Source organism: Zalophus californianus, chromosome 8 (genome assembly GCF_009762305.2).
Source record: "Zalophus californianus isolate mZalCal1 chromosome 8, mZalCal1.pri.v2, whole genome shotgun sequence".
NCBI lineage: Eukaryota > Metazoa > Chordata > Mammalia > Carnivora > Otariidae > Zalophus > Zalophus californianus.
The window spans coordinates 37,946,520-38,017,809 of record NC_045602.1 but is presented as its reverse complement, the minus strand read 5'-3'; the positions used below and the strand labels follow the sequence as shown (position 1 = coordinate 38,017,809).

Genomic DNA, 71,290 nt, shown 5'->3' with positions numbered 1-71,290 from the left:
ATGACTATACAGGTTCCCAAGTGACAGAAGCCATTATTAGCATTGTTATTATTTTTGTTTAGTTGCATCTCCATAGTAGCCCACATTCACAATGTGCTTTGCAACTGTTTCTTGGTAGTAGTCCTCACAAGATCTCCGGGAGGCAGAAGGAATAACCAGGATTAATATCTGTGTTGCCTGAAGGAGAACCACAGGCATAGAGGATTGGCTACCATCACCATTCAAACAAGGATCCGTCCTGAGACACCCAAGATCTGCCCCAATCTGGTCCTAAATTTACACTGTCTACATCTAGGTTACATTATTTCTGTGGCTCTTGTTTATAACTATTGTGACCAGGTCTACGACCAGGAGCATCTGGACCAGCAATAGAATCAGAATCAGAGATCTTGCGCTTAGGGTAGACCTTAATGATCATCTAACCAAACCCATTACTTCCCGTTAAACAAGACTAGAGAAAATACTTTACCCAACTCACACAAGCCACTTCACTCCCAGTTCTGAATGGTCTTGCCTTTTTATACCATGTTACATTGCCATGCCTCACCTTTCTCTCTTTACCTTTTTGTTCCCCTCCTCTACCCTCTTTTTCCATCCGTTTTCTTCATTTAAAATTTACATGGCTTAAACTCCAAACAGGAAACCTTCAACATTTATCTGCCAAGAGTCTGATGTTCTACCACCTGAACTGGGCCGGCCTCAGGATACCAAAAAAAAGTATTTGATAATAACAGCCAGGCAACCCTGACGCAGTGTCGTATGTAAGAGTCCCTCCTCTTCCCTTAACCTCTATTCTCAAATCCAGCTTCCAGCTTTTGGCCAGGGCCTTGCCCATATTTCCTTGAGTCTACAGCTCACACACCTTAGGTTTATTCTAAAAAAGACCAGACTTCCCTCTGGGCCCTGAGAGAGGGCCACTTTGCTGTAACATGGCCAGAGCAGGAGGCTCTCTCCTAAAGCCCTGTCACTTCTGTAGGAAATGGGTTAACAGTATTCAGAGGAGTAAGAGGATTATCACATCTCTCTCCCCTACCGGGCCCTAACCAGGAGGTTGTCTCACCATACTCTGAGTAATTTATGCCTATTCAACAAATGTCCCTCTTCAGAAAAGATGGATCATCTTCCCTCATAGCCAACCCTTATTTGCCAGGGGCTGCCAAGCGTTCCATCAATTCATACTCAGCCCCCGGGGTACAAAAAACAAATTATGCTAAAACACAAACTACAGTTCCTAAGCTCCTCTCCAACTCCAGCCATCTAGAATTCTGATTTTAGGAGTTCTCCCTTCCTCCCTACCATATGTTTTTAGAAAGTTACATTTCCTGCCCTCCTTCCCTTTTTCTAAGACTACATGTTTATAATTGTTTAGAGCAAAGCCATAAACAAATGAGCCAAGTTAGAAACTCCTGGATTCTTTGCAAACAACACTATTATCAAGTATGTAATCTGTCATTATTTGGCCAGTTTCCGGTTAAAGGAACATAAAAAAACATTAATTCTTCCCTGTAAATTCCCCGTGACGCACACAGACCACGCCTACCCCAAGAAGACAAAAGGCTAAGTAGCCTGACTAGGGCTAAGTCTGCAGACAGACAGGGAGTCATCTCATTGGCGCCTGAGCCAGCAAAGGTATTGTCCTTATCACATCTTTGACTTTTAAAATATATTTTGCTTTTCTTCTTGGCCATTGTCTCTCAAACCGCCTTCTCGGAAGTACAAACCTCTTCCTTCCTTTCTTGTCTGTCCGTGGTTTGGTGTGTGAGTTAGAATCACAGTCAGATTTCAGAAAATAATTCTTTCTGCTGATGGGGAACTGAGGGACAGAACCGGTTTCACATGAGGGCATTGGCGGGTGCAGCCGAGCCTCCCCTCTACTACTAAAGCTATTAGAAGAAAACTAGAAATTTCCAAATTTGTCTCTCTCTTGCGTCTATATAAGGCAAATACCTCATTCTTGTGGGGGTTTTTCTTTAATTTATCCAAGCTTTCATTGAATGCCTACTGTGTACAATGCATTGGGTTGGGCACATAAGGAATACCAAAGTTCTAGAAGAAGTTTACAATCTAGGAGAGGAGGCAGATACATATGCAAATAACTCAAGGGAGTGAAAAGAAGAATGGGGAAAATGCTGAGTATGGGCTAAGTCATTCATTAAGCTTCTCAAGAAGCACAAAGCTGAGGTGATTCCCTTTGCCGGCATTTGGTTCAGTGGCTGGCTAGGCTGACAGCCACCGGTGTTCTCTGTTGCAGAAGTCAAGATGGCCAAAGTTCCTGACCTTTTTGAAGACCTGAAGAATTGTTACAGGTAGGAAATCAATTCTACCTCTTGCGATTTAATGAGGGGATCAAGGTATGTTAGAATCGATCTAGGAGTTAGGGTAACTAGCACGGAGCCAGACTGGCAGAGGTATAGAGATGTGTCCTACCTCTGAAGTCAGGGCAGGTTCAGCAAAGATCCAGAAAAAGTAAGAATCTAGCATGTTACACTGAGAGGACACTGGCAGGGAGACAGCCATTTTAGAAAAATTATTTCTGTAGTCTCCTGAGTCCTAGTGAATTTCAACATCTACTTAGACACAGCCTCAGTCAGGTTCACATGCTCTGATACCGTAATGGGTTTTTAATGGACTGTCAGAGAGAGAAACCATTCTCAGGAAAACTTCTGGATCTCAATCTGGAAGAGGTAATGGCTCCACAGCAATTTGAGCACGTGAATGCACATACACAGTCAAACCTCATTCAGACATAAGAGAAGGGTAAATGAATAAAATTAAAAATTATAGGATAGTTTAAACAAACATGGTATTCCCATTACCTATCAATATATGCTAACAGAAACTAGGCTATCAAAATGTTGCTGGAAAGTTCCCAAGTATAAATTATTAAATCTGTTTTAGTGAATACATGGAAGCAATGTACAACATATGACGTATTTGCTTAAAATTAAAATGAGATGCTTCAGGGACGCCTGGGCGGCCCAGTTGTTAAGCATCTGCCTTAGGCTCTGGTCATGATCCCAGGGTCCTGGGATTGAGCCCCGCATCGGGCTCCCTGCTCGGCGGGAAGCCTGATTCTCCCTCTCCCACTCCCCCTGCTTGTGTTCCTTCTCTCTCCGTGTCTCTCTGTCAAATAAATAAATAAAATCTTTAAATAAATAAATAAATAAATAAAATGAGGTGCTTCAAAAGCATTTCTCTCTTGAGGAGGTTAACATTTTTCCCTGAAATTCAACTACAACTCTTCAATTTGTTAGCCAAGCCCCATTTTTAGAGATAAAGCACAGGTAAAGTTCAAGACCTGTCCTGATGCTTACTAATTCCAAATTAGTGAGGCACAAATTACTGCATATATGTATGTATATGTATAGAAGTCCTTAATTTTCAAAGATGACAGTAATGACTGTGTGTGTGTTACCCAAAGCTAATGTGGTCATTAAAATACGTTGCCCAGTGACTGCAGTTATGTAACAAACAGAATTACATTCTCATTATCTTGTTTGACAGTGAAAATGAAGAATACAGTTCTGAAATTGACCATCTCTCTCTGAATCAGGTAAGCAAATGACTGTAATTCTTACGGGATTGCTATTCTTTTTTTTATTAATATCCAATGTATTATTAGTTTCAGGGGTACGGGTCTGTGATTCATCAGTCTTATATAATACCCAGTGTTCATTACAACACATACCCTCCTCAGTGTCCATCACCCAGTGACCCCATCCTTTCATCCCCCTCTCCTCCAGCAACCCTCAGTTTGTTTCCTAAGATTAAGAGTCTCTTATGGATTGTCTTCCTTTCTGGTTTTGTCTTGTTTCATTTTTTCCTCTCTTCCCCTATGATCCTCTGCCTTGTTTCTTAAATTCCACATATAGGATTGCTATTCTTACACAGTATTTTCTCTACCAGGAGAAAACAGCAATAGCTTGAATCCTAGAAGCTTTTGTTTCACCCTCACTAGAGGTTCAGACACATACATTTCTTCATCATAAGTGAGACCAACTGCCTCTCTACACTAATAGTGGATGACATTCTCCATGCTCAACAGATTTTTCAAGGGAAAGGTGGGAGGGAGGGAGGGAAAGATGGGGGGATGGGGGAGAAGAGAGGGAATGGGGAAGAGAAGATTGATGAAATAGAGATCCTTCTCACTAAATCTATTGGATAAAACTTCTACTGAAAGGGATCTCATTCTATGACCATATGCAGTCCCTCAGCTTCCATTTTCCTTCCTCCTAGAAATCCTTCTATGATGTGAGCTATGACCCACTTTATGAGGACTGCATGTCTCTGAGTACCTCCAAAACCTCAAAGACATCTCAGCTTACCTTCAAGGAGAATGTGGTGGTGGTGGCAGCCAATGGGAAAGTTCTGAAGAAGAGACGGTTGAGTTTAAATCAATTCATCACTGATGATGACCTGGATGGCTTTACCAATGATGCAGAAGAAGGTAAGAGGTCAAGTGCAAATAATACCTTAGTTTTCCATTTTTAAGCAAATGGAGACAACAGAGCACAGGAGAAAATAAAGCCTAGAATCAGAAGAACAAGAGGGCAACCAGGCATCAGTCTAGTAACTATAAGGAAGGAAAATTAATTTTTATCCTTCTCCAGTGGGGAGAGAGGAACAGTGGCCTGAGTCTACAGAATACTTCCTCATGGGCTCATTTTGTGGCCATATTATAAAGGTCATGTGACTTTTATCCTTATGGCAGAAAGCAGTTATATACTGTTAGCGGGTGGCTACTTACAAGCTATATTCCTCCAGATAATAACTATGCCCCTTTGGGTAAGTTACTTAACCTTTCTGTGCTTCAGTTTCCTCTACTGTAAAATGGAGATAATCAGAGTCCCCACTTGTTGTGAAGATTAAATGAGTCAATACTTGTAAGCTCCTGGACTAGCATAATGCCTAGTACATAAATACCCAATAAATGTTAGGTATTGTCATTATTCTTCAGCCTCCTCCTCCTCCTACTACTACTACCTTTGTTAATACTACCAACACTGCTAGTTTATTAATGGCTACATTATCTCTACACTTCACAACAATCTTACATTCTCATTTTACATAGGAGGAAACTAAGCTCAGTTAGATAAGTCACATAGTGTATAAGTGGGAGAGCTTTAAACCAAATTCAGTTCTGATTTTAACAGTCAGGATTATTCTCCCATGCTGCTACTGTATAAGCCTCTACATGAAACATAAACCAAATATTTTTTAAATAATAGCTTTTTAAGGTAACAGGTAAACACTAATACACATTCACCTAGAAAATAGGAAGATACAAGAAAATGTAAAAAAGAAAATAAAAACACTAAGAGTTTTGCCACTGCCAAGACTAGAGAAAATACTTAAGTATTTGATTAAGGGTCAATCAGCAACTTAAAGTCTTTTTCATGTACATACACACATATAAACAAACATTATTAGGATTATATTATATACAATTTTATATTCTGCTTTTTTCACTTAGCAATATATCAAGGGCATTCTAGTGTACCAGTTTTTCAACATTGTAAGTAATATAATAATGAACATCCATATCAATAACATCCATATCATATCTTCACTTTTATCACTATTTCCTTAGAATAGATTCCTAGACATAAAAATTACTCAGAAACATGAGGATTTGTGAAGCTGTTGATATATACCACTGTCCAGAAAGCGAAGTAGACATTTAGACCTGCATCCTCGGTGACATATATGGTCTTAATATATTCATTTTTTTCTCAGTGTATTCATTTGAAAAATGTAGATAGTGAATGCTAGCAGTCTTCCTATTTTCTTAGAAACCTCCAAACAACCAAAATGAAATATTTAACAAATAATCTCTTTTTTAAAAAAATTACTGTCTGAGAAATTGAAGTTTAAAAAGAAATAAGCAACCATGGGGATAATCCTAGAAACCACTTCTGCTGACTGGGTGACTTCTCTTCTCGCTCAGTTTCTTCACCTGGATTAAAATATTCCTAATGTTCCTTCCATAGCTACTTTTGCTGCTTGTATTAGAGCACATATAGCTTCTGTGTTTATACCATAGACATTAATCTGAGCTTGTGATAATGGTTTTAGAAATCATGAAGCCCAGATCAGTAGCATACAACTTCCACAGTAATGAAAAATACAACTATATGAGGATCATCAAATCCCAGTTCATCCTGAATGACAACCTCAATCAAAGTATAATTCAACAAACAGGGGGAAATTACCTCATGGCTGCTGCATTGCAGAATCTGGAAGATGCAGGTAAGTGGACAGCTCTGTCATCCTCCCCTCCTCTTATTTTTGTATTTCTTTCAAACTTTCTGCTTTCAAAATATAAACCTCTCTAGATTCCTAGCTTTGCACAATTCTTCTAGAATAGGATGAAGCACAACATCCCCAGTAAAATTCTGGGCAAGGACAGGAGCTTCAGTCAAATCAGGAAGCTCCACAAGAGAGAAGTTTCCTATCTTTGAGAGCACCGAGTATAAAGCTTTCTGATGAAGTATCTCCTTTGGTTCACTCAGATATTCTTATCCTTGGTTTTAAAGATGAGGAAACGGACTCTCAGAAATATTAAATGACTTACCCAGATTTACCCAAGAAGCCAATAAGGAGCAATCACTCTCCATTAGAAAGCTTACTGTTCAAACTTACAAATAACACCAAACTAGAAAGAATCTTATCTTTGATAACATAGTTGTGAAGCAAAACATCCAATAAGCTGAGAATATGTTCTGGAGGATGAAATTTAGTGTCCAAGACATTTTGTCACACAAATCTAATTTCTATGGTATACATATTTTAGCTTCAGGACATGTCTTCAGTATACAAAATTAGTTTCAGAACTCCAAAGAGGCTACTTTGCAAACAGGGCTCTTTCTGATTGGACATACTTCGGATAACATGCTTTCCACTCCATGACATTTACAAATTATTTTGTGCTGTATTTTCCTACTTAATATTATGTCACATAATTTCCCCACATATTGAAATAGCATATATATTTGCCATGTTTAATGGCACTAGAATATTCAATCATGTTGCTTTGCTGGTCCCTTGGGTTTGCTCCAAGTAACTATTTTGCAATAGAGTTTGTATATATAATTTTTTCCCTATGAGGTTATTTCTTTGGATCATACCCCAAAAATGGAACTCCTGGGTTCCTAGGGATAAATAATTATACAGTTCTTATTAAGCATTATTCTCTAAGGAAAACAACTACTTTTCACTATCACTAGCAACATGAGTATATCAGCTTCCCTAAACCCCTCCATTTTAGGTTATTATGAACTCATGAGCTCACCAGTTGAAGGGTCTTATCCCATTAATGTAATTACAAGACATTCAACAAATAGCCCCCAAGCATTCATTCAACATAGAAAATTCTAAAGACAATCACAAACAATGAATCATGGAACACTACATCAAAAACTAATGATGTAATGTATGGTGATTAACATAACAATAAAAAAAAGAAAATTCTAAAGACATTAACCAAGTATTACCTGCCTAGTAAATATGGCACACATTGTGAAGGCTACAAAGATGTATGGAATTCCATTCTGGTGTTTACACCATAGTTGTAGACTTAACTACAAACACACACACACACACACACACACACACACACACACACACACACAATCTACATCATAAGACTTGATTTCATTCAAATACAACATATTTACTTTCTTTTTGGCTTTTCTCTTTGCCAGCGAAATTTGACATGGGCGCTTATACATCAGAAGATTCTAAACTTCCTGTGACTCTAAGAATCTCAAAAACTAGACTATTTGTGAGTGCCCAAAATGAAGATGAACCTGTACTGCTAAAGGTCAGTCGTTCTCAGTCTCCAATTTACCTTCATTTACAACCCGTATGTTTGTGAATGATTCCAATAGGCAGATACCCCTAGCAGGGTAGCACAATCCTCTTCTCTTCCTACCACAGTTTCCACCTGCCCACCTACCCCCACATGCTACTTCTCACCTATCCCCAGAGGCACTTCTAGGCAGAATCTATAAGAAAGTAAAATGGAGGTGGCAAGAGTGAATAAAAGGTAAATTGCTTTCTTCCTTCTTTTTCCATACCATGCCTGACCTTAGCCACCTCCCATCCCAGGGCATCTATTTATTCCATCCATCTTGAACCTTACTAACATTTACCATCTGACCTATGGGATGGTAGGCATTAGGACAATGGGACCTGATTCCAAGAAATTCAAATAAGCCAAATAGGAGCAGAGAGTGTTAATCACCTGCCAATGGGCTCAAAACAAAAAACTGGGAGCCAAGACTCAAACTCTGGCCTTTTGATTCCATTGCTTCTCTCTCTTCATTGGTGCCAGCATTATCCTTCATCCCAGCCCCATCTCCACTACCACCTCCCCCTCAAACATACAGACACACACACGCCCGCTATAGCCTTAGATGTTTACTCCACTGATAAGTAGGTGACTCTTATTTAGTAAATGTATAATGCAAAGCCCCAACTCCAACTAGGATTTTTGTAGGTACATTTTGTAGGATTATTTCTCTACCTGGATCAAATGAAGTAAAAGTGATGTCTGTAAGACTAGGGCAGTAGCTTCATTCATGAATTCATTCAACAGGCATTATTTATTGAGAGACTTCTCTTTTTCAAACATAGTGCCAACAGCTATGTAGACCATGGTGAGCCAAAGTCCTTAGCCTCATTGAACTCGGTCTTCTTGGGGACACAGACAGTAGACAAGCCAAACCACCAGCAAAAAGTACAAGATGCTGTAAAGAAATAAACAGGGTGCTGAGATAGAGAAAAATGGGAGAGTGCCCTTTACATAGAGTGGCAAGAGCAGAGCTCCCTGTGAGATGGGATCTGCTGATAGGAAGGAGCATGATACAAGGAAACAGGTGAGGGTGAGCATTCCAAAGAGAGGGATCTGAGTGCATCTAGAACCTAGAGCTTCAAGAGTTTAAAGGCCTGCTTCAGAAATCAAAAGGAACACTCTAAAACTGGGGCACTGTGAGAAGGAGGAAAGATAAGCAGAGGCTAGTGTTTGCAGAGCCTTGCATTTGGGTTTCATTTGAGGTACAATGAAAAGCCATTAAAGGGTTTCAAACAAGGAATTGTCCTAACTTCACTTATAGTTTCTAAAATGGAGAATAGATCAGCAGGAAGACAATGGAGAAAGCACAGAACCTAATTAGGAGGTAATAATAATAGTCATGAGAGTGGGGGTGGTGAGGCAGATAGAAATAAGTAGACAGAACTGGTTATATTTCAGAGATAGAACCAACAGGAGGGAGGGGAGAAAATATATTTACTGAGATGGGAAAAAACTAGGAGAGGAATGGGTTGGGGAAGTTAAATTCCTTGTTGACATTGAAAACCCCAAGGAAACCTCAAAAGGATAATTAGTTGCTTTAGATTAAAAAGAACACAGAAGAAGCATCTAAAGTTGAAATGTGAATTTCGCTTTTCCATGAAAGTATTGTGATTCTATTCATACTCGCAAGTATAGTACAGCCTAAAGAGATCACAATTGTCAAAAATTGTATTGAAAGGAATCAGCTGCTGATATACCTGGAGGTGTGTGTGTGTGGGGTGGGGGGGGATTAAACTTTTAATTGTTGGCTTAAATATGGAGACAAATATCTCTAACGATAAATTATCTTCCCAAAGATATGATCTGCACACTTAGCGGTCAAATGTTTAGAGGTCTCAATTGGAGTGTTCAGATTTTATGCAAAATGCCTTTTGCTTATGTTGAAGGCAGGACAAGAACAATGTTTTTACTCTACCTGCCACAATATAGTGAGACACTACCGTCATTGGCAATCCATGACTAATCTGGATTTCTCTCCAGTTAAGTAAGGAAATTAACTATTATGTGGAGACTGGGCCATACATCTAATAGGCATGTAATAAATGCTTGCTGAATGAACAAGTGAATGAAGAATCTATATCATCATATTACAGAGTCAGAGTCCTAAAGTGCTATGTTCCTCACAAAGGCCAAATGTCAAGGGATTGCACTTCAGTTCTTTGTCTAAAATCTTGTTCTTTAACTTATCTCTGTTCTCCTTATCATAGGAGATGCCTGAGACACCCAAAACCATCAGAGATGAGACCAACCTTCTCTTCTTCTGGGAACGTCATGGCACTAAGAACTACTTCACATCAGTTGCCCAGCCAAAGTTGTTCATTGCCACACAAGAACGAAAACTGGTGCACATGGCAAGAGGGCAACCCTCTATCACTGACTTTCAGATACTGGAAACCCAGCCTTGACTCTAGAGTCTACTTACTTGTGAAGTGTTGACAGTCCATATGTACTATGTACATGGAGGAGTCAAATCCTTTACTCTTAGTCACTTTCTGAGCATGTGCTGAGCCTTTGTAATTCCAAATGAATGTTTACTCTCTTTGTAAGAGAGTGAGCAAGGTCTAATGGAACCAACACTAACACATGATGTTGTTTGTTATTTAAAGAACACCCTATACTTTGCAAACTACCAATCAGTTTAATTATTATTCTTCATAATAATCTTGGGAGGACTGGGGCTACTGACTATGGCTACCATAAAGATCTTACCCATATTACAGATGGGTTAAGTAACTGAGGCATTAGAAAACTAAATACCCACAACAGCAGCTGAAATGAGAAGCCATAGGCCCAGGATTTTATTCCAACTGCTTGCTTTTAAGTTGCTGATGGACCCTTAATCAAATACTGTAAGTTTCTGGGACCTCAGTTTGATCATCTTCAAAATGGAGGGGATGATACTTACATCCTTCCTGCCTCAACAATATTTTATGCTAATCAATGAGATCAGTTTAATAAAATAATTCTTTTTTTTTAAGATTTATTTATTTGACAGAGAGAGACACAGCAAGAGAGGAAACACAAGCAGGGGGAGTGGGAGAGGGAGAAGCAGGCTTCCCTCAGAGCAGGGAGCCCAATGCGGGGCTCAATCCCAGGACCCTGGGATCATGACCCGAGCCAAAGGCAGACGCTTAAACGACTGAGCCACCCAGGCGCCCCTAATAAAATAATTCTTTTTTTTTTTTAAGATTTTATTTATTTATTTGACAGAGAGAGACACAGCGAGAGAGGGAACACAAGCAGGGGGAGTGGGAGAGGGAGAAGCAGGCTTCCCACGGAGCAGGGAGCCCAATGTGGGGCTCAATCCCAGGACCCTGGGATCATGACCCGAGCCGAAGGCAGAGGCTTAACGACTGAGCCACCCAGGCACCCCAATAAAATAATTCTTGAATGAAAATACTGAGCCTCAAGAAATTGAAGCATAAATATTTATTATTTATGTATACATATATATTTATAAATATATTTTAAAATAATTATATTTTTATATTTATGGCAATTCCTTGCATTCCCTGAGTGTGACCAGTCATCCTTAACAATAGGAAAGAGTGTTTTTTAGGCTAACTGAGTTTGATTTAGTTATACTAAGGCACTTTGGTCAAGTCCTGCTTTTTGTAGTACCTGGAAGCCCTATAATTGTGATAATAAATTTATATTAATACTTTGAGCTGATAATTAATCAATCCTTCACTCCTCTACTTTTAAACTTGCTTTAGCATTCTTGCGTCAATTTCACCTGCTATCAAGTCTTACTAGCTAAAATGGGATAAACTTAATTTTGGTAACCATGAGACAACTGTAAATCTAAATGTTCTTTTCTGGAATGTAAGCAACATTCCTTCTAGGTTCTAAAAGTTGTGATCAAACTACAGTGTTATATTACTATCAACAATAAGCACTGATACATTATTATTATAAGTCATAATTGAATAAAACTTAAAAAAAGTAAATCTAACACACATTTATTGTCTTAATCATTATTTTAATGCATGGTAATTAGGAACAAATGATAAAACTTCACATAAATAACTGTAATTAGTGTTACTTTACAAAACCAAACCAAGGTTTTACAGTTTTTCTCTCCCCTTTGTTAGCTTGCCAGTATGCACCACAAGTGGTATGAAGAATGAGGGACGCCTGGGTGGCTCAGTCGGTTAAGCATCTGACTCTTGATTTCAGCTCAGGTCATGATCTCAGGGTCGTGAGTTTAGGCCCCACAGCAGGCACCCTGCTCAGCAGGGAGACTTGCTTTGAGATTCTCTCTCTCCCTCCCCCTCTGCCTCTTACCCAACTTCTTTCTCTCTCCAAAATAAAAATAAATCAATCTTAAAAAAAAATAAAGGAATGATAATGTTCCCAGGTTCACGTAAAGCTTACATTACATAGGTACAACACTTGTGTTTATAGCCATACAAACTCACAAATACAGAACATTAAAAACTAATGGATCCATAAACCAAAAATGAGACAGAAGAAAGAGAAATTAAGGAGTTGATCCCATTTACAATTGCACCCAAAACCATAAGATACCTAGGAATAAATCTAACCAAAGAGGCAAAGAATCTGTACTCAGAAAACTATAGAATACTCATGAAAGAAATTGAGGAAGACACAAAGAAATGGAAAAGTGTTCCATGTTCATGGACTGGAAGAAAAAATATTGTTAAATGTCTATGCTACCTAGAGCAACCTACACATTCAATGCAATCCTTATCAAAATACTATTAACTTTTTTTCACAGAAATGGAATAAACAATCCTAAAATGTGTATGGAACCAGAAAAGACCCCGAATAGCCAGAGGAATGTTGAAAAAGAAAACCAAAGCTGGTGGCATCACAATTCCAGACTTCAAGCTCTATTACAAAGCTGTAATCATCAAGACAATATGGGGTACTGGCACAAAAACAGACACATAGATCAATGGAACAGAATATAGAACTCAGAAATGGATATGGTCAACTAATCTTCGACAAAGCAGGAAGGAATATCCAATGGGAAAAAGACAGTCTCTTCAACAAATGGTGTTGGGAAAACTGGACAGCCACATGCAGAAGAATGAAACTGGACCATTTCCTTATATCATACACAAAAATAGACTCAAAATGGATGAAAGACCTAAATGTGAGACAGAAATCCATCAAAATTCTTGAGGAGAACACAGGTAGCAACCTCTTTGACCTCAGCCGCAGCAACTTCTTCCTAGACACATCATCAAGGGTAAGGGAAGCAAGGGCAAAAATGAACTATTGGGACTTCATCAAGATAAAAAGCTTTTGCACAGCAAAGGAAACAGTCAATAAAACCAAAAGACAACCGACAGAATGGGAGAAGATATTTGCAAATGACATATCAGATAAAGGACTGGTATCCAAAATCTATAAAGAACTTATCAAACTCAACAGCCAAAGAACAAATAATCTAATCAAGAAATGGGCAGAAGACATGAACAGACATTTTTCCAAAGAAGACATTCAAATGGCCAACAGACACATGAAAAAGTGCTCAACATCGCTCGGCATCAGGGAAATACAAATCAAAACCTCGATGAGATACCACCTCACACCCATCAGAATGGCTAAAATTAACAAGTCAGGAAATGACAGATGTTGGCGGGGATGCGGAGAAAGGGGAACCCTCCTTCACTGTTGGTGGGAATGCAAGCTGGTGCAACCACTTTGGAAAACAGTATGGAGGTTCCTCAAACTGTTGAAAATAGAGCTACCATACGATCCAGCAATTGCACTACTGGGTATTTACCCCAAAGATACAAATGTAGGGATCCGAAGGGGTACATGCACCCCAATGTTTATAGCAGCAATGTCCACAATAGCCAAACTGTGGAAGGAGCCAAGATGTCCATCGACAGATGAATGGATAAAGAAGAGGTGGTATGTATACACAATGGAATATTATGCAGCCATCAAAAGGAACGAGATCTTGCCATTTGCAACGACGTGGGTGGAACTGGAGGGTGTTATGCTGAGTGAAATAAGTCAATCAGAGAAAGACATGTATCCTATGACCTCACTGATATGAGGAATTCTTAATCTCAGGAAACAAACTGAGGGTTGCTGGAGTGGTGGGGGGTGGGAGGGATGGGGTGGCTAGGTGATAGACATTGGGTAGGGTATGTGCTATGGTGAGCGCTGTGAATTGTGCAAGACTGTTGAATCACAGATCTGTACTTCTGAAACAAATAATGCAAGATATGTTAAGAAAAAAGAAAAAGAAGAAGATAGCAGGAGGGGAAGAATGAAGGGGAGTAAGTCGGTGGGGGAGACAAACCATGAGAGACAATGGACTCTGAAAAACAAACTGAGGGTTCTAGAGGGGAGGAGGGTGGGGGGGTGATGGGTATTAAAGAGGGCACATTCTGCGTGGAGCACTGGGTGTTATGCACAAACAATGAATCATGGAACACTACATCAAAAACTAATGATGTAATGTATGGTGATTAACATAACAATAAAAAATAAAAAAAAAACACAATGAGATACCATCTCACACCAGTCAGAATGGCTAAACTCGCAAGTCAGGAAACGACAGATATTGGTGAGGATGCAGAGAAAGGGGAACCCTCCTACACTGTTGGTGGGATGCTGGTGCCGCCACTCGGGAAAACAGTATGGAAGTTCCTCAAAAAGTTGAAAATAGAGCTACCCTACAACCCATCAATTGCACTACTGGGTATTTACCCCAAAGATACAAATATAGTAATCCAAAGGGCACCTGCACCCCAATGTTTATAGCAGCAATGTCCACAATAGCCAAACTGTGGAAAGAGCCCAGATGTCTGGGGCGCCTGGGTGGCTCAGATGGTTAAGTGTCTGCCTTCCACTCAGGTCATGATCCCAGGGTCCTGGGATCGAGCCCCACTCCTTCTCCCTCTCCTTCTCCTGCTCCCCCTGCTTGTGCTCTCTCGCACTCTGTCAAATAAATAAATAAAATCTTTAAAAAAAAAAAAAAGAGCCCAGATGTCCATCGACAGATGAATGGATAAAGAGGATGTGGTATATATATACAATGGAATATTATGCAGCCATCAAAAAAATGAAATCTTGCCATTTGCAATGACGTGGATGGAACCAGAGGGTATTATGCTAAACGAAATAAGTCAGTCAGAGAAAGACAACTCTCATATGATCTCACTGATATGTGGAATTTGAGAAACAAGGCAGAGGATCATAGGGGAAGAAAGGAAAAAATGAAACAAGATGAAACCAGAGAAGGAAACAAACCATAAGAGACTTAATCTCAGGAAACAAACTGAGGGTTGCTGGAGTGGAGGGGGGTGGCAGGGATGGGGTGGCTGGGTGATGGACATTGGGGAGAGTATGTTTGTGGTGGGCGCTGTGTATTATGTAAGAGTGATGAATCACAAACCTATACTCCCGAAACAAATATTATATGTTAATAATTTTTAAAAAAACAATACTAATGGATCCATTTGGGAAGCATGGATACAAGATACGTTGAATTGGAAAAAGTTAAAGTTAAGGGACCTTGAAATTAGATATGGGAAATAATGGAGAAGGAGTAGTCCAAGGTGCCTCTCAATTTCCTGGTACTGGAAAATGAGGGAGCAGTGGTGTCTTAATCAGTATTTTTGGTAGAAATATGGAGTTCTTCTCAGTTCCAGGATGAAGTATGGCGATTACCATTTTAGACATAATTCAAGCTACTGGCAAGATGCCCAACTGCAGATGTACAATGAGCAGATGATAATGTGTCTGGAACTCAGGAGAAGTTAGAACTAGATAGATTTGGAAGGCATTAGCAGGTTTATAACAGGTAAAATCCTAAAGTGACATCAGAAAAAGAAGAGAAGAGAAGCATATGGTGAACACTGTTGGTTGTCCATTCAACTGCCAAACCCCCCATCTTCCTTACTAACAGAACCCTGATTTCTTTTTTTTTTTTAAGATTTTATTTATTTATTTGAGAGAGAGAGTACAAAGCAAGAGAGAGAGAGAGAGCATGGCGGGGGGGATTAGAAGGAGAGAGAGAAGGAGACTCCCCACTGAGCAGGGAGCCCAACTCGGGGCTTGATCCCAGGACACTGGGATCATGACCTGAGCCAAAGGCAGACGCTTAACCAGCTGAGCTACCCAGGCGCCCCAGAACCCTGATTTCATTCAGAAGGAAATGTATTGACACAAAGAATGAATCCAGTTGATCTAAGCCAATCTTGACCATTCTATCCTCACATGACTGAGTCATGTTGAGTAAATCCTGTCTAATGAAATGTCAGTCTGCCAGGGACAACTTCTGGGAAAGATTTTCTACCCTGATAAAAGATAGAAGTTCTATGAGGATGTGAAGTTTGGAACTATGGTAGCCACCTTGCAACCTTTGCAAGGACATGCTAAAGAAGATAGAATGGCAGGAGAAAAAGAACCAGAATCTATGATGACACTGTTGTACTAAGTACCTACTGCCAGACTTAAAAAAAAAAAAAAAAAAAAAAAACAAGAAACATTATTATAGTGTTAAGCCATTGTCATTTTGTTTCCTATGACTTACAACAGAACTCAGCCTAACTGATACAGAGCACCATGGGAAAAAACAAAACAAAACAAAACAAAAAACACAGAAAAAAAGGAAAAAGTTTGATCTGTTTGTTTCACCTGGCTTTTTCTCGCTGCCACAACTTTACTTTGGTCTCCATACCCAAGTATGGCTGCAGTAAAACTAGTTAGTATCTTGATATTTTAAGAAAGAGAGAAGTACAGAACACTGAGCAAGCAATACCCATTCAAGAAAACTTTAAAAGTATAATAGCTGCTCAGTCTTTAATAATGAAATATTGAATCATTCTAGAAATAGCCTGAAAATGTTATTCTGTATACTTTCTAGTCCAAACTCTCCCACTGCCTAATCAGTAAGAAGGTCACCAGGATGAAATTCAACAGTCTTAGCACTGAACTTGTTGGAGTTTATTTCTTTTGTTACAATCTTATATATAAGTTTCCAAATTGAGGAGAGTAAAGCCAAAGTTCCACCATTAAGTCCAAGGTACAAAAACAAAAAGCCAAAAAAATATTTCCCTAACCCACCTCCCACTGTCACCCCTCTGACAATTAAAAATACCTACATTTGAACTTTTTGGGGTGATGGAAAAAGGTGGGATAGCAAGAATTTCATTGTGGTAGATATAAAATACACTTATGTAGCTATATTTATTCTTGATTGTGTTTTATGACTATATACATTTGTCAAAATTATCCTCCTGAGTCTTGACCAATCTTGGTTTGTCAATACCTTTCATAAAATTGTTGCCAACCTAGTATAGTACTCAAGATACGGTCAAACCAGCACAGCCTGGACGTGGGATCTTGTCCTTCCTATTTTAGATACCATGGTTTTGTTAGAAAGTGACAGTAGCTCTTTGAAAGCAAGGGACATTGTTGATTCAGTGTTTGTAGGCAATTAATACTTACAGGTTTTCAATCTAATTTCAAAACTTTAAATGTATCCCTGCTAAATTTATTCTTGTTAATTTGGCCCCAGTTCTTTCTAGGTTGTTCCGGATTCTAATTTTTAATATACTGGCTCTTCCTTTTAGCTTTGTGATATCTGTAATTTGGTGTACATATTTTTGTTTAAAGAATCAGTATTTAATCAGTATAAAGAATAGGTTATAAACATTTTTACAGTGTGATCCTGTTTTATTTAAAATACCGACAACTTTATCCATTGATGGACACTTTGGTTGTTTCCATATCCTGACTGTTGTAAATAATGCTGCAATAAACGTGGAAATACAGATTATCTCTTTGATATCTTGTTTTCATTTCCTTTGGATATATGCCTGGAAGTGGAAATCCTGGATCATATGGTAGTTTTATTTTTAGTTTTTTGAGGAACCTCCATATTGTTTTCTATAGTGGCTGCAGTAATTTACATTCCTATCAACACTGCACAAGGACTCCCTTTTCTCCATATCCTTGCCAATACTTGTTTTCTCTTGTCTTTTTGATGACAGCCACACTAACTGTAAGGTTGATATCTCCTTGTGGTTTTGATTTGCATTTCCCTGATGATTAGTGATGTTAAGCATCTTTTCATGTACCTGTTGGCCCTATGTATATCTTCTTTGGAAAAAAGCCTATTTAGGGGTGCCTGGGTGACTCAGTCGGTTAAGCACCTGACTCTTGGTTTTACCTCAGGTCATGATCTCAGGGTCGTGAGATTTGAGCCCCACCTCAGGCTCCACGCTCAGAATGGAGTCTGTTTGAGATTCGCTCTCTCCCTCCCCGTCTGCTTCTCCCCACTGGTGCTCCCTCTCTAAAATAAATAAATAAATAAATAAAATAAAAGACTGTCCTTTCCCCATTGTATATTCTTGGCTCCTTTCTTAAAAATTAATGGGCCATGTATGCATGAGTTTATTTCTGGGCTCTCAATTCTGTTGCATTGGTCTATGTGTCTGTTTTTATGCCAATACCATACTGTTTTAATCACTACAGCTTTGTAATGTAGTCTGAAATCAGAAAATGTGATGCCTCCAGCTTTATTCTTCTTTCTCAAGATGGCTATGGCTATTTGGAATCTTTTGTGATTCCATACAAATTTTAGGATTGTTTTTGTTTTTTCTATTTTTGTGAAAAATGCCATTGGAATTTTGACAGGAGTTGCATTGAATCTGTAGATTGCTCTGGTTGGTGTGGACATTTTAACAATATTAATTTTTCCAATTCCTGAATATGGGATATCTTTCCATTTATTTGTGTCTTCTTCTACCTCTTTCATCAATGTCTTTCAGTTTTCAGTGTAGAGATCTTTCATCTCTTTGGTTAAATTTATTCCTAAATATTTTACTCTTTTTGATGCTATTATAAATGGAACTGTTTTCTTACTTTATCTTTCTGATAGTTCATTGTTAGTATATAGAAATGCAACTGATTTATATATATTGATGTTTTATGCTGCAAATTCACTGAATTCATCTATTGTTTCTAACAGTTTTTTTTTTAAGAGTCTTTAGAGTTTTCTATATATAATACCATGTCATCTGCAAATAGAGACAATTTTATTTCTTCCTTTCTGATATGGATGCCTTTTATTTATGCCCAGTTGCTCTGTCTAGGACTTCTGATACAATGTTGAATAAAAATGATGAGGGTAGGCATCCTTGTCTTGTTCCTGATCTTAGAGGAAAAGCTTTCAGCTTTTCACTACTGAGTATGATGTTAGTTGTGGGCTTGTCATTTATAGCCTTTATAATGTTGAGATACATTACCTCTATACCCAGTTTGTTAAGTTTTTAGCATTAATGGATACTGAATTTTGTCAAATGTTATTTCTGCATCTATTGAGATGATATGAGTTTTATACTTCTTTTTGTTACTGAGGTGTATCACATTGATTAATTTGAAGATGTTGAACCATCCTTGCATCCCTGGAATAAATCTCACTTGATCATGGTGTATGATCCTTCTAATGTAGTGCTGAAATCAGGTTGCTAGTATTTGCGGGGGGGTGTATCTGTGTTCATCAGGGATATTGGCCTGTAATTTTGTTTTCTTGTAGTGCCCTTGTCTGGTTTTGGTATCAGGGTAATGCTGGCCTCATAAAATGAGTTTGGAAGTGTTCCATCCTCATCTATTTTCTGGAAGAGTTTGAGAAGGATTGGTATTAATTCGTCTTTAAATGTTTGGTAGAATTCACCAGTGAAGGCATCTCGTCTTAGACTTTTCTTTTTTGGGGGGTGGAGGGGTGAAGAGTGTTGAAAATATATGTCCACAATAAAAACTTGTACATGGATGTTCACAGCAGCATTATACTTAAGAGCCAAAAAGTGGAAACAACCCAAATGTCCAACAACTGATGAATGGGTAAATAAAATATAGCATATTCATACAATGGAATGTTATCCAGTCATAAAAAGGAATGAAGTACTGACACATGCTACAACAAAGATGAGCCTTGAAGATATTATACTAAATGAAAGAAGCCCATCATAAACCACATACTGTATAATTCCATGTATATGAAATGTCTAGAACAGGCAAATCTATAGAGATAGGAAGTAGAATAGTGTTTTCCAGGGACTAGGAAGAGGGAAGAATGATGGGGAGTAACTGCTAATAGGTATGCAGTTTCTTTAGGGGGTGATGAAAATGTTCTTTTTTTTTTTAAGATTTTATTTATTTATTTGATAGAGATACAGCGAGAGAGGGAACACAAGCAGGGGAATGGGAGAGGGAGAAGCAGGCTTCCCGCAGAGCAGGGAGTCCAATGCAGGACTTGATCCCAGGACCCTGTGGTCATGACCTGTGCCAAAGGCAGACGCTTAATGACTGAGCCACCCAGGCGCCCCAATGAAAATGTTCTACAATTGAATTGTACACTCAAAGTGGATGAATTATATGGTATATGAATATCTCAACAAAGCTGTTATAGTAATAATAATAAGAAGGGGAAACTAGGAAAAAAAGGGAAGAAGAGTTCAGTTCCCAGAAAGAAAAGTATGGAAAGGAAATGAAGAAAAAAAGCAGTGTGACTGAACTACAGTGAGCAAGGGAAGACTAGTATGAACTGAAGCTGAAGAAGTAGACAAAGGCCAGGCCCTGCAGGGGCTTGTAGGACTTTAGCCTGAGAGCAATAGAAAGCCATTAAAGCAATAAGGAGTGCTACTGTGGACACATTGTTTGATGAGTTGAAAATTGTTATACCCACCTAGCTTTCTTTCCACACTTTGTGTCCCACAAAATAGTCCCTCAACTATCCAAAGAATGTAGGAAAGGGTGCAGAACTGGCCTATGTTGCTCAAAGTGGGACCAATGAGCAAGAGGCTTATTTGAGCTCATTTAAAAGAAAGTTTCATAATAATCAGGACTTTCTAATAAGGTAAAGCAATTCCCTGACACCAGCAGTATACCTGCAAAGATGCAATACCTAATGGGATCTGTAGATACTCTAATACTAGGTGGCAGATCAGGCAAGATGTCTAAAACTGAAACCCATTCAATCACTAAGATTCTATAAAGACCAACAGAACTCCATTTGCTTTTCTGAAACTCTCTGTAAACGAGCCCCTTTCTTACTCATTAACCAAAAAGGCTCTTGCCCAGCTGCTAGTGTTAACCATTAGGAAGGCTCGTGGTCCTAGACAAAGAGTCCAAAATTTTCATTAACATAATTATCAATTGTCATGTTTTAAGCATATTTGTATATAATTAATGTAAATGTCAAAATGCCTAAATCCAGAAACCCCAGTATGGCTCTCTGCTAAACTCCCCACTTGAGGCCAAGGTGAAGAGCTGCTGTAATAGCTTCATGCCCAGCTGAGTACCCAACTGGTGAAGCAAATGCGGCAAACAGGGACCCAGACATACTGTCCCTCTCTATCCACCTCCCCAGCATCCAGGAGAGAGGAACCCTGACATGCAGAATACCAGAAACATTCCCCAGATCTCTTCATGAAACCAGGGAATAGTTAAAACAGGGGGCAAGCTTTGAAGGAAAACGTTTTCAGGCTGAAATAAGAGGAATGGGGTGTGTCTAATGACTCAGGAAGACTGGGCATGCCCCCCATCATCCCTTTCTCAGATAGGCATATACCCAGCTGATAAGATCAAAGAAAAAATATACATTAAAAAGGAGCCACCCTGAAAGCAGCATGGCACTTCCTCCAAAAATTAAAAATAGAAATACCATATAATCCAACGATACTACTTCTCTATAAACACCCCAAAGAATTGAAAGCAGAGATGCCGACAGGTAGCTAGCTGTACACCCATGTTCATAGCAGCGTTATTCACAACAGCTAAAAGGTGGAAGCAACCCAAGTTTCCATCCACAGATGAATGGATAAAGGTGGTACAAGCATACAATGGAATATTATTCAGGCTTAGAAAGGGAGGAAATCCAGCCACATGCTGCAACATGGATGAAGCTTGAGGACTTAATGCTAAGTGAAATAAGCCAGTTACAAAAAGACAAGTCCTGGACAATTCCACTTAAATGGGGGTCCTAAAATTTCAAAATCACACATAGAAAGTGAAGTGGTGCTTCCTCCGGCGTGAGAGGCGGCGGCAAGCGGGAGTTCCCCTTTAATGGGGATAGAGTTTCTATTTGGGACCATGAACAAGTTCTGGATCTGGATGGTGGTGAGGGTTGTACAACATAGTGAATGTACTTAATGCCATTGGACTGCACACTTAAAACTGGTTAAAATGGTAACTTATGTTATGTATATTTTTACCTCAGTTAAAAACAAAAAGAGCAGCCATCCTGCAATACGAAGAACTTAGAGCTTTTAGACTGAAGGTGAGAACCTTCACAAGTAGAGCTAATATGCTGGTGAGGAGCCCCAAATTCATCAGATTTGGGGTTTACCTTATTTTTTCAGAGCTCCTGTGACCCTTAGGGTGTGAGAGGAGTAAGGCGGCCCTGCCTATGCGGCCGAGCGGGTTTCCGTAACCGACTCCACAACCGGCCACGCACAGGTCCTCAAAAGATACCAGCCTGACCCTCGGGTGGACGCTGTCGCAGGTCCCAGCAGCCGCCTTTAATGCCGGGGAGCTGCACGTTCTTCCAATCAAAGGGTCTCCGGGGAGGGCTCGAAGGGCAGAGCCAACCGGAAGGCGCCTATTTCCTTTTGTCCCGCCCTCCCCTGCTTCCTACTGGCGGGTTTCAAACCCACAGGAGCCAATGAGAGCGAGCGGACGCGTTGTGCCCCAGCCGTAGCTTCAGGCGCGGGCTTTGAAGAAAAACTGTCGCGGAGACGTCATGGTGCCACCGCGGCAGTCCGCAGCCGCCGGTGAGTATGACCGTGAGTCCCTGCGTCTTGCAGGAGCTCCAGCAAGGGCGGGGAAGAAGGGAGGCCACCGAGTCAGTTCTTTTCGCGGGAGGTGCCCGTCCGCCCCAGTGCCTGCCTCAGCCTCCCCCTGGGCGTTTCCAGTCCAAGGAACGCTGCCCAGGCCCTGGCCCTGAGTGAGACGTCTGGCCCTGGGTAGGGGAAAGTAGATGCCGGGCAGATGCCTCACGGGTATCTTCCCCGTAATTCCTGCAGCAGCTCTGCAAAGAGATGTCATTGTCATCTCGTTTAGGTAGAGAACCTGAGACCCCTTGCCCGGGTCGCACACCCAGAAGGAAGCCAGGCGCTCCCTAACCCAGATTTGGCTCCGGGCAGAGACTGAGCGTGGTCCTCCGTGCTGCCGTCTGATCTTTGACAGGGTCCAAGAGGCGGGGTCTGACCCTAAGGGGGCAGGGCGGGGGCGCCGGAAGTTGATGGTTAGATCTGCACCGAGAACTGAGGGTCCTGGGTTCCCTGATCTCTTAAATGTACGTGGAGCCCTTAGCTGCTTTTCAAAATACAGCTCAGATGTCACCAGCTCCCAAATGCTCACGGTGTTTTGATAGTTTCAGTAATAATACCTGTTGACTGTCCGCTAGGTCCTGGGCACTGTCCTGGGTGCTTTACATAACAGCCCTTAAAGATGGGCATTTCTGTCTCCATTTTATAGGTTCAGCAGCAGCGAGGTTTGCTAACTTGCTAGAAGCCACAGTGCTGGGATTCTAACCCGGTCTCTCAGCCCGTGCTCTCCACCGCATAGCCTGGCATAGCATAAAATGCATAATCCTCAAAGCTGTCTCCTAGGGATGCATCAGAGCCAGATATCAAAACACACAGCAACTCGGTTTAGATGAAATTAAGAGTAGTTCTGCACCCCTATTGTCTTTTTTTATTTTTGCCACTATTGAATTTTAGCCTTTTCCAACCACCTATTCCTCTCACTCATTCCCTGCTTCTGAACTCCCATAATTCTTTCTTTGACACTTTCTTATGATACCTAGATTTTGCCTTATATTGTAATTATTGTTTGCTTATTTTATTTTCACTACTAGATTGAAACTTCCTGAAGACAGAAATACTGAATTTTCATTCCCTCACATGCCTTGCTTAGAAAGTCACCATGTAATAGATGTTTGCCATGAACCCCCTAACCTGGCCTATTTTGTCCTTAGGCCCAAAGGAAACCATGTAAGGGTTTGTGACAAAAATCATCATCCCTGTCAGGAAAAAAAAAAACACAATAAGAACAGGCCAACTGGCACCTGGGTGGCTCAATCAGTTAGGCATCGGACTCTTGATTTCAGCTCAGGTCCTGATCTCAGGGTCGTGAGTTCAAACTTCATGTTGGGATCCACGCTGGGCATGGAGCCTACTTTAAAAAATAAAAATTAAATTAAAGAAAAGACCAGTACTGGTTCACCAGCTTAGATGAGCCAGTAACAGATTTTTTCATGCAAAGCATAATACGTTGTAGCTGAGAACGGTGGCTGTGAGCAAGGGCTCTGGAGTTGGATAAACCTGGTTTCAAATCCTAGCTTTGCTACATTTAGCTAGGTAACCTTGGTCATATCATTTACCCTCTAGATTTCAAACAATAAAATACCTCATAGGATTGTTGTGTGGATTGAAGAAAGTAATTTAAGTATGAAGAGCTTAGTATAAGACATGGCATACAAATGATATTGTTGATATAGACATTAACTTGGAGGCAAATTTGTGGGGTTAGGGACTTTATAGCATATGAACCAAAGCCAAAATTATTATAGAAAAGTGCCATCTTTTAGAATATAGACGCATTGGTTAAAATCTCCAGCTAAATTTCTGTTGTTTGTTTGCCTGCCTATTTTGCAGAAGAGCGGCAGAGAAAGCTCCAGGAGTACCTAGCAGCCAAGGGAAAACTGAAGTGCCAAAATACCAAGTGAGTTTGTCTCACACAATTATGCAAGTTTTGTTGCCCTTGTTGCTACTAGCAATTTAAAGCCTTTCAAAACATAGCCCTTTTGGGGCGCCTGGGTGGCTCAGTTGGTTAAGTGTCTGCCTTCGGCTCAGGTCATGATCCCAGGGTCCTGGGATGGAGCCTCATATCAGGCTCCCTACTCAATGGGGAGTCTGCTTCTCCCTCCCCTGCTCCCCATGTTTGTACTCATAAAAAAAAAAAAAAAAAAAAAAAAAAAGACATAGCCCTTACTCAGACTGCATTGAGATCCTATGATAACTCAGAAAAGGGTGTTTTGGTCCAGACATGACAAAAAACCCTGAGCAGTTTAAGCACTATTATTGTGACAGTCTCTAAAGGAAGGGGGAGAAGGGCCACACTATTACCTACAATGCTGGGAACTTTTCTTATCCCTGCTTTTTTTCCTGGGAAAGTGATTCTTGTGAAGGCTAGAAAAGGCCAAGGAGTTGAATGACCTTGGTTGTTTTTCCTTGCTAAAGCAGGAGAGCCAGTTATAGTCAGTCCTTCATAGCTGCACACCAACATCCTCCAGCCTGACAGTCCTCTTTGGCCATTCTCTTAGCCCTTACCCTTGAGTTGGACAGAATCTGACTGTTTCACTTTTATCTTTTGTCAACATCTTGCCATTGTAGTGTTATTAGTCCCTCTTACTTAACATTGATGTATTTTCTCCTGAAAGAAGAGGGAGTGAATTTTTACAAAGTTAGTTTTGACCTTTATTTTTGTTTCCTTTTACTTTGGGGTTTTACTCAACTCTATTTCCTCGATTAAATAAATCTAATTCATTTATTCAACAAATACTCCAGGGTTTATGTTCAAGATGGGGAAAACTAACAGCAAGTCATTATCAAAGTCCCTATTAGTCTGGCAATTGTTTCTGATCCACGCAGATTGAATCCTTCTTAATTCTCCTCTACTTTCCTATCCTTTTTTGCATTTTCTGCTCATTGGCTAGATTTCATATGTGCTCCTGTTTTTTTAATTATATCTTTTTTTCACCCCTGAATATTCATTATCTGAAGATACTTAAAACAAGGACATTTTTCAAAGAAGCTGTTAATTACCTTACTTGACATTGTATCTCTAGTACCTGGCATATTGCAGTGTTCAAGGAATGATGTTTGGATGAACTTTGCAAATATGAAGAAAACATATTTCATTAATCTTGTTAGAATGCTGTATTTATGCATAGGACATCTCTGAAAGGATCACGAAAAAATGGGTAAGAGTGGTGTGGTCACTGAGGAGTAGAATAGCAGGACTAAGAAAGGGATAATAAGACTTTATTGCATATAATTTTGAATTATTTTACTATATACAGAAATTCCAATGATTTAAAATTCTAATCGTAATAAATTTTAATCACTATACTTCCCAAGCCTTGCTGATCCTTCTGTACTAAGAATTAATCTCATTTTATCTTTTATAGGCCTTATCTAAAAGCCAAGAATAATTGTCTGAATCCTCTACCTTCTAAATCTGTAAGTAGAAATTAGTCTTTTAAAAAATAATCATTTGGGCACCTGGGTGGCTCAGATGGTTGGGCGTCTGCTTTCGGCTCGGGTTATGGTCCCGGGGTCCTGGGATTGAGTCACGCATCGGGCTCCCTGCTCGGTGGGGAGCCTGCTTCTCCCTCTGCTTCTCTCTCTCTCTCTTTCTCTGTCTCTCATGAATAAATAAATAAAATCTTTTAAAAAAATAAAATAAAAATAATAATCATTTGGGGGGTGCCTGGGTGACTCAGTCGGGTAAGAGGCTGACTTGATTTCAGCTCAGGTCATGATCTCAGGGTCCTGCCATCGAGCCCCACATCAGCCTCTCCACTCAGCACGGAGTCAGCTTGAGATTCTCTCCCTCTGCCCCTCCCCCTACTCATGTACACTCTCCCTCTCTCTCTCTAAAATAGATAAATGAAGCAAATCTTTAAAAAATAATCATCGGGCGCCTGGGTGGCTCAGTCTTTAGGCATCTGCCTTCGACTCAGGTCATGATCCCAGGGTCCTGGGATCAAGCCCCTGCTCAGCGAGGAGTCTGCTTCTCCCTCTCCCACTCCCCCTGCTTGTGTTCCCACCCTCACTGTCTCTCTCTCTGTCAAATAAATAAATAAAATCTTTAAAAAATAAATAAAAATTAAAAATAATCATCATCATTTTGGAGGCACCTGGGTGACTCAGGCAGTTGAGCGACTGACTGACTCTTGATTTTGGCTCAGGTCATGAGAATGAGGGCCTGTGGTCTTAACCACTTTGATAGGCTGCCATGAAGTTAAAAGGCTAGTAGTCCTTAAAAGGGAACACCTTTATTGGATCTTACAAGCTACTTAACATGATATGCTTCCTGAACAGTTTAATTAAGCTAGATTATGGATAGAGTGGTAAAGGATCCTCACATTTTCAAGGTTTAAATGGAAGAAATTAGCCTTCTGAAAGGCTACATATAACATTATTAGGCACTGTGAAGGATAGAAAATGTATATAAGGTAAAATTGGTACATTATGATTTGAACAGTCTGGAATCACTGGGTTAGACTTCTACTTTATGTGGATTGAATTAGTGTAGCATGCAAGTCTTAAAGGGAAAATCTGCTGGAAAAAAAGCATCTTCATTCAGCGTTCCCAGAGACTTCTCTAAAAGCTGACAATACTTATTTCAGTAAGTCATCTCTTAAATGAGGTGATGCCTATCTATCTTTTGTACCCAGTTGCGAAGATAAAAATTAAGTGGGAAAGGCAAGTATGGGATATGAGGAACTAAGGGGACTAGGCAAATAATAGTCATCATTACAACTGTATAATGCCTTACAATTTATAAAAAATTTATTAAACAGGGCGCCTGGGTGGCTCAGTTGGTTAAGCAACTGCCTTCGGCTCAGGTCATGATCCTGGAGTCCCGGGATTGAGTTCCGCATTGGGCTCCCTGCTCAGCGGGGAGTCTGCTTCTCCCTCTGACCCTACCCCCTCTCGTGCTCTCTCTCTCTCACTCTCTCTCTCAAATAAATAAAATTTAAAAAAATTATAAAACATTTTCATATCTAATTGTAATAGCTAACATTTGAGTACTTATTATCATCCAGATACTGGGCAAGACACTTTACATACAATATCTCAATTAATATTCAAAACAACCCTGTAAGAAAGGTGGCCTTACAATTTAATGTCCAGATACCTTTGTGAATAAAAGGAGGTACTGTTATGCTGCACCAACAGCCATAAATAAAAACTATCTTGTGAAAAACAGGACGTCATGACACCCTTCCTAGAAGACAGATATTATTGTTATTCCCATTTTATAAATGAGAGGACTGAGGCTCAAGGAGATTGAGTACTTTGCCAAAATTATACGGCCAGTAAGGGTCAGACCCAGGACTTGAACAAAGCTCTTCTGGCATACTCTTACTGCAGTGTTACTACTCAAAGGAATGCACAAAGTTTTTCATTTTCTGTTTCTATCTGGCAGTTTAATGTATTGAACCAAGATTTGAAAGGATTCCTTGGAGCCATGCCCTTAAATTTATTGAGAAACTGTAATGTATAATTGTTAAAAACTGCCTAGGTCCAAATCCTAAGGCCTTCATTTTCTAGCTAAATGACCTTGGGCAAGTTATTTAACTTTATCTGTAAAATGGAAATAATAGGAGATATCTCATAGAGTTGTTCAGAGGGATTGAGTTAGTGCATATTGGAATACATTTAGAAATGTCTATGCACTAGGCTATATGTTCCTCTGGAGCTGCATAAAGTATCTCGAATGGGTATGCATTTTACAGAATCAATTTTCCGATCTTCAACTTTCACATATGCTTTTGCCTAAAATTGATTTGTTATAGAATATGCCTCACATACAGTTTCTCCTTTCCTACCTCCCTTGGCAATGTCATCCTTCTACCATTTTTCAATTCTTTCATTCTCTGCTGTTTTAGACAAACCAGTCACCCTTAATATGATGATTTGCCTGGGAATGGGAATACCTCCAGGGTACAAAAGCAAGGGACAATAATGAAATAATGGTGTTGATGTTGAGAAAACCTTTTGCAGTTCAGGTGACTTCCAGTTCTTTGCATTCAGCATTGTCATCTAGCAGAACATTAAAAATAATTTTTTGCTGAGAGATCACTATGTAATTTTTAGCACATGCCTCTAGATGAGTTCAAAGAATTGACTGTTACTGCTGCAACAAAACATCTTCTATTCCTATCTACTTTTTTAAATTTTAATGCCGGTATAGTTAACATACAGTGTTAAATTGGTTTCAAGTGTACAGCATTCAACCATTCTATATATTACTCCATGCTCATCAAACTAAGTATACTCTTAATCTCCTTCACCTGTTTCACCCATTCCCCTTCACACCTCCCCTTCGGTAACTTTTTTGTTCTCTATAGTTAAGAGTCTGCTTTTTGGTTTGTCTCTTTTTTTTTCCTTTGTTCATTTGTTTTGTTTCTTAAATTCCACATATGAGTGAAATCATATGGTGTTTGTCTTTCTCTGACTGACTTATTTCACTTAGCATTATACTCTCTAGATCCATCCATGTTGTTGCAAATGGCAAGATCTCTTTCTTTTTTATGGCTGAATAATACTCTATTTATATATATACACACACACCACATCTTCCTAAAGATGAGCCACCCAGGTGCCCCTGTTTTCAATTTTTAAAGAAGAGTATGTTTGTATAGTTTTTTAAATGGATTATAATGAGTGTCAAATTTCATTTTATCTTAAAATGCCAATATTTACAGTGTGCCTGAAATTACATCTTTTGCAACTATTTAAACTAACAATGAAAAACGTTAGAGTGCCTGGGTGGCTCAATCGGTTAAGCAGCTGCCTTTGGCTCAGGTCATAATCCCAGGGTCCTGGGATCCAGCCCCATGTTGGCCTCTCTGCTTAGCAGGGAGCCTGCTTCTCCCTCTCCCTCTCTGCCTGCTGTTCTCCCAGCTTGTGTTCTCTCTCTCTCTCTGTCAAATAAATAAATAAAATCTTGAAAGAAAAGAAAGAAGGAAGGAAAGAAGAAAGAAAGAAAGAAAGAAAGAAAGAAAGAAAGAAAGAAAGAAAGAAAGAAAGAAAGAAAGAAAGAAAGAAAGAAAGAAAGAAAGAAAGAAAGAAAGAAAGAAAGAAAGAAAGAAAGAAAGAAAGAAAGAAAGAAAGAAAGAAAAGAAAGAAAAGAAAGAAAGAAAGAAAGAAAGAAAGAAAGAAAGAAAGAAAGAAAGAAAGAAAGAAAGAAAGAAAGAAAGAAAAACTTTAGATGTTAATTTTAAAAAGTATGAAAGGGCACAGGGTTTGTCAAAATTATTTTGGGCATATATGAACAAAAACTCTTGAGAAACACTGATAAGATAAGCTCTACAATCTCTCCCAGCCCTACTGCAGCCCTTGTTTCATCATACCGTAATTATTTTGTGCATATATCTTTCCTATCAGTGTTCCTCAGGGGCAGTGTTCCTCTCATCTTGCACACCCTTAGAGTCTAGCACAGTACCTAGTATACATTCAGTAAACTCGTCTTGACTTAAACCCTAGTCATATCTTTTGTGCATTTCCTCTCTCCTCTGGCTTCATATGTCCAAAATAAAGTGACCAAATTCAGTTTGAATCAATTGTTCTGTCTTTTTTTTTTAAAGATTTTATTTATTTATTTGAGAGAGAGAGAATGAGAGATAGAGAGCACGAGAGGGAAGAGGGTCAGAGGCAGAAGCAGACTCCCCGCTGAGCAGGGAGCCCAATGTGGGACTCGATCCTGGGACTCCAGGATCATGACCTGAGCCGAAGGCAGTCGCTTAACCAACTGAGCCACCCAGGCGCCCTCAATTGTTCTTTCTTGTACATTCTTTGTTTTTTTGGGGTGTGTGTGTGTGTGTGTGTGTGTGTGTGTGTGTGTGTTTTATCATTTTGATCCATCAGTTCTGAGGTGAGTTGTCAGAGACTAGGAGTTAAGAGACTAAAGTTCTAGCTTCAGCCCTTCCCCTAACACCCTCCCTGGCCTTGGGCAGCTCCCATTCCCTCTCAAATGGAGGTGCTCAATTCCAGCCTTGGGGACACCTGGCTGGCTCAGTCAGTAGAGCATTCAACTCTTGATCTTGGAGTTGTAGGTTCAAGCCCCATGTTGGATGTGGAGATTACTTAAAAATAAAATCTTAAAAAATAATAATAATGATAATAAGATAAAATTCCAGCCTTAATCATCTGTATTTGCATAATGATTGCAGGCTGTTCTGTTAGCCTGATGACTCTTCTAAGCCTAGTTTTTCTCTCAGTGTAGTACTTAAAACTGCAGGACCAGTTCTACCACTTATAATAAATTAGCAAGGTCAGGCTGACCTCAAATAAAGATATAAGAACTGAACAAAAGAGAAAATATTTGCAAGTCATATATATGATAAGAACCTACTATCCAGGATATATAAAGAACTCTTGCAGCTCAACAATTAAAAGACAAATAACCCAACTTTAAAATGGACAAAAGAAAATACTAATAATAACAACAATAATAATAATAAAATGGACAAAAAATCTGAATAGACATTTCTTCAAAGAATATATACATAAATCGCCAATAAGAGCATGAAAAGATGCTCCATATCATTACCCATCAGGGAAATGCAAACAAAAATCACAATTAAATACCACTTCATACCCAATAGGATGGTTATAATCCAAAAAGACAGATAACAAGGATTGGGGAGGATGTGGAGAAATTAGAACCTTTATACAATGTTGGCAGGAATATAAAATGCTACAGTGACTTTGGAAAACAGTTTAGCAGTTCCTCAGAAGTTAAGCAGATTTACCATATGACCCAGCAATTCTACTCCTAGGTATATACCCAAGAGAATTGAAAACTTTGTGTGAGAATATGCTCACACAAAAGTTTATAACAAATGTTCATAGCAACATTATTCATAATAGTGAAAAAGTGGAAACAACCCAAATGTCCAGCAGTCAGTGAGTGGATAACCAAAATGTGGTATATCCATGAAATAGAATATTTATTCAGCCATTAAAAGTAACGATATGCATGTGTGCCGACAAGGAGTATATGAGAATTCTCTGTACTTGTCACTCAAGTTTGCTTTAACCTAAAACTGCTCTAAAAAATAAAGCTTATTATTGAAAAATAGTGGTGAAGACTGACACTTGCTACAATACAGGTGAGCCTCAAGAACATTCTGCTAAGTGAAAGAAGCCAGACACAAAAGGCCACATATTGTATGATTCCATTCATATAAAATGTCCAGAATAGGGCAATCTGTAGAGACAGAAAGTAGATTAGTGGTTGCCAGTGTTTGTGGGGAGAGGGAAATGAGGAACGGGATTTCTTTCTGGGGTGATGAAAATATTCTGGAACAAGAGAGTAATGATGGTTCTATAATCTGTAAATATATTAAAACTCACTGAATTATAAACTTTAAAATGGTGAATTCTGTGGGATACAAATTATATCTTAATTTTTAAAAAAGAACAACTAGGGGCGCCTGGGTGGCTCAGTTAAGCGTCTGACTTTGGCTCAGGTCATGATCCCAGGGTCCTGGGATTGAGTCCCACATGGGGCTCCTTGCTCAGCGCGGAGCCTGCTTCTCCCTCTGCCTGCTGCTCCCCGTGCTTGTGCTCTCTCTCTCTCTCTGACAAATAAATAAAATATTAAAAAAAAAAAAAAGAAAAAGAAAACTAAGGAATAGCATATGTTTGGAAACTCTGATACCATCATCCCTGCCTCTTCAGTAAGCAATAATGGAATGATCAGAGGTGGATATAAATGTTGGGGCTCAAGGAATAACCCAGCTATGGCCATGTGGCTATACCATCCATCTCCCTGCCTCCCACTTCCAACCCTCCCCTATTCCACCGCCAGCAACACTGCCATACATGTAACATTCCAGAAGAAACATCTTTTTGCCCTTAATGCCACGTGTTTCTGGTTATAGACTTTCTTTACACATTTACAAAGTTTACATAGTAATTCTGGGGCGCCTGGGTGGCTCAGTCGTTAAGCGGCTGCCTTCGGCTCAGGTCATGATCCCAGGGTCCTGGGATCGAGCCCCGCATCGGTCTCCCTGCTCCGCGGGAAGCCTGCTTCTCCCTCTCCCACTCCCCCCGCCTGTGCGCACTCTCTTGCTGTCTCTTTCTCTCTGTCAAATAAATAAATAAAATCTTAAAAAAAAAAAAGTAATTCTCAACAATATTACCAAATCAAAAGTAAAGAGTGGTAACTCTAGCACTACCATATCTTCCCCCGGAGACAAAGGATCTACAAATCTCTGCCAAATTCTCCATTGACTACTTGCTTTCAGAGCAAATGCTCCAGAATCTACAGTGACTTGCTTCAATTATTCACCATACCAATTCTCAACTCCCATCCCTAGTTTTTTAAGTTCTCTACAACCTAATCCTACCTTTTTTTTTCTTTTCTTTTCTTTTTTTAATTTATTTGTCAGAGAGAGACAGAACACAAGCAGGGGGAGAGGCAGGCAGAGGGAGAAGCAGGCTCCCCGCCAGGCAAGGAACCCGATGTGGGGCTCGATCCCAGCACCCTGGGATCACGACCTGAGCCGAAGGCAGACACTTAACCTACTGAGCCACCCAGGCGTCCCCTAGTCCTACCTTTCTTATCCAAGATTAAATCACATGACTGAAACATTTACTTGTTAATAAGAGAATCTAACCTTAAAACCCTGTCCTGACTTTACAGATATGACTAACTTTCTACTGAGATGTTAGATTGTCTTGAAAACTATTCCAAAGTATCTCAGACATCCCAGCATCTACCATCCATCCTTGCCCCTGATCTCCAGGGATGAGATGAAGGTTCTTGAGTGACACTGTGACCTTTACAAAAGCAGTGTTGTTTAAAAAAAAATTATGTAGCAATACACAGTACTACTAGGAGGAACTTGGGAGGTACCCTAACATAAGTTTATTATGTATATATCTTTCAAAAGTCCCTAGAAGGACACTTCATTTGGGACATAATGGGCATTCAGCAAGTACTTGTTCAACTGAGGCAAATTTATTTTTTAAACAGCAGTTTTTATATATTCACTGCATCTCTGCTTAATTCTATCAAGCTAAAATATTCTGGTAAATTTCTGACAAGAGCTCAAGTTATAAAGATCATCTAGGGGCACCAGGTGGCTCAGTTGGTTGAGTGTCTGACTCTTGTTTTCGGCTCAGGTCATGATCTCAGGGTCATGAGATCAAGCCCCGCATCAATCCCCATGTCGAACCTTGCATTGGTCTCCATGCTTTGCGCTCAGCAGGGAGTCTGCTTAAAGTTCTCTCCCTCTCCCTCTGCCCCTCCCCCTGCTCACACGCTCTCCCTCTCTCTCTAAATTAAATAAATAGATCTTTTTTTAAAAATAGGTCATCTATTAGTGAGCCTTAATTTTCTCAGATTCAGCTTTCTTAAATGAAATTCTAAATAACTAATTTTTTTTTACTAATTTTTTATTTTAAAAACTGAGCTATTGTTATAAACTTACTTTTTTGGTATTTTTCTTTGTCTTTTTAGAATATTATACCCAAAAAGGATGTTATCAATCGTGTTGCTTTGCCTATCAAAGCTACAAGACCCATCAGCATTAAACTCCAACCCAGACCTGCCAATATCACAGAATCCCAAAAAGCAAAGTTGGAGGCACCAAAACTTCAGGGCAAAAGGCTGACCTCAGAATGTGTTTCTTCTAACTCAAACTGTAAGCCTTCCAGCAATAGTCAACAACAGCATAAAGCTGGATCATCCACTATTGGAGAACTATCTAGAAAAACTGTGGGGTCATTTAATATACAAGAATTGAAAACTGTAAAGCAGCAAGTAGCAGATCAAAGAAATACTAAATGTCTAGACTCTGTGGACAATAACCATGTTGAAAATGAACCCTTGGATAGCTGTCTAAAAGAGATGAACAAAGAGAACTTGCCCCAAACCTTCTCAGACTCTGAAAGGAAGCCAAATCCTGAATTATGGACAATAGGTAAGCCAAAGACTAACACTTACAATCAAGTCAAGAGCAGTTTGCCTCCTAAACAAGCCTTGGGCAAAAGTTCAGGGAATAGTGCTATTCTGAAAGGCAGAGTTAATAAACAATTTGTTGGAAAAACACAAATTAGGATACCACCAATAAAGTCACAGCAACTCTCTCGAGGAACAAATCTTGCAAGACCAGGAGAAAAACTCCCAAGGATAGTTCCCTCTCACAATGTTCAGACCCTTAGTAGGAATCAGGCATCAAAGAAACCAGTGGTCAAGGACAGAAAGGATATAAAGGTTAATAGGGATAAATATGAAAGACCAAATGAAACTAAGTTACAGTCACACACTGTTACTGAACAGAAAGTAAAACAAACCAAACCCTGGACATGCCCCAATGTGATTCAGGGGGGCTTTAATAACAGACATCCAAACATTAAGCAAGATCAGAAATCCACTCAACCTTGTTTTAGAACTCGGACATCATGTGCACTGCAAAAATCAAAAGCCATAAGCCAAAGACCTAATTTGGCAGTTGGCAGTTCTAATTCAGTCATTCCAAGCACCCCTAACATAACAGCAAATGGAACCAACGGTAGTAAATGCAGCAACAGCTATCAACAAAAAGCACAGATTTTGGACTCCAAGTTGAAAAAGACTCTTCCCCAGAACCATTTTCTTAACAAGACAGCTCCCAAAACTCAAGCTGGTAACAAAACCGTAAGTGGAAGAAGAGTCCCAAATGGGACCCAGACTAATCCAAATATTAAGAAGAAGATCACAGCAGAGGATCGAAGGTACTTTGCTTAATTCCATAATTTTGCAATTTAAGATTAGGCAAATTGACCATCAGGAATACTCAGGCCATAAATAATGGCTTCTGAGTAATTTTTAGCTACAACCCTGAAAAAAAAGAAGATTGGAAGCAAATACAACAAATACTGACTTGAGAGAGCTGGGTAGGACATACATGTGTTATAAATTATTCTCTGTAATGTTCTGTGTGCTTGAAATAATTTATCTTTAAAAAAGAAATTGAAACAGAATGGTGGAGTAAGAAATAGGGGTTGTAGATGTAGACTACTCGTTCAAGAAGTACCCTGCAGGGACTGAACAGCAATAAAAGAGGGCAAGGTGGAAGGAGCCAGAGTAGTGAATTTACATAGCTAGGAAGCAGGGAGTTGGTAGTCCCTTGTTAAGCAGACCAGTGAATCCAGGAGAGTTATCAGGGAAGAAGGAAAAGTAAACTTCCATGAATATGAGCAGGCCAAGTTTTGAAAAGTAAGCTAAGACATAGAGGAGCAATGAGTTCACATCCATAGTTCAGACAGTAGAAATTGGGATCTCAGGGTGCTGGGGGTTCACATTAACACGAATGTAGCTGGAAACCAAGCTAAAGGATTTCACACTGTCTGCATAGGACTAGATAGAGTCTCACAATGTGGTGAACCTCCCAGGAGAAGTGCCTGTGTACATTTGGGTGGAATAGAAAATAAGGAGATTCCTGACAAGGGTGAAAGGAACATGTAAAATTAGATGGTAGCTAAGAGATATAGCAGGATGAAGTGAGGGCAGGATCTATTCTCTGAATACAGCCCTGAACACCACCACCAAGTTCTCTGCCCTCCTGAAGAGACAGAAAATACACAGCTTCATTTAGGGTGATGTGATTGAGAGAGTGAGCTGGGCTGACTTCTTTAGAAGGAAGGATCAGGGAGGTACTTTCAACAGTAACATCTGGTCAAGGAAAAGGATAGTGGCAAAAAGAAGGATGAGCCTTCTGAGCAAAACGAAAACTGAGTACAAAGACTCCAAGTTGGTGAATGAGGAAGTCAGGGTCCCTCCCCTGGAGCTCATAGTCTAGACAAGATAATGGGATGATTGGTCTTTAAGACAGTGTGTGGAGTGCTGACTGTGTTTGATTACACAAGAGGAATCTCTGGAGAGAGATCACTTACTCATTGATCTAGTGTTCCTTAACACCAACAGTGTGCTGGACACTGGGAGATACAGTGGTGAGCACACAGTCACAGTCTACCTTAATGGAGCTTTTTTTTCCAGAATAATAAAATCATAGCATTGAGGTCCTGGGAGTAAATTGGCTTTAGAAAAAGGTAAGTCTCCTCTTCATTTATGATTGGAAGGAAGGCTGAGAGAGGAAGAATGCCAGGAACATAGAGGAAACACAGGCCAGACATCTCAGCTTCTGTCATTAAGCAGGTGGTTAGCATGAAGGTGAAGGAGTCAGGGCAGTTGCGGCTGAAATAAGCGCTATGGATTGTGCTCTGCAGTCAAGGAGAGAAACGAGGGTTAATTAGTTATTGACATTCTGGAAAAAGCAAAACCATAAGGTCAGAAAACAGATCGGTGGTCACCAGGAGCTAGGGATGAGGAGCAGGGTTGACTATCAAGAAGCATGAGGGAATTTTTGAAGGGATTATATCTTGATTATAATTGTGGTGGCATGACTTTGTGCATTTGTCAAAACCCAAAGAACTGTACACTAAAAAAAAAAATGTGAATTTTGCTGTATGTTACTGAACACTTGTAGGTTCTAGACACTGAGCTAGGCACTGGGACATCCAAGGTTTTTACCTTCACAGAACTTGCATTCTAATGGAGAAGACAAAATCAACACGTTGATGAAATAAAATAATTACACATAATTACCTCTTCAAAGAGGTGTCATTTGAGCAGAGGACTGAATGAAGATGATAATTCAAGACACTGAGACAGGAATGAGTGTTGGTCAAGTAACAGAAGGGATACCAAAGCTCCTGGAGGGGAGAGAGTAAGAGAGAAAGTGGTAGGACGTGAGGTTGGAGAGGCAGGCAGGAGCCAAATTACACTGCCTTTCCGCCATGGAAAACATGTTTAATTTTATTCCAAGAGCCATGGGAAGTTTCTGGCAGTGACACAGTCCGCTTCACACTTTAAAAACCACTCTGGCTACTGGGCACATGATAAATTTGATGAGGGTGAGAGTGGAAGCAAGGACTTGAGTTAGGAAGGAAGCTGCTATGGCATTTCAAGCAGAAGGTGACAGTGATATGGACTAGGATGGCGATAGTAGAGATAGAAGACTACTGCCTGTACAATGGTATGTCAGATGTGAGGGGAAGAAAGAACTACATCAAGACAACTCCTAGTTCTAGGTCCTAACAACGGGGTAGATTGGGGTACTATTCCCCAATATAGGCTATTTGGGAACAGGTTTGGAGATGAAAATCAAGACCTTTGTTTTAGACAGTATTAAATTTGAAGTGACTGCCAGACCTCAAATAAAAAATACCAACCAGGCAGTGGGTTTTATAAAGTTTGGGGCTCTAGGGAAAAGTCTGGCTTGAAATGTACATCTGTGATTTATAAACATGTAGTAATTTAAAGAAGCTGAAGAGCCTACATTCACATGCTTGAATCCATGCCTCTTGGTACCTCCTCTAACTGTAGTCTATTGACTGCTTAGAAGTAAGAGCGGAGAATGTGAATGGTGGAGGAGAGTGAGGATTAAGATTTGGCCACCATCAGAGACTAGCTACTTAAGACTCCTGAAATTATTGATCTTGTTTAGGAAGAAAGGGGGTCATGTGTGGTCAGGGAAGGCTAAGGAACTGGGCAAAGTGCGTCACTCTGGCCAAGACCCTACTAAGAGCAGAATGCAGGTTTGGTGGATCTGGTTGAATGGCAGATAGAGAGCTTATGGTAAGATAAACGAAGTGCTGAGTTTGTGATCTCAGAGATGGAGGGATGTCTTAGGAAAGCAAGTGCCAGAAGTAATATACAGGTGAAATGAAAATTTTAAGAGAAAAATAATGAAGAATAATCATGAAGTAAGGAATTTGAAGACTGAGATTCTAGTAATCCCTCTGCAGTCTGCCTTCTTAAGGGTAGGGGCAACCATTGCTGCGATTACTCATTTGTAAATTGTTTTTAATTCCATTCTCCTGACTTTATGTGTAGTTGAAGGTGTATAGTGGTACTCAATCCATGCATATCTTACACTTTGAAAGTGTGACTATAAACAAAAAGAAACCTAAAGCATTTTCTCACCCCCCCTCTTAATTTTATAACAGGAAACAACTGGAAGAATGGCAGAAATCCAAGGGGAAAATCTATAAACGGCCTCCTATGGAACTTAAAACAAAAAGAAAAATAATAGAGGAAATGAATATTTCATTCTGGAAGAGTATGGAAGAAGAAGATGAAGAAAAGAAAGCACAACTTGAACTGTCCAATAAAATTAACAACACTCTAACACAATGTCTGCAGCTCATTGAGGAGGTGAGTAAGGAGGATAAGCTCCCAAAGCTTTGGCCTAGAGTCTTAGAGTTTTTAAATATTTTTCTTAAATATGGTGTAAGAGAGATAACCTTGGTCTAAGCAGAAATTCATCTGCTCTTTTTAATATAGAAGAAGAATAGTAATAATAATGATGGCATGCACTTAAATAAAGGCTCTTATATGCCAGGCACTGTTCTAACACTTTACTTATATGATCTCATACATTTATCATAACATCTATTACCATGCCCACTTTACAAATGAAACTGAGGCACAAAGAAGTTGGAAAACTAACCCAAGCAGTCTGCCTCTCAAGGGATCCAAAAGGAATTCTGCCTTCTTTAGGCATCAAGGTCAAGGAGTAAATACTTGACATTTGGACATGAAGCTGAAGTCAAAGGCAAGGTCATGTGTAAAATTAGTTTATCCTGATGACTCTGGGTAGCTATAAATGGCATCTAAACTGTATCTTGGATTCTGCAGATAAGGATAAAGGAGATGGTAAGCAAAGGATATGATACTTGGAGACGCCTTGAAGGAAAAATATATTAATAAAAAACAATTGGGTAGACATCTATACTAAGGTCCTTGCCTGAAGCAAACCCATTCTGTCCTTTGGCTGGTGGTGTTGGACAGCAACAGAAAAAGGAAACTTTCAATTTAGGTCTACTGCAGGCAATTTTTTCACACAATTCAATTAAACATTAATTATTTCTCTTTTATAGAATTAAAGTTCAATTCTTTTGTTGTTGCTCTTTTATTTTCATTGTATTAAAGAAAATGCATGAATACATTCTTTAACAATTTTTTGTTTTAGATTTTATTTATTTATTTGACAGAGAGAGAGAAACAAGGGGAGCTACAGAGGAAGGAGGAGAAGCAGACTCCCCACTGAGCAGGGATCCTGATGTGGGACTCGATCCCAGGAACCTGGGATCATGACCTGAGCCGAAGGCAGATGCTTAATGGACGGAGCCACCCAGGCACCCCCATGAATACATTCTAATTATTAAAAAGATATTTCAGGGACAACTGGGTGGCTCAGTTGGTTAAGCGTTAAGACTCTTGATTTCAGCTCAGGTCATGATCTCAGGGTCATGAGATTGAGCCCCACGTTGGGCTTTGCACTGCACCTGCGCATGGAGCCTGCTTAAGATTCTCTGGCTCCCTCTGCCCGCCCCTCCCCCTCTCTCCAAAATAATAATAATAATAATAATAATAATAATAATAATAAATAGAATTAAAAATAAAATTTCAAACAATACAGAAAATGACTAGACCTCCCCACCGAACCCATCTGCACATGCACACACGCCAATTATACATCCCAGGCTTCTCCCTAGAGCTGACCACTATTGCCAGTTATCCATCCAGACAGCTTTTATGCAAGTACATACCATGTAGGCACATAAAGAAATGAAGTATATAGTTTTGTGAGTTGCAATTATTTTATCTCAGATTTTTATAGATGTTCTTCGGTTGTCTTTTCTTGTGTTTCTTTAATATTAGTATTATGCTGGCTTTGTCAAATAAGTTGGGCATTTTCCTCTTCTCCTATACTCTGAAAACAGTTTATACAACATGAGAATTATTTTTTCTTTGAAGGTTTGGTAAGAACTTGCTCATAAAGTTATCTGGACTATGGTGCATAGTTTGGGGTATATCTTTTCAATTTTTTCTGTGATCATTGGTCTATTTGGGTTTTGTATTTCCCAAGCTAATTTTAGTAATTTTGTGCCTTTTATTTAAAGATTTCTCTATCAATCTTTTTAAAAGGCCGTCCTTGGGGTTTTATTGATTTTTTTTTCTCTTGCATCAATGTCTGCATCTATTTCTATGTTATTGTTTTTAATTAGCCTTTTTAGTTGAAAGCTTAAATCATTTATGTCAGTCTTATTTTCTTAAAAATACATTTTTAATGCTATAAATTTGCCTCTGAATTTAGCTTTGGCCATACCCTTTATGTTTGATAAGATAATGTTCTGTATTAGTCAGAGTCGACTCAGAAAAACAGAAACTGCACCAGGTAGATCTTAATAGAAAGAATATAATGTAAAGGTTGTTTTCACAATGTCTTATGTAAGTTCCCTAGAAGCAAACCCCAAGAGGAGAATTTGTGTGAAAGTAACTTATTAGGAAGAGGATCCCAGGGAAAACAGAGGGGAGTGGGAATGTGGAGCCAGGAAGGGAAGGAAGACAAGTAGGATGTGGTATCAAGCAAAATCCATGGAATATAACTGTGGCACAATCCCACAGGGGAGCTCTGGAGACTGGATCAGACCTCTCAGAGTCATCCTGATCAGGGGTAAAGAACCTATAGTATTAATACTTCCATGGTCATTGATTAATGGCTGCCCCTGGGGAGACAAAAATTCCCAGGCACCCTGACTCTCTGGTACATACAAAGAGGAGCAGATGCTGGCTGTTGGACATGAAAGCACTTTGTGAGCCTGAGTGCACAAAAATGGTAAAGGGACCATCAGAGGAAATATGGGTACTACACACAGAGCTGACAGCAAAAAGGAACCTGAGGTAACAGAAGCACTAACTTCAGGAAGCAGCTATTACCCACTGCATCTAAGGGGAACAAAGAGAGGTTGAGGGTATTAGAATCTAGAAGCTAGGAGAAACAAACTTCAACTCTAAGGAGGCCATACTACCCAGCAGATGCTGGTACCAGAAACTGGAGGAGGGGCCCAGCAGGGCTGGGACTCAGACCTTGAGGAGAGGATGTTACCCAGTTGGTGCTCTTGCCTCTGAAAGAGCACAGTGAGGCAGGATCTGTAAGTGCCAGGAAAAGAGGTGGAGGCTAGAACCAACTACTGTTGCCACAGTGAAGGACCATTGTTGAGGTAGCAAAAGCAAATGGGAAAGAGGAAGTCCCTCTCTTCTCCATCCCCACAAACTCCCTCTAGCTCCCCCTACTGGCAGAGCCCAGTAAGGAGCTGCTGTGAAAACAGTGGGTGATTTACAGAATTCCAGCCCCAGTGTCCCAAAGCAGAGGATAAAAGGTTGGTTTGGAGCTAGGAGGCCATAGGTTAATAATGGACATGCATTTTCATTTTGTTCATCTCTAAATAGTTTGAGATTTCCATTTTGAGTTCTTTAACCCGAAAGTTATCTTAGAAGAATATCTTTTAACTTCCAGATAGAGTTCTGTTTTGTTTTGTTTTTTTTTCCTGACTGTCTTTCTTCCAACTTTTAATTATACTGCATTGTAAATGTAGCCTGTATGTGTTCTGCTTGATAGAATTTGTTGAAAATTAATGTCCGATCGGTCGTGGTGAATGTTCCATCTCTTAGATGGATGTTGCAACTCCTGAGTAATAGATATTCCCTCCAGAACTCTTAACTTTTCTTTCATACTCTTCATTTCTTTTTTCTGTCACACTGAGTTCTGGGAGAATTCCACAGCCAAATTTTCAGCTCGTTGATTTCTTCTTCAACTCTGTTGAGTTTTATGCCTCTTTCATGTAGTGTTGGTTTTCTCAAACATTGATGATTCTTGATTGTGAGCTTACCTTTGGGGCTTCCCCATCTCAGGAGGACTAGGAGTCGCTGCTTAGCTGAGTGTGCCAGTATGTGGGTTTCTGGTCATGGTAGCTCCCCATATTCCTCCTGGTCCATGTCACTGCCCGCTCTGGGTACAAGCCAGAAGGGGACCAAATTAGTGAGGACATTTTAAAGATACTTTTTGTGAGAATTAGCCCTTTTTATATAGGCTGCTTGGATCCCCAACACACACCCCTATGACCCTTGCTTACCTGTGCCATCCTTCATACTTCTGTTAGAGACATATGGAAATTCTACTCACTATTCTGTGTTTACATTATTATGAATATGTAAGAAATATATGAATGTTGATTACTCTAGGGTTTGGTTTGGTTTGGGGCTTGGTTTTGCATAAAAATGTAAACATATTCCTTACCTTCAGCTATGAAAAACATTTTACTATTTGGTCTCATGTAACTCTTAAAATTGAATGACCAGTGTCAAAACTCACTGAAATATACTGTTTATTTTTTTTAAGATTTTATTTATTTATTTATTTATTTATTTATTTATTTATTTATTAGAGAGCGAGCGAGAGAGAAACAGCATGAGAGGGGTAGAGGGTCAGAGGGAGAAGCAGGCTCCCCGCTGAGCCGGGAGCCCGATGTGGGACTGATCCCAGGACTCCAGGATCATGACCTGAGCCAAAAGCAGTCGTTTAACCAACTGAGTCACCCAGGCACCCTGAAATATACTGTTTAAATGGATGCATTTTATTATATGTAAACTGTACCTCAGTAAAATTGAATTTTTTAAAAAATTAAGAAAAAGTGATCAGACTGATTTCTGCATAACTGCCCTGATGAATATTCGATATGAGAATAACAGCAAGGGCGCCTGGGTGGCTCAGTCGGTTAAGCCACTGCCTTCGGCTCAGGTCATGGTCCTGGAGTCCCGGGATCGAGTCCCGCATTGGGCTCCCTGCTCGGCGGGGAGTCTGCTTCTCCCTCTGACCCTCTTCCCTCTCGTGCTCTCTATCTCTCATTCTCTCTCTCTAATAAATAAATAAAATCTTTAAAAAAAAAAGAGAGAATAACAGCAAAATGGTAATAATTACCTCTGGGTATTTTTTTTTTACAGGGTGTACCTTCTAATGCAATATTTACCATATTGTCCAGTATTCCTGAGGTCGAAAAATTTGCTAAATTCTGGATCTGTAAAGCAAAGTTGTTGGCAAGTAAAGGCACCTTTGATGTTATTGGGCTGTACGAAGAGGCCATTAGAAACGGGGCAACAGTGAGTATCTGTCTTGGGTGGATGACTTCCTGAAAATTCTCTCATGTGAGTTGTCTATTGTTTGCCATATGGCAGTCATACAATGTTATGTTAAACTTCTAATTCACTTCATAAAGTTATACACAGATTATGAAGCACAACATGTCCTTTATGTACATTTAATTAAAAATATACTTGCTAGAGGGGCACCTGGGTGGCTCAGTCTGTTAAGCGTCCAACTCATGATTTCAACTCAGGTCATGATCTCATGAGTCATGTGATCGGGCCCCGTGTTGGACTCCCCATTCCCCACTCAGCAGGGAGTCTGCTTGAGATTCTCTCTCTCCCTCTGCCTCTCCCCCACCCACTCACACACTCTCTCTACCTCTCTGTTTCTCTCTCTCTCAAATGAATAAATAAATCTTTAAAAAAATTTTTTTTTAATTTATTTGGTATAAGTAGTGTTTCATGTAAACTAATGGAATCACTGTTCTTGTCAAGTGAGTGTGTCTCACTTTACACTCATTGTAGAAATATGCACTTATGGAAAGTAATAGCATGGAAAGTTACAACATCAGTGTGCAGTACTTACAAAATCATACCTCACCATAAAAAACCTAAAAATACATTAAGCCCAACATATCAATATTCATAGAGCAATAATTCAGAGCCATTACATGAAAAAAATTTAATTCTAAAACATAGTAAAACCACTGTCTCCATATAACTTTTTTTCACAAAGACTGCATCCAACAGTTTTATAACTCTTTTCACTTAAATGTCACTTGCCATGTCATTTTATATTCTACCATACCTCTTCCCATGATTGTTCAGAATCAGAGTTGTACATTAACATTGTTTAAATAGTCAAAACTGGGGGCGCCTGGGTGGCTCAGTCGGTTAAGCGGCTGCCTTCGGCTCAGGTCATGATCCCAGGGTCCTGGGATCGAGCCCCATGTACGGCTCCCTGCTCAGCAGAGAGCCTGCTTCTCCCTCTCCCTCTGCCTGCCACTCTGCCTACTTGTGCTCTCTATCTCTCTGTCAAATAAATAAATAAAATCTTTAAAAAAAAAAAGTCAAAACTGTTCAATAAGTTTCTTTCCATAAGGCCTCTGTGTCCCTCCCCTCCCATTTCCCACTTCCCAGAGCAAACTGATTATTTTCATATTCACCTGGATAGTTTCAGATAGTGTGCTTATATTGCTATTTTTTGATTTTTCAATTTTAGACATGATTTGTAGACTTCTAACTATGCAGGATAAGAATTTAACTCTTTCTGACACACACCTGCATGTATCCCCAGGAGACACACCCTGCAAATTTTGCCATCCTTCATATTAGAGTCATATGGAAATCCTGGTCACTGTTATGAATAATCCTGTATTCATATTGTTATGAATATGTAAGAAATACATGAATACATTGAGCCATGTAATATATACTAAGGTTATTTTGCCTTTCAAGCATGACTTTCTGCTTTTCCTGAAGTTAATTATTGTCTTGTTTTCCCTTTGCTTAGTTTTCTGAGTATTTATTAGTATATAATTGATTCCGAACTTTTCTCTAATTGTCTAAATTTCTCAATACCTTTTTTTTAATTCAAGTTAGTTAACATATAGTGTAGTACTGGTTTCAGGAGCAGAATTTAGTGATTCATCACTTACATGTAACACCAAGTGGTGACACAAGTGCCCCCTTTAATGCCCGTCACCCATTTACCCCATCCCCCACCCACCTCCCCTCCAGCAACCCTCAGTTTATTCTCTATAGTTAAGAGTCACTTACAGTTTGCCTCCCTCTCTGTTTTCATCTTATTTTATTTTTTCTTCCCTTCCCCTATGTTCATCTGTTTGGTTTCTTGAATTCTACATATGAGTGAAATCATATGATATTTGTCTTTCTCTGACTTAACTTATTTCACTTAGCATAATCCACTATAGTTCCATCCATGTTGTTGCAAATGGCAAGATTTCGTGCTTTTTGATGGCTGCATAATATTCCATTGTGTATCTATACACCACATCTTCTTTATGCATTCATAAGTTGATGGACATTTGGGCTCTTTCCATAATTTGGCTATTGCAGATAGTGCTGCTATGAACATCGGGGTCCATGTGCCCCTTCAAGTCAGCATTTTTGTATCCTTTGGATAAATACCCAGTAGTACAATCCCTGGGTTTTAGAGTAGTTCTATTTTTAACTTTTTGAGGAATCTCCATACTGTTTTCCAGAATGGCTTTACCAGCTTGCATTCCCACCAACAATGCAAAATGGTTCCCTTTCTCTACATCCTCACCAACAACTGTTATTTCCTGAGTTGTTAATTTTAGCCATTCTTACAGGTGGGAGGTGGTATCTCATTGTGGTTTTGATTTGTATTTCCCTGATGCCAAGTGATGTTGAGCATTGTTTCATGTATCTCTTAGCCATTTATATGTCTTCTTTGGAGAAATGTCTGTTCATGTCTTCTGCCCATTTCTTAATTGGATTATTTCTTTTTGGGGTGTTGATTTTGATGAGTTATTTATAGATTCTGGATACTAACCCTTTATCAGATATGTCATTTGCAAATATCTTCTCCCATTCCATTGGTTGCCTTTTAGTTTTGTTGATTGTTTCCTTCGCTGTGCAGAAGCTTTTCATCTTGATGAGGTCCAAAATTTCTCAATACTTTTAAAATGTCAGATAGCCTATCAATTTCTTTTTCTTAGAGACCCTTCTCCCAGAAGTTTCTGACATGTTCCAGTCTCGACAGATTGCTCTTTACCACCGTCTTTGCATGTCATCCTGGGACCTTTCACCATCACCCTCACATTCCCGTTTCTATCTGCGTTATCTGTTTTTCTTCTCCAGTGCTTTTCTTCTCTCTCTCTTTTTCGTTGTTGTTGGTGGGGGGGGGGGTTTATTTTGGTTTTGTTTTAATTTTATTATTTTTATTTGAAAGAGCGTGTGTGTGTACATGGGGGGAGGGGCAGAGGGAGAGAATCTTCAAGCAGGCTCCCCATTGAGCACGGAGCCTGACTCGGGGCTTAATCCCATGACCTATGAGATCATGACCTGAGCTGAAAACAAGAGTCTGACACTTAACCCACTGAGCCACCCAGGCACTCCCCTCCAGTGCTTTTCTTCTCTCTCTGTTATTGTTGATGGTAGTGGTAGTTTTATTTTCTTTTGTTTTCTATTCATGACAGGCTTTACTCAGATGCCAGTAAAAACTGGGCTGTATACAAAGAGGTGGATTTGAAAAAGCTCTGGACAGGGCACCTGGGTGGCTCAGTCGTTAAGCATCTGCCTTTGGCTCAGGTCATGATCCCAGGGTCCTGGGATCAAGCCCCACATCGGGCTCCCTGCTCCACGGGAAGCCTGCTTCTCCCTCTCCCACTGCCCCTGCTTGTGTTCCCTCTCTCACTGTGTCTCTGTCAAATAAAATCTTAAAAAAAAAAAGAAAAAGAAAGAAAGAAAGAAAAGAGAGAGAGAAAGAGAGAGAGAGAGAAAGAAAGAAAGGAAAGAGAGAGAGAGAAAGAAAGAAAGAAAGAAAAGAGAGAGAGAGAAAGGAGAGAGAGGGAAAGAAAGAAAGGAAAGAGAGAAAGAAAGGAAAGAGAGAGAAAGGAAAGAGAAAGAGAAAAGAAAGAAAGAGAGAAAGAGAGAGAGAAAGAAAGAAAGAAAGAAAGAGAGAGAGAGAGGGAGGGAGGGAGGGAGGAAGGAAAGAAGGAAGGAAGGAAGGAAGGAAGGAAGGAAGGAAGGAAGGAAGGAAGGAAGGAAGGAAGGAAGGAAGGAAGGAAGGAAGGAAGGAAAAGAAAGAAAGAGAAGAAAAAGCTCTGGACACATGGATGAGGTTTTACCATAGGGTGATCTGGCTGAGCCAATTGGTTGAAGAACCCTCATTATCAATGTCTTCAGATCTTTCCTCTAGAACTGGCCATATTCTCTAAAGAAGCATCTTCCAGTCTCTTCCTGGGAGCTGGAAACCAGGCTACTAGTGTGGGGGAGAAGAGAGCTGGGAGTCTCAACCTTCAGCATGGAAACTTTCATTTACCTTTTTTTTCAGTGGATATTCCCACCCTCAATAGTGCATGACATTCCCCAGAGACTTGGAAAATACATCTTCAGTTTTCTGTTAGGATAAAGACTTGGAGGGGCGCCTGGGTAGCTCAGTTGGTTAAGCATCTGACTTTGGCTTGGGTCATGATCTCAAGAACCTGGGATTGTGCCCCGCATTGGGCTTCCCACTCAACAGGAAGTCTGCTTCTCCCTCTCCCTCTGCCTCTAGCTCTTCCCCGGCTTGTGCTCTGTCTCTCTCTCAATTAATAACATCTTTAAAAAAAAAAAGACTTGGAGGTGTGACTGATAAACAGATGCTCAAGAGTCCTCCAATTTTGACCCCACCATTCATTCTTGAGCCTTTCAGAAAGGCCCTGGGGTTGAATCTTGTCGTTTCTCAGCCACACTGCCAGCTTAGGATTTAGCTCTTTCAAGTTGGTTAAGTTGGTTACCTCTTCCTTCTACATTCTAGCTTCCAGATCTTGTTGCTATTTCTTCTATTCTTTGTAGTTATTGCCTCCTTTAATCCCATTATCATTTCACTAGAGTTTCCATGGGGATTAGAAATAAATGTATATTCAATCCATCATCTTTAACTAGAAGCCTGTAAAAATGTAAAATGTTTGATAAATGTTTTATATAATTCAGACTTTTTACAATATATTCTGTACATTTATTCCCATTCCCTTAAGCTTAAAGCACATTAGACTTTGTGAAAACGTACAAATAGCTTTGCTTTTATGCTCTATTGTCAGTTTACATCTATTATTTATTTGATACAGAATCCCAGATCAGAAAGACAAAGCTCCAAATATAATATTCCTATGAGAAATTACAGTTCATTTATGGTATTCTACTTCATGGCATGGCTTAGATACTTTGAAAAAGGAAGTCTATCTCAGATAATTTTACCAGAAAAGTAGTTTTTAATATTTTACCAGAAAAGTAGTTTTAATAATAATGGCTTTTTTCTAATGTTTTGTTTTTTGTTATGTTTAATATTGTATTTTATATGTTATGTTTAATGTTATGTTTTTTAAGTTATTAATAAAAGAAGAAAGAAAGGAAAGGCTAGGGGGAATTATCCAAAATGCTAACTAAAGGCTGTATTTGGGTGATTGGATTATGGGTGATTTCTCCTTTTAAGTTTGGCTATTGTTCAATTTTTCTGTAATGTGATATGACTTTTATGATAAAAACAAAAATTCAGTTAAGACAACACTAAAAAAAATAAGCTGCATTTTTATATAACTAACTTTACATCTTTGGGCCAGAATCTTTATGTGGGGACACATCTTCAGTGGGATCATATAAGTCAATAAGAAAATTAACTGATTTAGAGAAATGTCACTACGGACAGCTTTCCGTATGCACATTTCTTCGTTAAAGTCAAGTATGCCAGCATTTAACCAACATTTTCTTTGTTCCTTCGTTTTTCACATAAAGCTATAAATCTGAAACTTTTTAAATGTTATTTATAGTCAAATAAGAGATTTTTAAAAAGGAAACATTTTCTATTATAAAAAGAGGCTCATTTGATGTTAAGCAAAGTTCCTTAGATCATTTTCTCCATGAATGTTTTTAATACTGTTTATGAATTTTCTTTCTTCCAGCCGATACAAGAGTTACGGGAAGTTGTTCTTAATATTTTGCAAGACCCAAACAGAACGACAGAAGGTACTATTATTTTTGTATTTAAATTTACTCCCTCCAGCTGCTCAAGTAAAAGTCGTGGAGGAACACATAGGAGAGAAAAGAAAAGAATTTTAAGTCCCCTGAAATCCCTCTCACTTCTTGGTTTCCATAGCCTAGTTTTTTCAGCCATCATCATCAGCTGAATTATTTCTATTATTATAAGTAAATTTACTGCTCAACACCAAACATAGGTTGTTTTCACAAGAGCGGCCTAGAGTAGGGTGTCTTGCTTCCCTGGAGTGCTAGGTGGGATAAGACAAGTAGCTCTTTCTCAGACAAGACTGAGACAGAAGGGAGAGATGCCTCTGTGTTATAACAACCCACCAGCACTCACACATCCAAATTCACATTATAGCCTTTAAAAACAGACTCCTGGGTGGCTCAGTCAGTTAAGCGTCTGCCTTTGGCTCGGGCCATGATCTCATGGTCCTGGGATCAAGCCCCATATTGGGCTCCCTGTGGAGCCTGCTTCTCCCTCTGCCTCTGCTGCTCCCCCTGCTTGTGTTCTCTCTCTCTCTCTCAAATAAATAAATAAAATCTTAAAAAAAAAAACAGCTGGAGCAGGAAAACCTTTTCACTTAGCTAACCATTGCTGTCATTGGTCAGGAACCTTTAGAAAACTCTTCTTTGAAAAATACTGTGCCAAATACAGTGAGTGGCCCACTATAATTGCTTATATTTGTTATATGAATGGAAAGAAAAAACAAGCTACTTTGAGAAAATAAAATAGATTATTTTTCTGATCTTAGAAGGTGACAGATGTTCTTCCTTTAAGACAGGTTGAACTTTGGGGAACAATCAAGTCATGTGGAATGATAGCTAACTAACCTATTACCTTTGGGAATAAGGTCACAGAGTAGATATACTCAGTGGTACTCTTATACTGGGAATGATGCTACTATTCAGATATTTGTTTATAATTCATGGCATTATTCTTCAGAGGGATACGAAAAAAGACAGGAATCTATGCCTTTCCCACTTCTTGGCCCCCATTGACGTCTTTTAGGGTCTTAGCCTCCAGCCACAATATCTGCCTATCTCAGTCTAATTTCCTTCCCTTCCTTTTGGTTGCTGTGATTGAGCTATCATGTATATTATGTTAACACAAGACATTTTCTCGCCCACTGCCCAAGGTAATAGCCATGTGGTCATCCCTGGGTAGGCAGGGATTGGAAGGTTAAGTGAGTTAACCCTAGTGAATCAAGGAAATTGACCCAAGGTATGGTATGAGGGTAAAAGAACAGTGACTAGTCCCTAAGGGAACCTCTCTCAAGAGCGAATAAGAGGTGGGGATGTGTTCAGAATGTTGAAAAGCTATCAAGGATCCATCTCAAGGGGCAAGAAGGCCCAAAGGCTGTCTGGAGGGCTGGTTAGAAGGATGGCCTGATGTAGCAGGGCATTGCTAGAAGGCTGGGCAGGAAAAACTATACCTCTCACTTCAAATCAGTTACTCTTTTTTAAATCGGGAAATCATTGTGTATATTGATTTTTCATTTTGTTGACTTTTAGTTTTAGTATTAAGTTGCTAAACCTTACTTTCCTTCTTGACCTTGCATACACAGGAGTTACCTCTGACTCTTCAGTTGCTGAGACAAATATAAGAGCAACAGAAGAACTGACCAATAAGACGGAATCTGAAAAGTCTTGTCTTTCTCTAAAAGAGGGAGAACAGGTTATAACAACACCCCAAATAACCAAGGCAGAACAGGATAATCATCCTGGTATCAAATTACAGATTGCCCCAATCCCTAGGTAAGCAAACTCTAAAGTAAGCTTTGTGTGTACGGGTCTAACTCAAGCCCTGTTCTCAGTTTCACTTCCACAGATTCAGAGTACCAGCAGTTTGTGGACACCCCTGCGTCATGTGAGGACCAGATGGTCTAATCCATCTTTGGCATTAAGGAAGGGAGCTGAGGGTGAGGGGAGGGTTGGAACCATTGACAGGAAGACCTGTGCCCTTTCTGTGCACACACACCATCACCCTCACAGCACTCCAAGGAGACCTGACCCGCCATGAGGAAGGTGGTGCTGGAGTTTGGAGCCAGGTCGGAATGGGTTTCCCCTCCCTCCTGGGTTTGGTCCTGCACTTACAGATCCCACCCACCTTTCCTCCCAGGCCCTGAGGCAGGGACACAGAGTGCCAAGCAGGGGCAACCTCTGTAGCTGTAGGAGGGAAGGGACAGCGAATAACCCTATAAGAACAGGCTTCTCTTAATGAGCTATCTCGTATATACGAGATAGAAGCTGCTCATTTTATTGAAAGTGTTTGGTGTTTGAATTAGTATAAGTTTAAGGCAGAATTCATAGGAACTGTGTCAGGTATCAGTGCCATTTCCCAAAACATTATATAACATCCGTCTCTGTTTGTGATCTTAAAAGAGAATTCCAAACAAAAGCACCACGACCACACAGTTCTATATTTTCGTTCCCTGTAAAGCACAGCTGGGCCTCTTCCAGTCCTAAACCCCTCTCTCAGTCCTGGCTTTACAGCCAACTCATGGAAGGATGAAGGCCAGCAGGTGATCTGAAAACCACCTCTTTCTGGCTCTGGAATTTATTATGAGAGTTTTTAGCAGACTGGCCTGCTAGTTTTGCTTAGGCTAATGTAATCAGTGGGTTTGTGAGATGTAGACCAGATTCACTACATGGAAAGTTCTCTGCAAACTATCCTCAGGGCTACTTTTTATTGGAACACATTAAAGTTTACAAGGAAGATGCCCAGTTTGTTCCAGTTTCCATTTGTGTTTTGGTCCACCATCTTAAAAGATGTTTTTTTGATAATATTCTGTCAAAGCTAGAATCTTAGAACTCATTTGTCCAACCCCATTTGGTGTTAGGCCCAATTTCCTTAAAACCTATCAACTCTTTGAAAGTTTATGGAATAAACAAACACCAACTGCCAAGTATCAAATAAAAACCACACTTAACACTTCATTCAAAAAATCCCTGTGCTTATACCATACGAGAGCAGATGGACACCACCCAGTTCATTCTGACAATCAAGGAAAAGCCATCTTAGGACAAGAGCTGCTCTACACATACCCTTACGTCAACTTCCATTGAAGTGTCTACCGTGTTTTATTAGGACAGAAGTAAAAAACTCAGAATAATAAGAATTTCAAAAGAAGTTAAAAGATTCTGCATGCATCTTTCTGTCTCACAGAATAAGTGGAATGCCAGAAGTACAAGACATGAAGCTCATCACCCCTGTGCGGCGTTCAGCAAGGATTGAGCGAGCTGTGTCCCGCTACCCGGAAATGCTGCAGGGACACGATTTAGTAGTGGCTTCTCTTAACGAGCTGTTAGAAGTGGAAGAAACAGAGTGTTTTATATTCCGTAAAAATGAGGCTTTGCCTGTAACATTAGGGTTTAAAATCCTCGAGTCATAATTTCTCAGTCCCTTTTTTTTTTAAAGTGTTTCAGAGCCTCCACGAAACAAGAAATACCTTTGTCCAGGTGACCTGGACAAAACTATATAATGGGCAGGCAGACTGTGGGCTCTCAGGATTGAGTAATTCACTGGGCTTACTCTCAAATTTAATATGCCCACGGGACTGTCTTTGGTTTATTTAAGACTATAGTTTGCCACAGTTCTATAGTACATAAATTTTAAACTATTGAATATTCATCTACCACACAAGTATGGTAAAAATTTTCACTTTATTGACCTAATTTACTCTCAGTGTAGTTCTTTTTTACATCAGGAGGCTGGTACCACAGGATGATAGACTTTCCTTCCTGCATCCACCAGAGAGGGCGAGTCCTCCCTGCCCCGACGAGTGGAGCTCAGAAGCTAGCCTTCCAGACCAGCTGCCATGTGACAGCCTGTCTGATCAAATCCCCCATTTTATGGGGCTGATGCTAGCCATGCTTTTGCTCAGAGATCCTAGATGCCTTTTATGTGCAAATCTGATTTCTGTCACAGTGTCCCTATAGATGAGGGGGCAATTCCCATCCTGTCTGTGCCAGGGCTTCTCCAATGAAATACAGTTCTGAACTAGCTTTTATATCCAAATCTAATTGTGCTTTTGTGCATTTGTTATTCAGAATGCTTCAAAGAAAAACAAAAGGGAGCAGGGAAGAGGGGAGGGGAGGGTCACTTGCTTCTTCACTTCAATTCTTTGCTACAGGACACCTGGCCTGAGAAGACAGTACAAGCCCCAGAGACTATTATAGGTTGCCTTTCCTTCCTCCTGGGCAACTGTTCTTGGAAAGGTAAAATTAGAATCATTATGTAAATATAATGTATAGAAAAACGTAGCCAACATATTGTGCATTTGATTGCATATTATGAATTTTTAAATTTTAGCTTTCTTAATATTTAAGTATTATCTAAAACAAAAAAATAAATTTTGTTCATTCCTGCTTATTCATTTATTTTTATTTATTATTATTTTTTTTTTAAGATTGTATTTATTTGACAGCGAGAGAGGGAACACAAGCGGCGGGGAGAGAGAGGGAGAAGCAGACTCCCCGCTGAGCAGGGAGCCCGATGCGGGGCTCAATCCCAAGACTCTGGGATCACGACCCGAGCTGAAGGCAGACGCCTAACGACAAAGCCACCCAGGTGCCCCTATTTTATTATTAAAAAAAAAAAAAACAGTGATGATGGCTTGGCCTAGAGAATTAGGGGTTTGTCCAGGGAAACACTGTTAGGCAATCTTAAGAGGCCTCATAGGGAACATTCATTACCATGGAGAACTCACGTTGATCAAGGGTCTGACCATGATCCTCATCCAAAAACTAGATTTTATCACAATGAGGGAAGCACCATCTCTTTAGGTCAGGTTTATAATGACAAGGTTCATAAAACTGAGCTATAAAACCATAAAGTTAATATACTAATTTTCAATAAGAATAGACGGTCACCATGACCAAAATGCAGGAATCCACACAGCCAGCTCTTTCCTTCCCTTTGGACAGACTCCCTTTACCTGCGATGCCAAACAATGCCCAGGGATTTGCTGAGAGATCATAAAATCTGAAAGCCAGTTTCTGTCGGTTGCTAGGGGAAAAGTCCTATACACACAAACAATAGTGCAGGACACTGTTATTTAGTGCTTCCTCTGGCTGTGTCTGTGCATCTTATCTCACTACATCTTCACAATAGCCTTCTGACCTATGTATGGAGACGCTAGTTAGACGGTCGACGATAGGGCTGAAATCTCAGACTCAGGGTTGTCTAGCGCCAAGTCCAGAGCTTTCAATCCCCACCTCTACTCCATGTAAGGAAATGCGGAGTAGGAAGGTGATAAGGAAGAACTTCTTGAACTATTCCCATTTACCAAACAGGAATTGCTGTGAGAGCCAGAGTGCTGTCATTTATTCTACAAATGAGGTGACTTGATCACAGTTTTTACCACCAGGCCACTAACCCATGGATGATGCTTCTATTCCCTTCCTTTCTGACTGCTCAGGGCTGGATGCCAGAATTAGGGTATCGATTCAGCTGCTGTAACTAGTCCCAAAGGGAAATGGGTCTCTCTTACATCAGCAGTTCAAGTGAAACTGTCCAGTGTTTGGTGCCAGGCCCAGGCCACGTCTGTCCTGTGGTTCTACTATTCCCGGGGTACAGCCTCGTCCACATGGCCAGGGATGCCTCCCAACCAATGTCACATTCCAGCCACAGGGATCCGGGAAGAGAGGAGGTAGAAGACATGCCCCTCTCCTTTTAAGGTTACAGCTTGGTCATTGGACATATTATTTCTACTTAGGATTGCGGGGCCACTGGGCACATGCACTTATCTTCAAAGAAGGCTGGGAAACGTATTTTGGGTGGCCACATGCCCAACTAAAAATTCTTCCAGAAATGGACTATCAGTATCTACTACAGTCTTGGGAATAATGAAGTTCATTTCCAACTAAAGTATAGGTAAATGAGTACAGAGGTTGAACAGCCCCCTGACAGAAGTATTTTCCACCTTACCATGCCCCAGCTGACTTCCTACGAGCTTAGCAGAGTTCTAATCCAAAGTTTTCTAGTCTTTCCCCCACATCCTCTTGTCTTACAATCTACCTCTGTCCCCCCCCCCTTTTCCCCTGCAATGTAATAATAAGCCAGGTGACATAGTTCACTCAGTAAAACAGGACACCGTAGATGCCAGAGATGCAGCGATGAGCTGTGTGACCTGGCCCTATGAAGCCAAGAGTCTAGGGGGGACACAAATGTATGAAAATGCAATAATCCCCAGAAAGTGAGGTCCCTAGGATGGGACGAACAGAAGGATCGGATCCAGTCAGGGAGGTGGAGAGGCCCCTCGAGTCTGAGGCAAGAGCAGTTTTAACAGGAGAAGAGGGAGGGGATGCTTAAGGCAGAAGGAAAAAGCATGCCACCGCATCCCCCTCCCCCTCCCTCACTCTTCCTCAGACCTGAAGAGTTCTTCTGGTGGCTATTCATCCCCCAGCCCTCTCTGCATTCTCACTACCCTAGCAGGGAATTCTAATGGTTGATTTCTGTAGTATTAGCTACTGCACCGTATTTCAGCATCTTTCCAGAAAAGCATGGGCCCTAGGGTCTGAGCAATTTTCCTGATAAAATTCTACCCTCTAGCCCTTGAACAAGAATGTAGTGTTTGAAGACACAAGGCCAGGGATACCTGGTCTCTGCCTGGAGAAGCTCCTTTACAGACTCAGGCCCAAAAGTCAACCCAGGAAGAAGAGCAAACAGTCTTAGCAGCACCAGACCTGCAAGCTTCTGAAACTCTTTCAGTACATGGCCCATCGTCCCTTATTTATCCTCAGATATTCCAAATGTTTCCCTTGATTATCCACAGAAAGCGAAACTAGCGAACTCTTTCACAGATCTGTTCTTTTGAGAGTTGGTTTTGTCATTTCAGTTACATAGGTATATTCATTCTAAGCCTCTAGATAATACCAGATGATGCTACCAACAGAAAAAACAGGAGCCGGAGAAGTGAATTCAAATCAGTAACCTCAGAACAATGAAGGGCATGGGCTTAGTGCCACAGAGCAGCTCCTGCCAAAATAAAGTACCAAGTCTTTAAGTCATGAGTATGACTTTGTATATGTTTTTTAATGCATGTATACACCAAGCTCAAAGATGTTTGGGCTATCTCATTTACTGTCTTTCATAGTGACCTGGAAAGAACAGTCAATGAAGTCATCTATGGCCAATCGAGTATTATTGTTATTACTAGTAACAGAATCAAAATGCACAAAAATACTATTTTTAAGAAATGTGTAGAAATAAAACTGGATATGAATGGTGATGTAGCTCAGGGGAACTGGGTAAAATAATTCCACTTGTTACACCCATTTTTAAATGGTTCAAAGGCCACAGGGGTGTCTTCTAGGATGATGACAATACTCCCTCCTCCCTAAAAGACATGTTCTTGGGCTCCAAGTCTGTTACATTTAGATTTCAATATGATTGCTTTTTCTCTCTTCCATACTTTTCCATTTATCTGAAAACTATCTCAGGTAGAAGACAACCATGATGTCAGCCCATGTCCAGGGTTCAGTCAACCTCAGTGCAGCTTTCCTGGTCCTCATCCCTCTCTTTGCCCTCAGCCTTTTAAGAAACAAAGAAAGCTAGTTATGGAATCCGTCCTCCTGAGCTCACACAATGGCTCCCACCCCGGGGTAGAGAATGTGCCAGAATGCCCTGGTCTGGTCTGGGATGGAGATGAGGGGTAGAGAAATCAAACCACACACATCCCCAGAGGACCCAGAGCTCCTGATAGGAATGTGTCCAGCCCTCTGGTGGGTTGAGATGGAAACATAGTTGCAGACCACTGATAAAAGATTGTTAATGTGCTTGAATTGTGAGCTTCTCCTAGGCAGGAGTAAAGAAGCTTACCATTCAGTTTCTAAATTACCTGGCATGCAGGAGGCACTCAGTAAACACTGAAAAAATGCACACCGAGCCTGGCACCACCCAGCAAAAGGAAGGCTATGAGATGAACATTTTAAAAATCAAGCCCCAGGAAGCCGCATGCAGGGTTCTGGGATGCAGAACCAGGCTAGGAGCCAAGTCTGCCACTCATGAAAGCTGGAGTGTCCACTCACAGGGGGACCACGCAGCACAAAGGGACAAAGGAGCTGAAGCAGAGCCCCTACTCATTGTGTTTATAAAGGCTGTCTAGAGAGGAATCCTAGCTTGGAAGAGCACGTGTTCTGCAGCTTCTTCCAGAGTGGGAATGGATTTGTCAGACGAATCAGCCAAAAGTGGTCTGGAGAGGTGGAAGGCACCAGCTAGCCTCTGCTGAACAAAACCTGTGAATCTGGGCTTAGAGCCGGGGCTTCCCAGCCCTAGGGGACCCAATGCCCCATTTTAAAAACAAATATTTTAATTTCCTCTTTTCTCTCCTGAATTGAAATTCATAGATGATATAGTTATTCTCTCTATAATTTTAAAAATCAATGTAATACTATAACATAGGAGAAATACAAAGAAAAGCAATTTGTGATAAAATTTCGACATAAATACTCAGGGATGATTACACTTGAAGACAAGATGCCTCCTCGGTTGAATACCGTTCCATTGGGAACCCCTACTCTAGCCCAGGGTAACCCCAGGTGGCTGAGCTCCCCCAGCACAAGGCAGCTGGCTCCTCCCAGCTCTACTGTGGTTGGAAGCAACCCACCACCTCCTAGCAACTCACCCTCTGGCTGTAGAAGCGGGGGCAGGAGAAGGGATCGAGTTTGGCTCATTCTTGCTCCACAACTGACTCATGGGGCATCTGCAGAGACACATGCAGGTGGAGATGGAGCAGCTCCTTCAGTGTCGAGGCTTTCTGGAAGCCCTTGATTATGCATAGACAACAACACCCCGCCACCACCACCACTTCACTCCACCCACAGCTGCCAGCTTCTTGTCCAGTGATGCTGCAGAAGAGGAAGCCCAGGAGGGTCAGCCAGAGAAGGAAGGTTCTGGCAAATGGACATCACTTTCTCAAAAATCCCAGGTCAGCATGGTTGGGTAAATCGCAGGTTTCTTTACATGTTTCAGTTTGGTGCTCAGGTTGCTTTTTCTTCACCTGTCTGGTCACTACTTTAGCAACAATGTCTAACTAGGCTTTGGACCCCCCAGTTTTGCCAACAGGAATTCTCCAGCCCTGCTCATCTAAAAACCTAGCCATGAGAGGAGGCTGCACGCTGAGAGCTCACTTCCCCGCTTGCCAGTGTGTGGCAGTGTGGTGCAGGGGACAGAGCATGTCCCCAGTTCTTCAAGAGCACTGGGTTCCAATCCTGACTCTGCAGTCTACTAGCAGTGACAGCAAGGTACTTAGGTTCTCTGCACTTCCATTTCACCAATGGTACGATGAAGATTTAAAAAAAAAAAAAACACTCTGGTGGGTTATACTGAGCATTAAGCAAAATTACTTAAAAACAAAATAAATAAAAGTCACCTAGCCAATGCAGGAAACCCAGGAGACACTCAGAAAATGGTTTTTGCCTCTCAAGCATCTGGAAGGCAGCTGAGAGTGGCAAGAAAAGCAGGAGGCAAGGAGCCCCGGAGAATTCTTTCAAGTCCAGATCCTTGACATGAGACTCCATGTTACAAGATGAAAATACTGACACTTCATTGGGAGAACTGACACGCGTGCTCAGGCACGCGCTGCAGTGACGGCTCCCGCTAACCCAGTGACATCATCACCCCCTCCACCTCCCTGACCTTGACCCAGGAGCGGGTGCAGGTGTTCAGAGGAAAGCCAGCTGAGGCATTTACTGTATCATCTGCTGCTTCATCCATTTCTTCTGAAGTCACTATGTTAACTGAGGGGAGAGGTACTGCAGCCTTCCTCCTAGCATCTGATATCCTCTCTACTAAGGAAATACTGAGTTAAGGTGGTCTCAGTTTAAAGCAGGTGTGAAGGCTGGACAGGAAGAAAACTTCCCAGCTGCAGCATCTTATCTCTAGCACTGCAACTCCTCTTAGGTCGCCCACAGTTCCCTGCAAGGCTTGGACCACTTGCACCTGGCGGTGGGAGACTGGGTCTGGTGACCTCGAAAGCTCTTGGCGGGGCTGGGGACCAGAGGGTCCTTCTGGGGCAGAGGGTGAGGGATGCCAGGGAGGCTCTGCAGGGACTCACCAGCTCCAGGGCCGCCCGATGTGGCGAGCCTAGTGGGTAGCGCAGGAAGCTGAGGCAGGCGGCAGTGTAGAGGTCTGCGTAGCCCATCAGCTGGCTGGAGGAGAGCGTCTGGCGGAAGCCGCAGCGGAACAGGCTGCTCATCATGCTGTAGCACAGGTCCAGCTCCCGGGTGACTCTCTGGCAGAGGAGAGAGCCCATCCCACCTGGACCTGCATCACCCACAGCCAATCCTACACTGCTGGGGCCAGGCCCCGCTCTGCCCTCCCTGGGTCTATCACCCCAGGAACTTGGGGCCTTTGCCCCTGGTAGGGAAGGAGCTGTGTTCTTTAAACCCAGAGGTGGCGCCGGGTGTTTTGGGAGGTGAGGCAGCTCTGCATTTTGCCCCGGGCCCCCCTTCCCTGCTTTCCTCACAGTTACCTGCCTGGACCTGGAGAGTGACCACCCAGACCAAACCCTCAGCTTAATGTAGCTTCTGATGCTCCGACAGAGAGCCTCTGCAGAGGCCCATGCACCCGACCCCACGCCTGCCCACTTCACAGGCCCCCACCTCATCACCAGGCCTTGCTTTCAGCGTCTAGAGAACTGGTCCGGACATTTACACCCAGAGTGACCAAAAGCATGCTATTTCCCCTCACTGAGCCTCCATTTTCTCATCTGTAAAATAAAGGTAACTGTCGCTGCCCAGCCTACTTCTCAGGGCTATGGAAGGATCAAATAGCATGCAAGGGCTTTATACCCTCCAAAGGCTCTGCAGAGATCCTTCATTATTGGGCCCAGCTGGCTCTGTGCATGCCAAATGGCCTGAATCCCGCTGACACAGCCTCCGGGATTCTCCCAGCTTTGGGGGCTGGTCAGAGGTGCCATGGGGCGTTTTCCTTCCTCCTTTTCCCAGGACCCATCAGCTCATTGGCCCTAAATCCCTCTTCTGGGGCGGCTCATCTAGCTTCTCCCAGACGCTGATCACAGCTGGCTAGTCAGTCACATGACCCAACCCGACAAGCCCGCACATCTCAAGGAGGGTTAATGGAGATTGAGAGACACGCCACAAATCACCCCACAGGCTAAACTCGGCCCTTCTGCGGCAGTGCTCTGCTGTCATTTGGAACATGGGCCAGCAGAGGGCGCTGGCAGACAAGGACAGGTGGCTCTGCGGAGGTTGGGGAAAATCACATCACTGGGCTCAGGCACCTGGGACGGAAGCAGATGGGGCAGGCAGCCTGGAGGCCCACACCCAACCCCCAACCCCCGCTGGTGAGGGTCTCCTCCTCGCTCAGCACTCACTCTTACCTGAATCTCCCTCTTGGTGGAGTTGATGACTTGCAGCCCATAACTGCTCCCATCCATGTGCCTGGTGCAAAAATGGCCACATGACCCAGGAGAAAATGAACAGGGCCTGCAAGCTCCAGGCACAACCTCCCTAGGCCCCATGGGGGTCAGAGGACACTCCACGGGCACCCAGGGAGGGTGCTGGGCTGGGTGTGTGCACATGTGTGTGAAAGGACAGGCCTCCTGAGTCCATGCTGAGTGGGTAAGGAGGAAGGACCTAGAGGTCACAGTGTGACCCAAGGGGGTCAGAGGGATCCCAAAACCCAGTTTACTAGGGAAGGCCAGCCTGGAACAGATCTTGATTTCCTGACTACTGACCAGGACCCTCCATCCCTCTCCCCGCTGTGGGCAGGGCTCTCACTGGTACAGTTCTGCCAGGCGCACATCCAGTCTCTTCAGCTCCTCCATCCACTCTGAAAAGTCAACAGGAGACAGCGAGGGGTGAGTGGCAGCCCCACCTTCCTTTGTCTGCCCCAAGCCTAGCTCAGCCATGTGGTGAGGCTAGAGGTCACCAGGGGTCTACACACCCCAAGCTGTGTGCATAACATCCTTCACCCCTTCCTTACATCAAGTGAATCTCCACCCAGAGCAGAGCAGTTACAGCAAAGGTCTTGTGGGACAGGTGAGGAAGCCGGTCAGGGAGTCAGGTGACCCACCCATGGTCACATGGTAATGACTCAAACCCAGCTCTTAGAACAAACCTGAATTGTTTGGGCTCAAAGCCACTCCTGACCCCGAGGATACAAGTCATTCCTAGGTGGGGGAGTGGACCTTCCACTCTCTAAGAGTCCTCAGGTGAATAAGGAGGGTAGAGTCAGGTGAGGAAGGAGGCCTCGGACTACAGAAACACCACAGTACTCTGGAGTCAGCAGATAGGAATTTGAGTCGGCCTTGCCCTTTCTGGCTGTGTGACTTTGGGCAAGCTGCTTAACCTCTCTGGATCTCTGTTTCCTCATGGATAAAGTAGTTCCGCTCTCGTAAACCACAGAGTGGACAGTATTATTATGGTCACTACTAACCCCCAACAGGAAAGAGGGCAAGATGGTGAAGGGGCAGGCCTCTGCACTAGTGGCCAGCGCCCCCCTTCCTGGTCCTGACCCCTCCACAGCTCACCCTTCTCTTGGGCCCAGATGCCCGGCTCCCGGGACAGCTCAGGAACCACCAGGCAAGTCCGCCAGCACTGCCGCTTCTTAGACTTGAGGATGTCCCCAAAGATGTGGTCCTCGATGTACAGGACATCCTTCCCCTGCACCCTGAGCAGCTCGCACACCACATCTGAAGAGCCTGCCCCCCATGGGAGGACAGGCTTGCTCACAGCCCCTCCTGCCTGGTCGGCAGGTTGGGGCCATGGGCTCCTAGTCGAGGTAGGGTGCCTGTGGAGGCAGGGGGGGCGAGGTGGGAGCTGGTACCTCCAGAGTAAACCACACAGTTTACTACACACAGTGTAGGTGCCCACGGGGAGCTTGCCCGAGTCCTGGAGGGGCAGAGGGGCACCCTGGTCAGAGAGAGCAGGGGGCTGGGAGCGGCAGGGGTAGCCATGGGGGCGTGGGAGGACGGAGGTGAGAGCGAGCCCTGAAGGAGGCCCCTGGGTCCCTGTCTCCAGGGACAGACAGAGCAGCAGAGAGGGAGCTGCCAAGGGCAGGTCCAGCCTCAGGGGCGGGCTCCCTGACAACATGGCCCTCCTGGTCAGGGTGGATGGGGCCTCAGCCCCCACCATTACTGTGTTGACCTGTCTCAGCACCATTCCCTCAACAAAGAAGCGGGGCTTCTGTGTGTCTACCACAATCAGGTCTAAGTAGGACCTCCAGGGCCTGTCGGAGGCCTCAGTCTGTGGACAGGCGTGGGAGAGCACGTGCAGACACACACACGCAGTCTGGGACATCTGACCCTGACACATGGCCCAGCTCCTCCCTGGTCCCCCACCCCCTGGCCTGCCTTGCTTGGCGGGAGTACCAGCCCAGGTTCAGCCACGCTCTGCACCGTGAAAGCTTGCCAGGGCTCAAGTCACAAGCCAGCCACGCACCCTGGTCCTGACTCCCAGCCCTGCGGTGCCTCTGGCTCCCCAGCATCCTTGGCCCTGACCATCCTAGCACAAGGAAGTGCTCAAAAGGTATGTGTGGAGGCAGGTGTTGGATACTGTGTGGGCTCTCACATCAGCCTCCAGAGCTCCTCAGAGCGCTCGGGCAGAGACCCAGAGACAGAGGATCTGAGCGCAGTGGCTGAGTTCGAGCCCTGCTCACCCATTTGCCTGCCAGTGACTCCTGGTCGCACACGGTGCCACAGGGTGGGTCACACACTCCCCTTCCCTGGGTCTGCCACAGCCTGACCCCACCCCCTTGCACCTCACTGAGCCCCTTCCCAAACATCTGATTGCCTCTTCATGGCCTCCTCCAAGGCTCTAAGTGGCCTTCCCCCCCGGCCAAGGGCCTCCCTTGGCCTGGCTGAGGTCACTGACCTCCCACCCCCTGCTCTCTCTGACCATCTCCAGCGAGGCCCATGCATGGGAAAAGCCCCCTCCCACACTTAGTTCCTCCTCAAGGGGAGGGCCGGACATGAGAGAGGCCCTCAGCACTGTGGCCTGGCCTGGCCCTCCTGCCTTTGGCACAGGCCACCCCAGCCAGGCACGTGGCACTCACCTCACCAATTCCAAATAGGTAGGTCATGATGGCCTGGCAAAGACAGGGCAAGGGTCAGGGCACCCAGCTGGGCTGGGCCAGGGGCCACTGCCTGCCTCCTCCCTCACCCCACTTCACAGGACACACTGGGGACCACAGGAGCTATGTGGTGAGAAATTGCTCACTCCACTGAGACCTTAAAATGCCAAGAAATGGAACCCAAAATGCCAACCAGACAGGGAGGGTAGTAGGGTCTTGGCTCCTCCAGACCCCTCACTGTTTATACAGTTTCCTCCAGCGGCCAGAAAGGAGTCAGTTCTCTGGGCTCTGATGGCCGAGCCCCCCCTCCCCATCCACACACTCACATCCGTGTAGTTGTAGCTGCTGTTGGCGGCCAGAAACACTTTCCCAACCTCCTTCGTCTTGCCCAGCAGGATGGGGATGCGCACCTGGAACAGAGGTAGACATCACTTCCAGGGGTGGGGCCTCCCCCAACTGCCCTGGGATCCCTTTCTCGGCTCTCGGCCTCCCAGGCACGGGGCTCCAGGCCAGGCAGGAAAGTCTGTGAGCAAGGCTAGGCTACAGAGCTCTGTCCACATCTTGAGGAGGGAGGCAGGGACATGGCCCTACTGCCCTGGGGAGGAGGGGGACAAAGAGACAGGCCTGGTCATGACCCACTCACATCCTTCTCCACGTATTTGTACAAGTCCTCCAGGGTCTTCTCCTTCAGATAGCCCTGCAGGCGGGAGCAGAACTGTGTGTGTGTGTGCGCGTGCGCGTGCGCGCGCACGCGCGCGCGACCAACCTGCCCGCATGTCTGGGTCCAAGATGCAGGGAGCCTAGACCACAGTCCTCAGCAGGCAGAGGAGTGGAAACTCTATGGGGGCTGGAGCCCTCAGGGCTGGCCCAGCAGAGCTGAGGGCAGACAAGTCAGGGGTCCTGGGGTCCCAGCCCTCACCGACTGGTGGACATTATCCATGGCATCATTCACGTCTGGGAAGAGGCTTCAGAAGGACATGAAGACGTTCCCATGCTGATAGCCAATGTCACAGCTGGGGCAGGCCGAGAGGACAGAGAAGCCAATAAGGGGGCCTGAGGTGACCACCAAACCTGGACCCTATATCAGAGTCAGCCCTCGAACCACACACTGAGTTTATGTCCCAGCTATGCTGGAAGGGGCGTCACCCTGTGGTGGGTCATCCCTTGGGGGGGCACCAGTTACAAGGTCGGGGGGGGCCCCCCTGCAGTGAAAGCCTTCCCACTGAGCTCCTAGAGCCCCTCAGGAGGGGTCTGTGCTCCTTGGCAGGGACCCCAGTTCAGGGCTTGGGCCCTGGGCAGTGGCAATGTCCTGTTGGTCACCCAGGGCTGGACAGGGCATGGGACGCAATTGGTGTCACGGGAGCAGCCTGAGAAGGAGTCCACCAGGCAAGCATACAGGTAGGTTTCTCAGGGGGAGAGGCCAGTCAGGTCGCTGGCCCAGGGACCCAGGCAGCAGCCCACCCAGGCCAGAGCGGGGCGCCCCGAAGACCACCTCCCCACACCCGCTATCCAGCCCTCACCAGGCAGGTTGAAGAGTGTGTTGAGGATGTGGAACCTCTGCAGGTCGTCCCTCTGAATGAACTTGCTGGGGTAGAAGCTCCAGATCTCTGCCCTGGGGAGGGAGTGGGCTGGGTGCAGGCAATGTGCCCTCCCTAGCGCCTCCTGGCGGCCCATCCAAGCCCTGCCATTCCTTCCCACCCATCCCCCCACCCCCACCCCTGCTCCCTCTCTCTTATCCAGCTGGCATTGTTGAGCCTCTGCTGTGTGCCTGAGTCTCTCCTCCCCCCGCCCCCCAGCATCCTTGCCCTCCACACCTTGTCCCTTACTCCGAGAGGAAAGCGAAGCCATGGGTGCCCAGCAGCATGTTCCCCTGGGTGTCCACCTTCAGCAGTTTCCCATAGAGCACGTCAAACACCAGCCCCCTGGGGAGAGAGTGCAGAGGCTATGGGTGGGGGTGCCAGGGCTCACAACGGGCCACAGCCTCCCACCCCAGCCAGCTCCCGCACCTGGTGGGGAAGGAAGGGTCGTAGGTGTAACGCGGCATCTCGTGTGGGTACCCAGTGCACACCAGGCGCTCCAGCAGTAACTCAAAGGCCAGTGCCTCATACACTGGGGACTTGTAGGCTGCGGGAACCCAGCAGAACCAGCTGGTTGGTGCCTGCCCGCTGCTCCCCCAGCCCCAGACACCCTGCCCCCTCCCTCCCTACCAGCCAGGGTGTAGTCCATGTCAAAGCCAAAGCAGCGAACTTTCCCCAGCACCAAGCTGCGGTTGACAAAACTCCTGGAGAGGCGGGGAGAAGACTGTTGGAATCAGCCCCCAGCTCCCCAAGCCTTGTTGGGTCTCAGTGTGTCTGAGCACGTGCGGGTGGGCATGTGTACGGGTGCGCAGGGAGCCTCAGAGAAGCGCCTCACCATGCAGGAGTGTGCCCTGGGTGACCCTGGGAGGGAGGATGCCCGATTATCAGCGGGGTGGTCACTTTCCTGAGGGGAGTCACTGTGTCCAAGTTCAGAGCTGATGTGTTTGTTACAAATAGGCAGTGCTTGTCCCCAGGTGGGAGGGAAGTGAAGGGCACTCCCTCCCTGCCTGAGTGTATATAGTCAGTGTTTCCATCTGACAGGCCACTGCCCACCTAGAGAGAAGGGTCCCCTTGCTAGCCAGGTGTGTGTCAGCGTTTTGAGTGTCACCCTATCTGTGCATTTAAAGGGGTCACTCTTGAGGCTGCTGTGTTGTGAGGAGTATGTCAGGAAGTGGGGTGTTTACAGGCTGAGGTGCCCCCGATCCCCACCCCAAGTGCCCCTCTCACTCCTTGGTGCCAGTCCTGCCCCAGGCCTTGAAAGGAGACCAAGCCTTGCAGCTCCCCTGGGGGCTCCCTTTGCTCTCCCCTGTCCACACTGGCCATTGCCACGAGGAGTGAGCAGGAGGCAGGAGGTCCTTCCCCAGCCACCTGCTCACTATCAGTGGGACCCAGCAGCTTCCTTATCCCTCAAACACTTCGGACACCACTGACCAGCTACCCCACCCTGGGCTCCCATTCATCCATATTAGCCTCTGGTATCCCCTCCCTTCTTCAGAAAAGAAAGCAGTTATGATTGGGAAGAACAATTCATGTCTATTGACATACTATGTCACCTCTGTTTCTAGGGCTTATGCCTCCAAGGAGTTCAACCACCTGGAACACTTCAACCCTGGATGAAGCAGAGAGGGGCTACAAGGCAGGAGACTCGTGTACTTCAAAAAATAAGTCTTTAATAAATACACAAAGAACTCAGGGCTCTTGCTTTGTGCACAATTCTAACACACTTAGTTATCAATTCTCCCAGCCCAAGGCCACTTAAAGAAGTAATTGCTCAGAAGCATGCCGAGAGCTCTAAGAAGTGGCAGGTGAGCAGAATCAGAATCAGCAAAAGCACAAAAATGAGTATCAGAAGCAGAGCAAACAGAGCATTTAATGTCAAGCTGCAGAGAGCCCTGGGAGCCCACAACGCTGGTCTTACAACAAAGCACTATGGTGGCCATTTAGAACTTTGACCTGGATCATCCGAAAAGACATATGATGTGCATGTCCTCTTTTAGCAAGGAAGACAAGTTTACGATGCACTTAAAAAAATTTTCTCTCTAAAATGACTAAACTAAATGCAATTAGGCACTCTTAAAGGGATAAAAATTATCTGGAAAAAAAGGTATTTCAATGGACTAGTTCTTTCCTTGGCAATGCCAGATGAACAACTATTAGAATGATGAAGCAAGAATATGGAGACTCAGGAGCTAAATTCCCTCACTGGGTGGATCTGCATGGATGGATGGATGGATGGATGGATGGACAGAGAGATGGACAGTGGGATGGATGGATGTGTGGACGGATGGATGTTTGGATAAATGAGTGGGTGAATGGGTGGGTGGATGGATGGATGGATGAACAGACAATTAGATTAGCAGATGGGTGGACCATAAATGACAGGCTTTATTGAGAGAGTCAGAGGAATATCAAACTTCAGAAATCAGGTGCATTTCCAGAGTCTCTTTTCACTCATTATCCTGTGCTTTCTGCTCATGTTGGGTCAACCTTTTAAAAAGCGCCCTTTCTGGGGCACCTGGGTGGCTCAGTCAGTTGGGCATTCAGCTCTTGATTTCAGCTCAGGTCTTGATCTCCGGGTCATGAGATCAAGCCCCGCATCAGGCCCTGCCTCAGGCTCCATACTGGGCGTGGAGTCTGCTTGAGATTCTCGCTCCCTCTCCCTCCACACCTCCCCCTGCTCATGCTCTCTCCCTCTATCTCTGTAGATAAATAAATACAATCTTTAAAAAAATAAAAAATAACAAGCGCCCTTTCCCCTATTGCATGGTTCCTATGTAGTCAGACATAAAGACAGGCGTGGCGGGGACGGATACCTGGTTATAGGAAATCACTGGGAAGTTCCTAGCCCTCCCACTGGGAGTTATCATGGCAAAACTTACTTTTCCTATAGCTGAACTTGGGTTTCCTTCCCAAGCTTCCCTTTCACGTGAGGGCAGGAAGGCCATCCAGTGATGTTCAGGTACACTCTGTCACTTCAGCCCTCTCTCGGGCCACTTCTCCAAGTGCGCTCCCAGCTATCTCGTGGGGTTGATTGAACAATGTGGGGCTTATGCCTGGTCGTGCTGGTAGTTGGTAGCCATTGTCATCCATCATTTCTCAGTGGGGCCTGCGGTGACCTGTGCTGGCCCAGCTGGGAGCCAGCACCTCCTAGCCTGCTGCCATCTGCTGAGGTGGCCAGTCTCTGCTCCCATCCCAGGGTACGGAGAGCCCCTTGGCTCACGGCAGGTCCAGACGGGGAGGGACCTCGGGCTGTCCCAGGACCCTCTTGACCCCGACCCTGGTGCCACTGTCACACTTGTGAAGCTTGCTGCATTTCAGAGTCCCTTCAGGAAGAGATTTGTCACAGTAACAGTAGAAGAATCCTTGCATTGCTTACCATGAGCCGGGCCTCAGAACAACCCCATGAGACCGGCCTCCCACTATTGTGAATTTACAGATGACCAGACAGAGGCACCAAGGGGTTTAGCATCTTGCCCAGAGTTACAAAACTAATAATCAGTAGAGCAAGGACCGCACCCAGGGGCCAGGCACCAACATCTGTGCTGCGGTCCCCACCAATGTTCTTACAACAGCGTGCCAGTCAGGGCTTCTCGAACTGTGAGGTGCATAGGAATCACCTGGGGTCTGGTTAAATGAGCTTCTGATTCAGCAGGGTGGGGTGCAGCCCAAGATTTTACATTTCTTTTTTTTTATTTATTTATTTGAGAAAGCGAGAATGAGAGAGAGAGAGAGAGAGTACATGAGATGGGGGAGGGTTAGAGGGAGAAGCAGGCTCCTTGCTGAGCAGGGACCCTGATGCGGGACTCGATCCCGGGACTCCAGGATCATGACCTGAGCCGAAGGCAGTCGCTTAACCAACTGAGCCACCCAGGCGCCCCAAGATTTTACATTTCTAACAAGTGCCCAGATCATCACCGGCATGACGGCACGCCGCCGCCCTGCACCACCGCTGAGTGGCAAATGTGGAGCATGAGTCTGCATGCGCCAATCACCTGGGGAGCTATAAACCTTCTGATGAGGGAAAAGCTGCCAGGCAAGTGCAGGTGAGCATTCAAGCTCAGGGGCGGCCACGGCCAGGGCTGAGTGACAGCCTGGCAGGTGGACGGACCTCCTCCCTCTCTGAGATTCACATGTAACTGGTCCAGAGTGCAACCTAATCATTAGACAATTTTTACTTCCTGGGTGAGTTTAATGTACAAAGTTTCAGGACCTCACTTTTAAAAAGACATTTGACAGGGCACCTGGGTGGCTCAGTTGGTTAAGCGTCTGCCTTCGGCTCAGGTCATGATCCCAGGGTCCTGGGATCGAGCCCCACATCGGGCTCCCTGTTGAGTGGGGCGTCTGCTTCTCCCTCTCCCTCTGCTCCTCCCCCCACTTGTGCTCTCTCTCTCTTTAATAAACAAATAAAATCTTTAAAAAAAGACCGTCAAAATCTATAAACATAATAATAAAGAAATAAAAAGACATTTAACAAATCAAGCCAACGCTAGACACAGTGGGTGCACAAGGAGGCTGAAGCCAACCCATCCTTGGGCCTTGGGAATCTCATTCCTCATGGAAACACCCAGCATTTTTCAAGAACTACGTCTTCACTTCATTTTCTCACTTGATGTTCACCTCAGCCCTGTGCTGTGGATATTATTACTATTATTGCCATCCTCTTTCTAGAGGAGGACGTAGAGGCTGAGCCAAGTTAAGGTCATGCTCTACAAACTTCTGTCATTCCCGGAGCCTTGGCTTTCCCCTTCACTGACCTTTCTCTTAAAGCCCTGCTGCCACCACAAACAATACTACCACCAGCACTCTGGGAAGGTTCTGGGGGAAACATCCCCTTCCTGCTGCTTTCCCCGCAGTCTGCACAGTTGGTGGGGGCAGTGGAGGGAGACCGTCACTCCCTTCTGGGGTCACCGGTCCCTCTTCCACTTGGCCTAGTAGCCCGGTGGAGGCAGGGGTAAGAACAGAAATCCCTGGGGCCCCTGGGTGCCTCAGAGAGTTAAGCATCCGACTCTTGATTTGGGCTCAGGTCAGGATCTCAGAGTCCTGGGATAGAGCCCCATGCCTGGTCCATGCTCAGAGCGGAGCCTGCTTCTCCCTCTCCCTCTGCCCTTCTCCCTGCTCTCTCTCTCTCCCTCTCTCTCCCAAATAAATAAATAAATCTTCAAAAAAATTTTTTAAAAAGACTAGGCATCCCTACAGTTGCCCTAGGTCAGGAGCTCAGCTCCAGGTAGAAAGGAGTGGAGGGCAGGAGGGGAGGGGTGAGCAGCCAGATGGTTTTTTTGTTGTTGGGCTGGTAAATCCTCTGCAAGCCTGGCCTCTATCTCCTGTTGAATCAGGCAGGACCGGGAGAGAGCATGGGACCTGAGCCCGTCCCACGGGCCGCATTCCGAGGATGACAACCCCCTCCACGCGGTGTTTGTAGTCAGCAGTCACTCCCCCAAGGGAAACCAGGCTTCATGCAGATCCAGCAGCAAGAGCGTCCATTTCCTTTGAATCCTCCAGTCCCGAGAATCCATCCTTTACAAAGGCATCTAAAAAAGAGAAAAAGCTAAATGCAAGAAGACGATTCATGAAAAAGCCTAGGCCACCTCTGGGTCCAACTGAAGAGCGCAGCTGTATCTTTAAATGTTGGACAAACTTCACTACTTGTGCTCAAGAAGACGAACCCAAAAACTGCCCGAGAGGGAACACCGCGCGAGAAAAAAGGCAGAACACAAAATTGCTTTTGCCCTGGTGTGCCGACCACTGACAAAATGCAGACACAAAAAGACTGGAGATAATAATTCAAAATAAACAACAATGTGCATGAGTCACCCGGGGGCCTAGTCAAAATGCAGGGTTATATTTAATTACTTTAGTAACTCGATTTTCTGATAGGCAGTTTGATAATGAAAAATAAACTATGTGACATCGAAACTCAAGAAATACTTATGCCAAATGAAAATAGCAGAATACAAAATGCTATATAATTAATATTTATTGTTTTAAGTAAAACTTTTTCTTTTTTTTTTTTTTGCATTTCATGAGCACCTTCCCTGAGCATTAAGGAATGAGCCCCCTGGTGGTACCATCCACCAAGTAAGGCAATTATCTAGCACCCCTGTCCTGAGCATATGATGCTGCCCATGAGGTCCAGAGGCAGCCAGCCAGAGGGACAGGGGAACTCATCTGTCAGGGGTGAGGGCACTTTCCAGAAAAAGGTGATACCCGCCAGATTTTGAAAAGAACAGGAGCTCCCTGGACAGACCACGGGAAGAATTCCCACAATTCTTGAAAGGGGAGGGGGGCAATGAGACCACAGCTCTTTCAGGGAGAGCC

The 71,290-nt window shown here is 42.9% G+C and overlaps 3 protein-coding genes across 5 annotated transcripts; 2 read left to right on the top strand and 1 right to left on the bottom strand.

Annotated features, from left to right (window-relative positions):
* Positions 1–1,549: 1,549 nt before the first annotated feature.
* IL1A (interleukin 1 alpha) lies at positions 1,550–10,930 on the top strand. 2 transcript variants are annotated; one of them, XM_027623599.1, is made up of 7 exons: positions 1,550–1,629; positions 2,252–2,306; positions 3,505–3,553; positions 4,237–4,447; positions 6,076–6,249; positions 7,704–7,822; positions 10,063–10,930. In XM_027623599.1, exons 2-7 carry the CDS (start codon positions 2,260–2,262, stop codon positions 10,258–10,260), a joined length of 798 nt encoding a protein of 265 aa, XP_027479400.1. In that variant the 5' UTR covers positions 1,550–1,629; positions 2,252–2,259; the 3' UTR covers positions 10,261–10,930. The 2 variants fall into 2 exon arrangements, with proteins under 2 accessions (XP_027479400.1, XP_027479401.1); XM_027623600.1 differs by lacking the exon at positions 7,704–7,822 and having other exon boundaries at positions 1,565–1,629; positions 10,063–10,205.
* Positions 10,931–22,543: 11,613 nt separating this feature from the next.
* Positions 22,544–53,723, top strand: CKAP2L (cytoskeleton associated protein 2 like). 2 transcript variants are annotated; one of them, XM_027622402.1, is made up of 9 exons: positions 22,544–22,623; positions 24,511–24,577; positions 26,046–26,097; positions 34,121–35,376; positions 38,653–38,860; positions 43,493–43,648; positions 49,282–49,345; positions 50,926–51,115; positions 53,494–53,723. In XM_027622402.1, exons 1-9 carry the CDS (start codon positions 22,593–22,595, stop codon positions 53,537–53,539), a joined length of 2,070 nt encoding a protein of 689 aa, XP_027478203.1. In that variant the 5' UTR covers positions 22,544–22,592; the 3' UTR covers positions 53,540–53,723. The 2 variants fall into 2 exon arrangements, with proteins under 2 accessions (XP_027478203.1, XP_027478202.1); XM_027622401.2 differs by having other exon boundaries at positions 52,527–53,723.
* A 1,715-nt stretch (positions 53,724–55,438) lies between these two features.
* NT5DC4 (5'-nucleotidase domain containing 4) lies at positions 55,439–68,344 on the bottom strand. The gene is given in 18 exon segments (XM_027623837.2): positions 55,439–55,513; positions 57,988–58,065; positions 60,706–60,766; positions 61,106–61,157; positions 61,858–62,028; positions 62,154–62,176; positions 62,178–62,218; positions 62,465–62,572; positions 63,381–63,413; positions 63,725–63,808; positions 64,042–64,095; positions 64,318–64,411; positions 64,747–64,804; positions 64,919–65,010; positions 65,225–65,320; positions 65,405–65,522; positions 65,606–65,679; positions 68,196–68,344. Coding segments are annotated over 18 exon segments (1,461 nt in total).
* Between the last annotated feature and the right edge of the window lie 2,946 nt (positions 68,345–71,290).

Bases quoted from the DNA above. Each gene is read 5' to 3' on its own strand.
- IL1A (XM_027623599.1), top strand. From the start codon at position 2,260: ATGGCCAAAGTTCCTGACCTTTTTGAAGACCTGAAGAATTGTTACAG. The intron at 4,448-6,075 runs GTAAGAGGTCAA...TAATGGTTTTAG, and splicing joins TACCAATGATGCAGAAGAAG to AAATCATGAAGCCCAGATCA. The intron at 7,823-10,062 runs GTCAGTCGTTCT...TCCTTATCATAG, and splicing joins ATGAACCTGTACTGCTAAAG to GAGATGCCTGAGACACCCAA.
- CKAP2L (XM_027622401.2), top strand. From the start codon at position 22,593: ATGGTGCCACCGCGGCAGTCCGCAGCCGCCG. The intron at 24,578-26,045 runs GTGAGTTTGTCT...TATCTTTTATAG, and splicing joins CTGAAGTGCCAAAATACCAA to GCCTTATCTAAAAGCCAAGA. The intron at 26,098-34,120 runs GTAAGTAGAAAT...TTGTCTTTTTAG, and splicing joins ATCCTCTACCTTCTAAATCT to AATATTATACCCAAAAAGGA.